This window comes from Aquarana catesbeiana, linkage group LG02, assembly GCF_042186555.1.
Source record: "Aquarana catesbeiana isolate 2022-GZ linkage group LG02, ASM4218655v1, whole genome shotgun sequence".
Taxonomy (NCBI): domain Eukaryota; kingdom Metazoa; phylum Chordata; class Amphibia; order Anura; family Ranidae; genus Aquarana; species Aquarana catesbeiana.
The window spans coordinates 485,827,075-485,899,163 of NC_133325.1; positions in this window are offsets into that span (position 1 = coordinate 485,827,075).

Consider the following 72,089-nt stretch of genomic DNA (forward strand, 5'->3'; position numbering starts at 1 on the left):
CAGGCCTAACTCTGCGAACGCTGCAGTTATGCGTTTAGTGTTTTGTAAGTAACAGTGATCGATCGATACTGCACTTGGGTGGGCCGGGCGGAGGGGCAAAACGCAGGTGCAAGCAGGTATCTGGGCTGATCCCGCTAACACTGCGTTTTTGGGAACCCTAAACTGCTGGGGACGCTAGTATAGATCTGATCGGATCAGATATTGATCCGTTCAGATACTATACCACTAAGGGAGGCGTATGCTGCGTGCGTGGGTGTTAGCAGTACTGGCGCTAATCTGACGCTGCCTGGGGCGACGCATATCACCACCGGGCGATCAGGGGGCTAAACCTTTATTCGGTAATAAACGGCGGGTGCCCTGACACTATAAAAAATAAACAAACTAACCAGCGTCACCCGTAACAGTTATACGGTGATCAGTGGTGAAAGGGTTAACTAGGGGGCAATCAAGGGGTTAAAACATTTATTAGGTAGTATATGGGGGTCCCTGTCGCTATAAAACGCTGACAGCGAACCTAAATATTTACGTCCCTAACTAGCGGAACCAGTGACACTAATACAGCGATCAGAAAAATGATCGCTTAGCGACACTGGTGACGGGGGGTGATCAAGGGGTTAAAACTTTATTAGGGGGGGTTAGGGGGGTACCCTAGACCTAAAGGGGGCTAACACTTACTGCCCTATCACTTCTAACTGTCACAAACTGACACCATGCAGTAATCAGGGAAAAAAAAAAAAAAAACACTGCTTGGTGTCAGTTTGTGACGGGGGGGTGATTGGGGGGGATCGGGGGGCGATCGGGGGGGATCGGGGGTGTAATGTATGCCTGGCATGTTCTACTGTGTGTGTGTGTTACACTTACTCAGATGTCTTCTCTCCTCGGCGCCGGAACGGAAACTGCCGAGCCGAGGAGAGATGACATCACATCCTCTGCCTGTGTGTACTATACAGAGGCAGGGGATGTCTCTCATTGGCTGGGAGCGATCGCGAGGGGGGGCCACGATCAGATGGCCTCCCCCTCACCTCTCAACGCTCCCAGACAAATGCCGACAACCGCTGGCACCGGGGGGGGGTCCGATCGGACCCCCCGACCGCGGGAAGGCAATCACGTATGGGTACGTGATTTTGCCTACCCGTGCCATTCTGCTCATGTATATAGACGTGAGGCGGTCGGCAAGTGGTTAACAGGGGCCTGTAATTACAATTTTTGATGCAATACTTTGCAGCAGGGCTCATTTCTGCGTTCCAACTAGAGTATCTGTGAGAGGTTGCAGTGTTGTGGCACCAGCACCAGTGCCTAAGGCCTAATTTTTCAGCCCTTGTTCAACAGGGGCATGTAATTACAATTCTTGATCTAATATTTCACAGCAGGGCCCATTTCTGCACCCACCAAGAGCGAGTGAGGACTTACAGTGTTGTGGCACCACCACCACCAAAGGCCCAATTTTTCTGCCCTTGTTCAACAGGGGCATGTAATTACAATTCTTGATCTAATATTTCACAGCAGGGCCCATTTCTGCACCCACCAAGAGCGAGTGAGGACTTACAGTGTTGTGGCACCAGCACCACCACCACCACCAAAGGCCCAATTTTTCTGCCCTTGTTCAACAGGGGCATGTAATTACAATTCTTGATCTAATATTTCACAGCAGGGCCCTGTGAGGGCTTACAGTGTTGTGGCCACAACAACACCTAAGGCCCAAATTTCTGCTGAGTATATAGGGTAGGCCCCTACTTTCAAACATCTAACTTACAAACGACTCCTACTTGCAAACGGAAGGAGACAACAGGAAGTGAGATGAAATCTACCCCTAGGAAGGGAAATTCTCTCCTGTAAGAGTTAATATGGGAAAAACATTTCTCCTTTCCACTGATGCTTTCCAATCCTTGTTCCACAAAAAAACCCAAATTTTCAAAAAACATTTGTCATTGGGACAAAAAGTGAGGTGAAATCTTCTGAAGAAGAGGAAAGACAGCAAAACAAATGTCACAGGGGTGATAACCCTTCCCTATGTTTTCCAAAAAGCTTAAAAAAGATTTTTTGGCTGGAGCTAAACACGTTAAAAATGTACCCGTTAAAAATTACAAACAGATTCTACTTAACAACAAACCTACAGTCCCTGTCTTGTTTGCACCGCCTGTATACTGCTGTTCAGAGTATATAGGGCCTGGTGGCCCCACACCTTTCCTTATTTTAATTTGGGTGCGGGGTTCCCCTTAATATCCATACAAGACCCAAAGGGCCTGGTAATGGTCTGGGGGGTACCCATGCCGTTTGTTTCACTGATTTTCATCCATATTGCCAGGACCCGACATTACATTAAACCCGCAAGCAGTTTTAAATGAGATTTTTTCCTTTAAAAATGACATTTTGTGCAGGGACTGTTCTAAACACGGGAAACACGCGCCACTTTACAGGCATACTATAGACACACCCCAGGTACGATATTTAAAGGAATATTTCACTTTTTTTTTTTTTTTTTTACTTTAAGCATCATTAAAATCACTGCTCCTGAAAAAACGGCCGTTTTTAAAAGTTTTTTTTGCATCGATACAAGTCCCCTGGGGTAGGACCCGGGTCCCCAAACCCTTTTTAGGACAATACCATGCAAATTAGCCTTTAAAATGAACACTTTTGATTTTGAACGTTCGAGTCCCATAGATGTCAATGGGGTTCTAACGTTCGTGCAAATTTTCGGTCCGTTCGCAGGTTCTGGTGCGAACCGAACCGGGGGGTGTTCGGCTCATCCCTATTGGTAAAGTAGGCCCTGCCTGCAATAGTGCCTTACTGTGTACCTGTGAGGATCACCATTTCCTGTGTCAGTATTGTGTGACCTGCTGTTACAAGCTTGTGATTCCCTGTGTGATGTAGGATGCAACATATGCCATTAATGTCTGGACTATTACAATATCTTGACCTATACTGTGGCAGAGCAGAGTAAGAATCATTACCAGTATTACCTCTGCAAGTGCAACCGCAAGTGTTATTGCAAGTGCCAGTGTTACCATCAGTGTTACCGAAGTGTTCCTTTGACTCTGTACTATACTACTTTTTCAAATACAAGAACTTAAACCTACAGTTGGTCTTTTTGTGAGTGCTCCCCCGCTATTGGGTACAAGATCTCCTGGTCCCACCCACAAGCTGTTCAAGACAACAAACTGCCTTACTACCAGCTATTCTTGGTGAGATGTTTGCCTGTATTAAGCCACCCAAATTCTTTTCATAATTACCTCTCTTTTTTAAAACATGCCAGATGATTTTTAGCTTAGCTTCAACAATATTTCAGTACAGTCATTTACTTTTGGTTGTTTTCATTCTCTTGGTTTTTGTATCAGCATTTAACCTCTCACTTTTTTTCATGTCCAACTTGGCAATTAAATAAAGAACAAAAACTAGCTAAATCAAATTGAATGAATGAATAATGTAAAAATTCTTTATAAAGCTGTATCACAAAGAGTATGCTGCTGGCAAAATTGGATAAAATGATACCGCAACCTTTGCAAAATACGACCCTATTTATTTTACAAATTAATGGCTGTGAAGCTATTAGATCGATTTTTTTTTTTCAAGATTTTACCAGTTATTACAAATTTCTTTCTACCTTTCACAGCAACAAAAGGAAGAAATCTTATAAATAAGTAATGTGCAATTGTTAATTTCTTGGAGCTAGAAGGAACAGTGAATTTAAATATTCAGTGAGCTATGTTCACGAGCTTTATATGGCAAATAATGTTTTTTCTATCTCTTAACTTTTTTTTGCTTATGATAAAAATTCTGTTTCTTTTTTTTGTATTTAAATAAACACCTCCAAAAGACTGAGCCTAAAACCATACTTTTACTTTGTATAGTGCACTGCCTGTGTTAAAATGTGTTTTGCCATAGGTTTAGCTCTGTTTTATTCAATTTATGCATTTCAAAACAAATTCTACATTGCATTGATAATACCCATCATCAGAAATCATACTGGGAAAGAGCCATCCTGTATACATGAATTATTAGGATGATATAAGCTTATACAATGTCTAGCTTTTGAACAAATAGGTATTTAATATTCAAATACTAAGCATATAATCTTTATGATTTTTTTGTATAATAAAAAAAAAAACCTTGGGCCTTGTATATGTACAGTATATAAAAAAAGGCAGACAGACAGCGAAGAGACACCTTGCAGATTATATTTCCCATTTCTGACATACAGTGCCTCTGTATGGATTGAGCCTTTTAGTCAAGGCAGAGCTTTTACTTTTAATGTCAGGGCCTCCTGCAAGAACAACGGTTAGCAAAACAATAGTAACATCACAAAATCTCACTTCAAATCTCATGACACTAAAAGTCAGAGACAACAGTGCCCTAATTTTAAACTGAAGATATGCAGAATAAATAGTTGTGCCTAGAAACCCTCACGTACGAAGAAGGGCATTGATTTTTTTTTCCAGGAGGAATTCCAGACAAATTAACAGGGTATTGCTTAGGCACATTTAACATTTCTACATTTTCCCTGTGATATTAAAATATTCACTTTTTGAGTTCATGCCCACTTTAATATTATTTTACTACAGAGAGTACACTCTAGACCAGTGGTCTCCAAACTGAAGTTCTTTCCTTGCATTTAACCAGCCTTTGAGGCTCTATTTACCATACTTATACTAATGATGAAGATCAGTTCTGTCCCCCTGACACCAATGATGAGGCACTATTCATTCCACTGCCACCAACCATAGGGCAATGGTCCTCCTCCAACTGATGCTAGGCCATCTTTTTCTCCCACTGACCACCCACCCTAGGGCATTGTTTACTCCCACTGATGCAACAAACATTTTTTACTCCCACTAGTCACAGTCTGGCCTAAACATTGAAGAACAATGAACTGGCCCTTTGTTTAGAAATGTTGAGGATCCCTGCTCTAGGCTCTGAAAATGCACCTGCTAAGGGGTGGTGGTTGTTAGTGATTGTAAAATGTGGGAACAAAATAGGTTGAAGTGTGCACTGATTTACTTAAAGGTAACTGCAAATAGATTTAAAAAAATAAGGTAAACATTTTTCAGGTTAAATACTTACACATCCATTTCATAGTGCAGGTTATTAGAACAGAAGGCACAAAAGCAACATTATTGGATGTCCAACACCCATTTGAACCCATTTTTTTTAATATAGAAACATAAAATATAAAATATCTGCAGACTCTTGGAAAAAGTAGAACTGGTTTTGTAGCAGAGATTGTAGTATAAAATGTATAATATAGAACTTTTTTCCTATAAATCATCAAAATTGCTCATTACCCAAACTAAATCCCAGATGATCTAGCTCAGTCCTAGATGGCCTAATGTTATTACAAACAGAATACTACACCTGGGTTCAAGTGTTATAAAATAGAACTCCAACATCCAATAAATTTAACGCAGAAACACTATAAATATTAAGCACACCTCAAAAAAAGGGAATTGACACACTTTTTATTAAGGTATGAAATCATTGCTGGTATAGAGAGATGACATTGCTATTGCCCAATGTCATACCATCAGATTTTTGGAGTTTGCAAGGAGGCGAACTGTTCCCTTTCTAAATGTGGCATACCACAGAGATACAGTCCCAAATATCCCCACTGAGTTTATATGCTCTGCAATATCATTCTCAAGGACTGGTTATGCCATCAGCTCAGTGTAGAAGAGCAACAAATTGTTTCCCTTTACTGCTCTGCAGTAACAGGGTGGGGCTCTTCAGGGCAGACACTCTTGGGGCCTTTCTTCTGTCCATTGCAGGCACTACCAGTATAGTCTCTCTACATGGGTGACACTATCTAGCTGACTTTCTCTACATCTGTCTCTCTCCACATGGCAGAATTGTACATAATCCCAAAGAGACTGACATAACAGTTATTCAAGGCCTGCTCGGGTTAACCATGCAGTGCATGGTCTCATGATCAGGCTGAGGCGCTGGTATCAAAAATAAAAATGTCTTTGAAATATCAATAAAAATATTGAACTGGGGGGCGCATGCGCGGCGCCAAAGGAAATGGACGCCTGACACAGTAGCTCCGCTCCACCCGGGCCTTTCACGGCTTTCCGAGGGCTATCAACTGCTCAAATACACTCGTTTCCTGCACCCCTCGAGCCACATAACACTGGTGCATGCCGTCGAAGAGAAAGAAATCCCGTGGATCCACTCAGAATACCCTAACTCACTATCTCCTCCGCACACGGGAGGGTTACAGCATGTCCCAAGATGGCGCGGCAGGGAAGAGAGACTCCCCAGCTCAATCTCCCACATCGCAGCAGACATCATCCCGGTCTACATGCAGCACGAGTGAGTACCACACTACCCTCTCTAAGGCTGACCTGGACAGCAGTCTGGAAGCAATGTATACCAAACTGGCTTCCAAGTTTCAGATGGAACTGCAGAAAACTTCCCACACCCTTTCACAAGAAATTGCGGCCCTAGGCTCACGTACCGAGCTCCTTGAGACCAAGCATGATGAGCTGGCTTTGGCCTACAACGACCTTAGTCGGGAGCACGACTCATTGACCGCGGCTCTTTCGGCGATCCAAGCCCAAGTCGAAGATCTCGACAACAGAAACAGGCGCAACAATTTGCGCCTTAGAGGTATCCCAGAATCAGAGACTGATCTTATCCCAGCAGTTATCCGTCTATTTAAATCACTGCTCCCGGAATGTGACTCCTCCGCATTTAAGTGTGATCGCATTCACAGAGCGCTTCGCCCAAAGCCTCCTGATGATAAACCACCCAGGGATGTGATACTCTGCTTAAAAGACTTTCTCATCAAAGAGGACATCCTAAGAGCCGCACGAAATAAGCAGAGGATTATGCTGGACAATCACCAAATCCAGATCTACCCGGATATCTCCCCTGCTACCCTCGACAGACGGAGAAGCTTAAAGGAAATAACCACCGCACTCCAATCCGCTCATATTCGATACAGATGGGGCTTCCCGTTTAAGTTGCTGGTCCCCCACAACGGCACCACCTTTTCAGCCACTTCCCTACTCGAGGGCCAAGAAATCCTAGTGAAACTGGGCCTTCTTGATGCAGCGGTCATCCGCCGCCCACCGCTGACCCCTCGGCCGGCCCCCATCTGGCAAACCCCTCCATCACGAAGAGAAAGACGGAGAATCCGTTACGACGTCGGAGAAGGCATCGCAGAACTTCCACGGTGACTCTTCTGATACCCACCATTCCTTCACATATATGACGCATGACACTGTTTCTTCCATCACCTTACTACAGGCGACAGTCCCGCGGAGCCGTGACATGTCCTCCCCACCCAGCAAAAGTTCCGTTTGACACCACAGGCTACGTACTGGTTTGAACTTTTTTTTTCTCTTTTTTCATTTTCTACTTTTTTCTGCGTGCCTCACAGGTTTTTCCCCATAGAGGGTCCTAGAATACTAGCTGGGTTCGAGACCAAGTTGTCTCGTTAATAAAGGTTTCTTTTAATAGCCTTTACGGTTAACAGGTAAAGATTTGTTTACCTGACTCACTTTTGACACTAGACTTTATGTCTAGTTATATAATTTTTTATTTGAGTGTTTTTCCTCTTTTTTTTATTCAACGTTTTTCTACAGCTGTTCTCCTATTTCCTGGTCAGTCACTTTACAGTCTGGACAGTTTGCTCCCCCGATATTATGCTAACATGATAGCAGTGCTCTCTCCTGGTATTGGCCTGAATGTGAATTTCATGTACCTCTTTCTCCACTTGATGTTTGACTTAGTGACAGCACCCCTGCTGGGCCTAGCTTGCTTGATACACAACCCCTCTTGCATGCATAGTACCTTACCTTTTCTGCCTAACAGCACATGATTGACCTATCATGGCAATCACCTGTACCTCACATAATGTAAAGGGGTTTAACTCCCCTATAAAAAGGCGTAAAGCGTTTGATCTTTATAACCAGATGGGCACCAAGATTCTCCTACTTCAGGAGACACACTTCTCCCACTCCTCACACCCAAAATACCTCCATAAAAGCTTCCCTCAATCATTCTGTTCCCTCCACACATCCAAAAGCAGGGGTGCTGCCATTCTGTTACATTCCTCGTTCCCTATGGAAATTAAGCAATGTTATAAGGATAAAGAAAGCAGATTTGTGATCGTCAAAGGTGTAATGCATAATAGGGAAATTACCATAGCTAGTATTTATGCACCCAATGACGCCCATGCCTCCTTCTTTAAAATGTTTTTTGATAAACTAGCCTCCTTGGAATCTCCCCATATGATTATAGGGGGAGATTTGAACCTAGTGGCTAACCCCACATTAGACAGATCCTCCTCCACTACGGCTACCAAAGCCTTCCCCAGGTCTCTAACCCAGGGTCTTTTAAACCACCAACTAGTAGACACCTGGAGAACGCACAATATGGGCATTAAGGAGTTTACCTTCTACTCACACCCACATAAAAGTTACGCCAGGTTAGATTATATTTATACTACCCCGATCATTTTAGCCAATTCCACTAATGCCAAGATTCACCCCTGTGTTTGGTCAGACCATCACGTAACCTCCTTCACCACTGACTTCATCAGACTTGCCCCCACACCATATACCTGGAGACTTAATGAAGCTTTGCTCTCAGACCTGGTCGTGGAGTCAGAGACAGCCAAATCCATTGACGAATACTTCTCACTTAACGCTCTCCCTGAAACCCCTCCCTCGATTGTCTGGACAGCCCATAAAGCAGTGCTGAGGGGCAGACTGATCAGCCTCGCCTCCACTCATAACAAACTCCACAGACAGAGAATTGTCGACCTTACAAAAGACCTTGATAGGCTATACAAGGACACGAATTCTCTGGCCTTGGAGTCCACTAGAAAACTGATTGACCAAAAAAGCCTAGAACTAGACTCTCTTCTCTCCTCTAAGACGGAGAAGTCACTGAGATGGTCGAAATCGAAATTTCTACTTCATAACAATACAGCCTCGACCTTATTTGCCAGACGGCTTAATCAGTCCTCCCGTCCCCCGCATGTCTATAAACTAATGCTGAGCTCTGGATTACCCACTTCCCACCCTAAAGAAGTACTCCAACTTTTCAAACAATTTTATTCAACTCTTCTGGCTCCTACCCAAAAACCTCCCACCCAAACTGAGGTTGACTGGCTCCGCGAACTACCCTTGCCCTCACTCACCTCATCTCAAACTGAAAAACTCAATGCCCCCATCACTACCTCAGAAATACATAGGGTTATCAAGTCTCTAAAATTAGGTTCTGCTCCAGGCCCAGATGGCTTTTCAGCCATATACTATAAGAAATTTGTTAACATTCTGGCCCCTAATTTAGCGCAATTATTCAATTGGGTTCTACAAGGAGGAAGCTTCCCCGAGGAGATGCTTCTGGCAAATATGTCCATGATTCCCAAACCAAACAAAAACCATTTACTCCCCCAGAATTATAGACCAATCTCGGTAATAAACAACGACCTTAAAATCTTTAGTAGAATCCTAGCTGATAGACTGGCACCCATTATCTCCTCACTCATCTCCCCCTATCAATCAGGATTTATACCCCATAGATTCATTACTGACAACATACGCTTAGCCACAAACATTATCCAAGATGCCAACTTAACCTCCCGGAAACTGTTTATGCTTAGCCTGGACATACACAAGGCATTCGACAGCGTATCCTGGAACTACCTTTCTACCATCCTACAAAGGATGGGATTTAAAGACGAATTCTTCCATGCATTTCAAGCCCTTTATTTAAACCCCAAAACCCGCATCAAGATCCCGGGTTGTAGCTCAGACTTCTTTACAGTGGGTCGGGGCACAAGACAGGGATGCCCACTTTCCCCCTTAATTTTTGCCCTTGCCCTGGAACCACTCGCTATAGCAATACTTAGAAACTCAAATATTTCAGGCTACACCAAAGGCCCCGCCTCTTACAAATTTTGTATGTACGCCGATGATGTCCTCATGTTCTTGACTAACCCCCTCATTTCTCTACCCAACCTCTTACGGACTCTTTCGGACTTTGCAGGAGTCTCTGGCCTTAAGATCAATGTCTCAAAATCGGTGGCCCTACCAGTGGGTTTTACACAGACCGAAACCCAACAATTAAAGAATACTTTTCATTTTGTATGGGCCACTACTCACCTACAATACTTGGGCATCGAGCTGACCGGAGACTTCCGCGGACTCTTTGAGGCCAACTATCCCCCCCTGACCGCAAAACTTAAAAAATCCCTTAAACTTTGGAATCATCTCCATATATCCTTCCTTGGTAGAATTACGGCCCTCAAAATGACGATACTTCCCAGGCTGCTTTACCTGTTTCGCTCCCTCCCTATTAAAGTGTCTAAATCATACCTACTTACTCTCCAAGCACACCTTAATAGATTTATATGGCAAGACAAACCCCCCAGATTCGCCAGAGAGACCCTTTACCGTTCCACTAAAAGAGGTGGGTTGGGAGTCCCAAATATCTGGCTGTATTATTTAGCCAGCAGATTTGCCCAACAAGCACAATGGAACATTAGAAGTTCCAAAGTCCCATGGGTTAGGTTTGAACAAGACTCCATCGCCCCCCTTTACCTACCTGGCCTACTTTGGTCTTCGCACCCCTCCATCCCAGACCTTTCCACCCGAAACCTGGTGGTGGCAGCAGGCTTGAAGCTTTGGAAAATGTATAAGACAAAGTACTCTCTCTCCTCTCCGACACCCACAGGTGCTTCATATCTTGGGGACCCTAGATTCCCCCCTGCATATGACCACCCGGAGACCTTCCTGGAGTGGACCCAGGGCGATCTGATTGCTCTTGGGGACTTTCTAGTTAACTCCACATTTACCACGTTCTCGGCGCTTCAGGCCAGTTGTCAACTACCCAACAGAGAATTTTTTCGATATCTCCAAATAAGACATTTTTTTCAATTACACTACCCCAACCCTAATTCAGACCCCCCGACACTATATGAAGACCTGTGCCACACATCCCCTCGTCAGAAAGGCCTTATCTCATTGATCCATAGTATGCTAGAATCTTCCAATGACCCACCCACCTTAAAATACAGATCACAATGGGAACAAGAGCTAGCTCTTGACCAAGAAGAATTAGACTGGGAAAAAAACTGGCAAAACATTCGTAAATGCACAAAATCACTAACGGTCAGAGAGACAGCCATTAAACTTACAACAAGATGGTATTATACCCCAACCCGTCTTCACAGGTTTTACCCGCAGGTATCTCCCAGGTGTTTCCGGGGTTGCACCAACTTAGGCTCATATCTACATATATTCTGGGAGTGCGATAAACTACAACCCTCTTGGAAAGAGGTTTTTAAACTGATTGATAGACTGGCTGAGAAACCCATCAATCTCACATTTCACCACTGTATTCTTTTCCAAGACATCCCAGAAGTAACTAAACCTATGATGAGATTAATACACTCTATCTGCATTGCTACCCTTTGGGTCATTGCACTACACTGGAAATCCTCTACGTTCCCCTTTGCACAAATTATCTCACGGATAGATAGTATGATGGTGTCTGAGGAAATATTCCATACCTTACATGATTCCATCCCGACATATAATGCCAAATGGAATCCGTGGTTTTTATTCAGGCTCCAAGACTGACCACTTTTTGAATATTTAGACTGACTATTAACAATCTGCTACTTGTTCTATCTGGTTAAGAAATTTCCCTTTTTCTTTCTTCCTTTTCTTTATTGTTTCTCCTATGATTACCTTACCAGAATGGATACCCTTCAGGGTGATAATTTCTCGTGAGTCATGAATAGAATGTATTAGGCCACTGTGAATTCAAGTTGGTCTTATAGCCTATCATGCCTACACTTCATCATATTGTATTAAAAGATATCCCTATGACTCTGAAGGATGTACATGTATACCTATTTTGTGTACCAATTTTGTTATTCGCAATAAAACTATTTGAAAACAAAAAAAATATTGAACTGAATACAACATGACATAAATCAAATTTTTGGTTATGTAATCAAAACTGGAGGGTTTGTATAACCCATGACCTCCTTTTTCTATGGATTGCACATAGATGATTGTTGTCTGTGTGTGTGTGGTTGCCTAGCAAATCAGTCAGCTGACAGTGGTGGCAAGTTCCTGAGTGTGGTGTGTGTAGTTACATATAGGGCTGTGGGGAAGGTAAAATGTGCCAGGATTACAACTCACAGAATAGCATGAGGATTCTCAGAAGTGTGAGCTAATTACCTGGCTTATTTCCAACCCATAGAGTGCAACAGATTGTATTTAAGATTTGTATCTGCCCCTGGCTTGCCAGCTGGATGTGGGTGAAACTGGCAAGCTATTGTCCAAAATATTGCAGTTTTGTGACAACTATGGGTCAGCTGGTTTTACTTGCTCAAACTAAGCTTTCTTCTCATTTCTTCTCCAACAAACAAGGTCTTCATCTCCGTTACCTAGTCGCTGCTTCACCTAAACAATACTCAACCCCTACACCCCCTGCACTTTCAGAAGACAAGCAGGATAACCTTGGATGGTATAAAGTTAATACTAATATAGAGGCACAAGGTAATGGCCAAGAAAGAGAGATGGCACAGGAGGAGGGAGATAATACTACTATTAAAAATTCTTCTGGAATTCCATCTGGAAATTTTCAAAATGTGCAACGAGTTCAGATTGAAGAACCAACATTGAAAGATGTGTTTAAAGTGGTTCAAATAAGCAATGCTACACTATCTTTTTTGACAAATCAGTTTCAACAGATGAGTGAGGAGATCACTACTATTCTCCAAGGTATGCAAAAAGTGCAAGAGCGCGCTACTGCAGTAGAAAGCCGAGTTGGTAATATTGAGGACACAATGCCACTTATGCAAAAAGATCTCAAAGCAGCGGGCCTCCAGTTAAAGCAACATGCTAATCATATTGATGATTTTGAAAATAGATGGCAAAGAAATAATTTAAGATCGATCAGCCTTCTAGAGCGTACAGAAGGGAATAACATTGTAGAATTTATGGAGCAATGGCTGCTAAAATGTTTTGAAAAGAATTCTTTTTCTCCCTTTTTTTCCCATTGAATGAGTACACAGGATTGCGTTTAGACCACCTCCTCCGGAAAAATTTTACCAACCTATTACTATTAAGATGCTGCATTATAGAGACAGAGATAAAATTCTGGCTATGACCCGAATAAAAGGCAATGTGGAAATAAATGGATCAAAAATCTAATTTTATCCGGATTACTCGGTGGAAGTGCAGAAAATGAGAACTCAATATTCAGAGGTCAAAAAGAGACTTCGCAATCTGCAACTGACCTACGCGATGTTGTATCCAGCGAAGCTAAGGATTGTAGCTAGAGATGAAACTTTTTTTCTGATAATCCCAAGGCTGCCACTATCTGGCTAGATTAGAATGAACAGCTACTGCTACCTCATCAGTAGAAGATATTCAAGGAAAAATGACACTATATAAATATGAAAATGTTCCCTATATGACTGGCTGGGGGCAGTGGGGGGGGAGGGGGGTGGCTGTTGCTATCTTCTATTTTTTCGGTTCTGCACCTGCCACCCCCCTCCTCTCACCTATTATTGTTGGGTGGAGAGGGATGGGGGATGAGAGACTGCTACTGTTTTTTTTTTTTCTCCCCTCCGGAAAAAATTCCCCAACCTATTATTATTAAGATGGCCCGAATAAAAGGCAATGTGGAAATAAATGGATCAAAAATCTAATTTTATCCGATTACTTGGTGGAAGTGCAGAAAATTAGAGCTCAATATTCAGAGGTCAAAAAGAGACTTTGCAGTCTGAGAGACTGCTACTGTTTTTTTTTCTCCCTCTGTTTTTCCCCTGGGGTAAATGTTTTATTTTTTGGGAGTGGCTGGGGTTTATTGTGTGTGTGTTTTTTTTTGTTTTTGTCTGTCTGGGCCTACACATAAATACTACTAAACTTGATTGGGTTGGTGGGGTTTGTCTGGGTTTTGGACGGCCTCCACTGTTAAGGGTGTGATGTTCCTCTTCTCTCTTTTCCCTCTCTCTTTTTTTTGGAGATGTCTGTTTGGAGTCTGGTTCTATTCCATTGTTATGAAGGCGATCCTTTTATTCTTTGAAAAATTTGAAGAATGAAAGCTGAATTTAGAATAGTGTGATGGACCGTGAAGGGACTGAAAGAACCAGTAATAAGGAGAGCTACTTTTTCTGCACTGGGGCAAAATAATTTGTCAACTGCTTTCCTGCAGGAAACACATCTTACACAGGACACAACGTCAATATTACAGAGCGAGAGGTATCTTATACGATTTAATTCAGTATACTCCACATATGCTACAGGTACCAGTATATTATTATTTATCAAAAATTACATTTTCCTGCGCGAAGGCATTGATAGACCCACAGGGCAGATTTGTTTTATTGGTTTGCACATTATTTTTAATGGTTTATATAGTGGGCTCAGTCTATATCCCTCCACCATATAGCTAAGAAGTATTGTGCAAAATTGGGGATTTTTTGGCAGAGCATACTGGTACCATTACTGATAATGGGAGATTTTAATAATATAATCCAGCCATGGATCGCTTTCCAGCAGGCCAACAGGTAGAAACTCCATTTGCAATTCACCTACAAGAACTGGGGCTTCAGGAGGGTATTGAATGCTACAGGGCATGCTTATTCATGTTGCTCCTCTACTTATGGATCACTATCCAGGATTGTCCTGGGTACGGAACTAACTCTCCCATTTGTCTTGGATGTGCAGTATCTAGCAAGGAATGTCTCAGACCTTTCACCAATTTCTTTGTCTTTAAAAAGGATTAAACCCAAAATCTAATCGAATTGGAGAGTCAATGTTCACTGGTTGCAGGTGCTGCCATCGAACAGCCCCATACGTCAATTTCTGATCGATTTCTTTAAGAATAATGCAGATACTGCAACATCACAGTTGATATGGGATACGATGAAAGCATTTTTAAAAGGATTACTAATACAAGCAATTATTATGTTTAAAAAATCAAAAGTAGAGTGATTAACTTGCCTTGTAGGAAAAGTGCAACAAAAAGAATTTCAATATATCCAGAGCCCTACCTTTTTAAATCATTCTATATGGAAAGAAACTCAACTTCTATATAAAAGGACAGTCCTGGAAAAAAGCAGAACAAGATATCCTATTTGTAAGGAGTAGGTATTATCAGGAAGGGGAAAGGAATGGGAAAATGTTAGCTGTAATAACCAAATCTCAGACACGTTCAAATTACATCCCCACGGTATGTTTGCCAACAGGAGACATCTAACATTATCAGATTTTTATATCATCCTTTTTATCCTTTTATGGTGATTTAAATAGGATCAAGGTGACTTATAAATTGGACCAACTTGGAGACATTCTCCGTCCCCTGGAGATACCCTCAATTTCTGCAGATGACAGAGAAAGACTTAACTCCCCACTCACATTGGAGGAAATAAGAGCCGTTTCAGAATCGGCTAGCGGTAAAACGTCAGGTACTGATGGTTTGCCGCTGGAGATTTATAAGCTCTATGGAGAAATACTGCTCCCAGAATTATTGAAAATGCTTAACCAGGCATTCGACACAGGTAGGCTTCTGGAATCAATGAATGAAGCAACTATTAACGTAATACCCAAACCAGAGAAAGATCAGACACTACCAGATCGGCCAATCTCGTTGCTGAACTCAGATGTTAAGGTATTGGCAAGGGTCTTGGCCAATAGACTAAATACTGTTATAAGGAAATTGATACACCAGAAACAAACAGGTTTCATTCCAGGAAGGTCCACAGCAATAAATTTGATGAAACTGTTTATTAAGCTGCAGATGACTCCTGATAATGTGGGAAAAAGAGCGTTTTTGTCCCTCTACACAGCAAAAGCGTTGGACATATCTGTGGGAGGTTTTGGAAAGATTTGGCCTGGGTTAAGGTTTTGCGAGATGGATAAAATTATTATATCACGCCCCCGAGCATGTTTACAGATTATTGGTACCATATCAAATTTTGTTGCGTTATCTAGGGGTACCAGATAGGGCTGCTCGTTATCCCCATTGCTGTTTCCATTAGCAATAGAGCCCCTAGCCATATCAATTACATAAACACCTCTAATTAAAGGGTTTAGGAGAGGAGAAAGGGAAGATAAACTTTGTATGCAGACAATGCTCTGCTGTTTCTGGGAGATATAGATGTATCACTAGTTTCTGCTGTAACCCTGATAGAGACTTTTGGCTCCTACTCGGATTTCAGCATAAACTGGGACAAATCCATATTGATCGCACTTGATGAGATGTCTCCAATCCTACCACAGAAGGTAAATCAGATTAGAATAGCTAAGTCTTTTAAGTATCTAGGTATTTGGGTCCCCTTTAAAATTGAGGAATATTTTAATCAAAATTTGATGCCACTTTTAGATAAATTTAAGACGAAGAGTAGAAAATGGACTAAATTATCTTTATCGCTGGTGGGATGTGCAAATTTGTTTAAAATGTTCTGGGGCCCTCAGTTACACGTCAACCAAGGAGACGTTGCGTGTGCCCGGTGGCTGTGATGACTGCCGGGCACGTGCGATCGCTCGTTACAGAGCAAAACTGTGGATCTGTGTGTGTAAACACACAGATCCACATCCTGTCAGGGGAGTGGAGACTGATCGTGTGTTCCTTGTATATAGGGACACCGATGGGTCTCCTCCCTCAAGTCAGTGCCCTCCCCCACAGTTAGAATCACTCCCTAGGTAACACATTAAACTCCTTGATCGCCCGCTAGTGTTAACTCCTTCCCTGCTAGTGACATTTATACAGTAATCAGTGCTAAAAAAAAATTTTTTAGCACTGATTGCTGTGTAAATGTGAATGGTCCCAAAATAATATCAAAAGTGTCTGATAAGTCCGCCGCAATGTCAAAGTCATGATAAAAATCGCAGATCGCCGCCATTACTAGTAAAAAAAAATAATAATAATAAAAATGCTATAAATCTATCCCCTATTTTGTAGGCACTGTAACTTTTGCACAAACCAATCAATATACGCTTATTGCAATTTTTTTACCAAAAATATGTAGAAGAATACATATCGACCTAAACTGAGAAAAAAAATATATATATATTTTTTTTAAATGGGATATTTATTATAGCAAAAAGTTAAAAATATTGTGTCTTTTTCAAACTTGTCACTCTTCTTTTGTTTATAGCGCAAAAAAAAAAAATGCAGAGGTGATCAAATACCACCAAAAGAAAGCTCTATTTGAGGGAAAAAAAATGATAAAAATGTCATCTGGGTACAGTGTTGCATGGCTGCGTAATTGCCATTCAAAATGTTACAGCGCTGAAAACTGAAAATTGGCCTGGGCAGGAAGGGGGTGAAAATGCCCTGTATTGAAGTGGTTAAAGGAAAGAATTTAGAAGTTCAAAATATGCCATTAATAGCCTTAATCACAAAGAAACAATTGAAAAAGGGCATTATCTCTAAATTGGCCAACTTCAGGGGAAAGGATACCTGTCAAGCTAGACGGGGATGGGAAAAGGACCTAGGAGATCTAACAGATGAACAATGGCAAAATATTTTGGAACAAGTACAATCAGTATCAGTTTCACCCCAGTAAACTTCAATACAATTATACATAATCCATAGGGTATATAGGACCCCAGTTAAATTGTATTACTGGGGTAGACGAGATGCATCTGACTGTCCCCGATGTAGGAGAACCTCACCTGACCTAGTACATATGCTATGTCCCAAATTAACATACATACCAACAATTAGGATAGCAATTAACAAGATGTTGTTTATTGCATGCAAGCTAATTGCACAAAAATGAATTTCCTTGAATGTGCCAACATGTGAGGAATGGCGCTTATAGGTTAATGACACTGTATTAAAAGAATGGCAGGTTTGTCGAAATAGGGGGTAAAAAAAAAGTTTAATAAAATATGGGATTTGTGGTTGGGCATGCCCGGAATGACTCCTTTTACAATAGCAACAGATGGAACTCCAGGGGTGGATGGTTCTTTTTTAAATTACAGAAAATGTGGGGAAAGATAAGTGAAAGAGGGTGGAATAAGGGAAAGTAAATGAAAGGTAGGAGGAGAAAAAGGGAGAGAAAGGGAGAGGGAAGCGGAAAAAAGAGGAAAAAGAAAGGGGGGGGGGAGAGAAAGTGAAGTAAGGTGGAAAAAGAAAAATGAAGAATAGAGGGTTAAGTTTAGGATATAAATGGATTGTATAGATAGGCGTACCTATAGATATATATGACTGTTGGTCTTGTTGCAGGGGAGATTTCTTCCCGTGGATGGATATAGGATGAGATAGATAAAATGGGGGGAGAGAAGAAGGGGGGAAAGGGATGAGTTATTTACATGAATAATAGTGTTGATGTAATTAAGAGAAAGATAGGTGGTGTATGTGTGTTGGCCTCTTGGTTTGTTTGCTGTTTTTTGTTTGTTTTATTTTATTTTTTTTCTCAATATGTATTTAGTTGTTTTTGTTCCAAGTGTTGTAAACTAAAATTGGTGCTAATAAAAATTATGAATGGAAAACCTAGTCGCTGCAAAACCATACCTATGATGTCTAGTAGCAGCAGTGGTATTACAGAGTGTTCTTGCTGTTTTTTGGTTGTTACCTCTCTACGGACTGGGGAAAAATGTGCTGGTTGATCTCCAAGGACATGCAACAGACAGCAATTCCTCACATACTGCTCAGTTTTCCTTGTCCCTGTACCCTCTGTACTCCCATCCGTGACATATATGCACTTTAATTCACTTTGGAATTTATTTGTTTTGATTAAATTAAGTCTAAAACATGAATAACAATTTTGAGTCAAACGGAACAACTCATTTAGTTATGGGGTTGACAGGCTCAGCAACGGCACGCAATGCCAAGCTGCTGCAAGCAAAGCCAATAAAATATTGGCATGCATTAAAAAGGGAATTAACTCCAGAGAAAAAAACGATAATTCTCCCGCTCTACAAGACTCTGGTCCGGCTGCACCTGGAGTATGCTGTCCAGTTCTGGACACCAGTCCTCAGGAAGGATGTGCTGGAAATGGAGAGGGTACAGAGAAGGGCAAAAAAGCTAATAAAGGGACTGGAGGACATTAGTTATGAGGAACGACTGCAAGCACTGAACCTATTCTCTCTGGGGAAGAGACGCTTGAGAGGGGATATGATTTCAATGTACAAATACCGTACTGGTGACCCCACAATAGGGATAAAACTTTTCCGCGACAGGGCATTTAAAAAGACTCTCAGCCATTCACTAAAATTAGAAGAAAAGCGATTTAACCGAAAACTGCGTAGATGGTTCCTTACGGTAAGAGCAGTAAGGATGTGGAATTCTCTTCAACAAGCAGTGGTTTCAGCTGGAAGCATATATAATTTCAAAAAAGTATTAGATAGGCACCTAAATGACCACAACATACAGGAATATATAATGTAATATTGACATAAAAGCGCAAACACACACAGGTTGGACTCAATGGACTTTTTTCAACCTTACCAACTATGTACATTTTTCAACAGGTAAAGCACAGTAGTCACTAAAGTTTGCAGGAAAGACTCTAATGCCCCGTACACACGGTCGGATTTTCCGATGGAAAATGTCCGATCGGAGTGTGTTGTCGGAAATTCCATCGGACATTTTCCATCGGATTTTCCGACACACAAAGTTTGAGAGCAGGCTATAAAATTTTCCGACAACAAAATTCGATGGCGTCAATTCCGACCGTGTGTGGCCTGTTCCGACGCACAAAGTGCCACGCATGCTCAGAAGAAATTCCGAGACGGAACAGCTCGGTCTGGTAAACTTAACGTTCGGAATGGATACAGCACTTTCGTCACCCTGCAATGTTAAAAATGGTTTAATACAGCACACTCTCTTCTTCTTTATAATGTGAGAAGAATGAAGTAGTTTTGCTGCTCATATTCACACTGACTTCTCTCAAACTTATTTCTTTACTATTTATCGGGATTCCCTCAATATATTTTGATTTTTCACATCTGACAACAATTATTTGGTGTTGTATTTTTTTTTTTATTGTTTAAGGGCAGAATTTTTTTTTTCGGTTTGTATTTTTTTCAAGGCTGATCTTTGTTTTCTTGTATTTTTAGTTTTACTCCAGAATATTTTTGTGTGTGTGCGGCAATTTAGCGCGAATTAACGCTAATAGCGCTAATTCGCGCTAAAACGGTATTCACTATAGCGCTGGTGAGAAAATTCTCCCAAAATCGAATTTACTATAGCTCCCTGAATAGTGCCCAAACCCTTATGCCCCGTACACACGGTCGGACTTTGTTCGGACATTCCGACAACAAAATCCTAGGATTTTTTCTGACGGATGTTGGCTCAAACTTGTCTTGCATACACACGGTCACACAAAGTTGTCGGAAAATCCGATCGTTCTAAACGCGGTGACGTAAAACACGTACGTCGGGCCTATAAATTGGGCAGTGGCCAATAGCTTTCATCTCTTTATTTATTATGAGCATGCGTGGCACTTTGTCCGTCGGATTTGTGTACACACGATCGGAATTTCCGACAACGGATTTTGTTGTCGGAAAATTTTATAGCCTGCTCTCAAACTTTGTGTGTCAGAAAATCCGATGGAAAATGTCCGATGGAGCCCACACACGGTCGGAATTTCCGACAACACGCTCCGATCGGACATTTTCCATCGGAAAATCCGACCGTGTGTACGGGGCATTACTCTGCTAAAACCTAGAGAATTGCACATGGAAATAATGTTTAGAACATGATATAATTGTCTAAATGGTACTGAAATATGCAGTATATTATTTAAAGATTATCTGCTTTTAAACTGTGTGAAAAGTGATTTCTACACTGAAATATCTTTAAAAGTCTGAAAAGTGAAAAATTTCCCGTTTTGGACAACTAGATGCCAACACAACTGAGCATGCTCAGACCTGAAAATAACTCTCATTTTATCTCCAGTGTCTTTTTTACCTGGAGCTATAGTAAATACCAAAATGAGAGCTAATTAGAAAACATTTTTTGGGACTTAAAATCTGCTCTAATTTAGTCCAAATGAAGTTTCAGTCACTGATTCTAATGGAACAATTCTAACTTTCACAAAAAAACCTTTTAATGTTGAGATGAAATGTATCTTTCTGTGAAATAAATATTCCTTTGCAACATTGTTGCTTCTACTTAAAATATTTTGATTTTAAGAATGCTACAATGTGGAATGTTTTGATGTTTTGATAAAATATATTTTTCTCTGTCACTTTCACTTGTTACTCTTCATCTCACAACAATCTTTACCCCAAACTCACACAGGTGTCTTTATAATCCACAAACAATACCATTGCTGATGCAAATTTAAAATGAATCACATTTTTTTGTGCTTTTTATTATTTCCAAATATTCATAATTTGAGCCCAAAAAATGTGATATGTGTACCAACATCAGAAATCAAAATGTAATTCCCAAAAATTTGAGGGTAATATTCTAATCTCACCCACAAAAAAACACCAAATATCACAGAATAAATCAAGAAGAATAACTCTTGAGTAATGTAATTCCATCACTTGTATGTCCATAGAAATGCAGTATTTATGTGTATTTATGTGTAGTTATGTGTAGGGTGGTCTCACACGTGGCAGCTCCATGGCTTAGAGGTTAGAACTTCTGCTTAGTATCCCTGAGGGTCTGGGTTCAAATCCCAACCATGTTACTGCATGTGGAGAAGTTGTCTCATCTCCCAGGCCCTATAATTATGTCTAAATGTAGTAGTTATGTGTAGGAGGGTTCCACCACCATTGTAAGTCTTTTCCAGATACACTTTAATGGCAGCCCAGTCTTAGTCTTGTATTACTGGGGTAGACGAGATGCATCTGACTATCCCCGATGTAGGAGAACCTCACCTGACCTAGTACATATGCTATGTCCCAAATTAACATACATACCAACAATTAGGATAGCAATTAACAAGATGTTGTTTATTGCATGCAAGCTAATTGCACAAAAATGAATTTCCTTGAATGTGCCAACATGTGAGGAATGGCGCTTATAGGTTAATGACACTGTATTAAAAGAATGGCAGGTTTGTCGAAATAGGGGGTAAAAAAAAAGTTTAATAAAATATGGGATTTGTGGTTGGGCATGCCCGGAATGACTCCTTTTACAATATCAACAGATGGAACTCCAGGGGTGGATGGTTCTTTTTTAAATTACAGAAAATGTGGGGAAAGATAAGTGAAAGAGGGTGGAATAAGGGAAAGTAAATGAAAGGTAGGAGGAGAAAAAGGGAGAGAAAGGGAGAGGGAAGCGGAAAAAAGAGGAAAAAGAAAGGGGGGGGAGGAAAAAAAAAGAGAAAGTGAAGAAAGGTGGAAAAAGAAAAAGGTAGAATAGAGGGTTAAGTTTAGGATATAAATGGATTGTATAGATAGGCGTACCTATAGATATATATATGACTGTTGGTCTTGTTGCAGGGGAGATTTCTTCCCGTGGATGGATATAGAATGAGATAGATAAAATGGGGGGAGAGAAGAAGGGGGGAAAGGGATGAGTTATTTACATGAATAATAGTGTTGATGTAATTAAGAGAAAGATAGGCGGTGTATGTGTGTTGGCCTCTTGGTTTGTTTGCTGTTTTTTGTTTGTTTTATTTTATTTTTTTTCTCAATATGTATTTAGTTGTTTTTGTTCCAAGTGTTGTAAACTAAAATTGGTGCTAATAAAAATTATGAATGGAAAACCTAGTCGCTGCAAAACCATACCTATGATGTCTAGTAGCAGCAGTGGTATTACAGAGTGTTCTTGCTGTTTTTTGGTTGTTACCTCTCTACGGACTGGGGAAAAATGTGCTGGTTGATCTCCAAGGACATGCAACAGACAGCAATTCCTCACATACTGCTCAGTTTTCCTTGTCCCTGTACCCTCTGTACTCCCATCCGTGACATATATGCACTTTAATTCACATTGGAATTAATTTGTTTTGATTAAATTAAGTCTAAAACATGAATAACAATTTTGAGTCAAACGGAACAACTCATTTAGTTATGGGGTTGACAGGCTCAGCAACGGCACGCAATGCCAAGCTGCTGCAAGCAAAGCCAATAAAATATTGGCATGCATTAAAAAGGGAATTAACTCCAGAGAAAAAAACGATAATTCTCCCGCTCTACAAGACTCTGGTCCGGCTGCACCTGGAGTATGCTGTCCAGTTCTGGACACCAGTCCTCAGGAAGGATGTGCTGGAAATGGAGAGGGTACAGAGAAGGGCAAAAAAGCTAATAAAGGGACTGGAGGACATTAGTTATGAGGAACGACTGCAAGCACTGAACCTATTCTCTCTGGGGAAGAGACGCTTGAGAGGGGATATGATTTCAATGTACAAATACCGTACTGGTGACCCCACAATAGGGATAAAACTTTTCCGCGACAGGGCATTTAAAAAGACTCTCAGCCATTCACTAAAATTAGAAGAAAAGCGATTTAACCGAAAACTGCGTAGATGGTTCCTTACGGTAAGAGCAGTAAGGATGTGGAATTCTCTTCAACAAGCAGTGGTTTCAGCTGGAAGCATATATAATTTCAAAAAAGTATTAGATAGGCACCTAAATGACCACAACATACAGGAATATATAATGTAATATTGACATAAAAGCGCAAACACACACAGGTTGGACTCAATGGACTTTTTTCAACCTTACCAACTATGTACATTTTTCAACAGGTAAAGCACAGTAGTCACTAAAGTTTGCAGGAAAGACTCTAATGCCCCGTACACACGGTCGGATTTTCCGATGGAAAATGTCCGATCGGAGTGTGTTGTCGGAAATTCCATCGGACATTTTCCATCGGATTTTCCGACACACAAAGTTTGAGAGCAGGCTATAAAATTTTCCGACAACAAAATTCGATGGCGTCAATTCCGACCGTGTGTGGCCTGTTCCGACGCACAAAGTGCCACGCATGCTCAGAAGAAATTCCGAGACGGAACAGCTCGGTCTGGTAAACTTAACGTTCGGAATGGATACAGCACTTTCGTCACCCTGCAATGTTAAAAATGGTTTAATACAGCACACTCTCTTCTTCTTTATAATGTGAGAAGAATGAAGTAGTTTTGCTGCTCATATTCACACTGACTTCTCTCAAACTTATTTCTTTACTATTTATCGGGATTCCCTCAATATATTTTGATTTTTCACATCTGACAACAATTATTTGGTGTTGTATTTTTTTTTTTATTGTTTAAGGGCAGAATTTTTTTTTTCGGTTTGTATTTTTTTCAAGGCTGATCTTTGTTTTCTTGTATTTTTAGTTTTACTCCAGAATATTTTTGTGTGTGTGCGGCAATTTAGCGCGAATTAACGCTAATAGCGCTAATTCGCGCTAAAACGGTATTCACTATAGCGCTGGTGAGAAAATTCTCCCAAAATCGAATTTACTATAGCTCCCTGAATAGTGCCCAAACCCTTATGCCCCGTACACACGGTCGGACTTTGTTCGGACATTCCGACAACAAAATCCTAGGATTTTTTCTGACGGATGTTGGCTCAAACTTGTCTTGCATACACACGGTCACACAAAGTTGTCGGAAAATCCGATCGTTCTAAACGCGGTGACGTAAAACACGTACGTCGGGCCTATAAATGGGGCAGTGGCCAATAGCTTTCATCTCTTTATTTATTATGAGCATGCGTGGCACTTTGTCCGTCGGATTTGTGTACACACGATCGGAATTTCCGACAACGGATTTTGTTGTCGGAAAATTTTATAGCCTGCTCTCAAACTTTGTGTGTCAGAAAATCCGATGGAAAATGTCCGATGGAGCCCACACACGGTCGGAATTTCCGACAACACGCTCCGATCGGACATTTTCCATCGGAAAATCCGACCGTGTGTACGGGGCATTACTCTGCTAAAACCTAGAGAATTGCACATGGAAATAATGTTTAGAACATGATATAATTGTCTAAATGGTACTGAAATATGCAGTATATTATTTAAAGATTATCTGCTTTTAAACTGTGTGAAAAGTGATTTCTACACTGAAATATCTTTAAAAGTCTGAAAAGTGAAAAATTTCCCGTTTTGGACAACTAGATGCCAACACAACTGAGCATGCTCAGACCTGAAAATAACTCTCATTTTATCTCCAGTGTCTTTTTTACCTGGAGCTATAGTAAATACCAAAATGAGAGCTAATTAGAAAACATTTTTTGGGACTTAAAATCTGCTCTAATTTAGTCCAAATGAAGTTTCAGTCACTGATTCTAATGGAACAATTCTAACTTTCACAAAAAAACCTTTTAATGTTGAGATGAAATGTATCTTTCTGTGAAATAAATATTCCTTTGCAACATTGTTGCTTCTACTTAAAATATTTTGATTTTAAGAATGCTACAATGTGGAATGTTTTGATGTTTTGATAAAATATATTTTTCTCTGTCACTTTCACTTGTTACTCTTCATCTCACAACAATCTTTACCCCAAACTCACACAGGTGTCTTTATAATCCACAAACAATACCATTGCTGATGCAAATTTAAAATGAATCACATTTTTTTGTGCTTTTTATTATTTCCAAATATTCATAATTTGAGCCCAAAAAATGTGATATGTGTACCAACATCAGAAATCAAAATGTAATTCCCAAAAATTTGAGGGTAATATTCTAATCTCACCCACAAAAAAACACCAAATATCACAGAATAAATCAAGAAGAATAACTCTTGAGTAATGTAATTCCATCACTTGTATGTCCATAGAAATGCAGTATTTATGTGTATTTATGTGTAGTTATGTGTAGTTATGTGTAGGGTGGTCTCACACGTGGCAGCTCCATGGCTTAGAGGTTAGAACTTCTGCTTAGCATCCCTGAGGGTCTGGGTTCAAATCCCAACCATGTTACTGCATGTGGAGAAGTTGTCTCATCTCCCAGGCCCTATAATTATGTCTAAATGTAGTAGTTATGTGTAGGAGGGTTCCACCACCATTGTAAGTCTTTTCCAGATACACTTTAATGGCAGCCCAGTCTTAGTCTTGTATTACTGGGGTAGACGAGATGCATCTGACTATCCCCGATGTAGGAGAACCTCACCTGACCTAGTACATATGCTATGTCCCAAATTAACATACATACCAACAATTAGGATAGCAATTAACAAGATGTTGTTTATTGCATGCAAGCTAATTGCACAAAAATGAATTTCCTTGAATGTGCCAACATGTGAGGAATGGCGCTTATAGGTTAATGACACTGTATTAAAAGAATGGCAGGTTTGTCGAAATAGGGGGTAAAAAAAAAGTTTAATAAAATATGGGATTTGTGGTTGGGCATGCCCGGAATGACTCCTTTTACAATATCAACAGATGGAACTCCAGGGGTGGATGGTTCTTTTTTAAATTACAGAAAATGTGGGGAAAGATAAGTGAAAGAGGGTGGAATAAGGGAAAGTAAATGAAAGGTAGGAGGAGAAAAAGGGAGAGAAAGGGAGAGGGAAGCGGAAAAAAGAGGAAAAAGAAAGGGGGGGGAGGAAAAAAAAAGAGAAAGTGAAGAAAGGTGGAAAAAGAAAAAGGTAGAATAGAGGGTTAAGTTTAGGATATAAATGGATTGTATAGATAGGCGTACCTATAGATATATATATGACTGTTGGTCTTGTTGCAGGGGAGATTTCTTCCCGTGGATGGATATAGAATGAGATAGATAAAATGGGGGGAGAGAAGAAGGGGGGAAAGGGATGAGTTATTTACATGAATAATAGTGTTGATGTAATTAAGAGAAAGATAGGCGGTGTATGTGTGTTGGCCTCTTGGTTTGTTTGCTGTTTTTTGTTTGTTTTATTTTATTTTTTTTCTCAATATGTATTTAGTTGTTTTTGTTCCAAGTGTTGTAAACTAAAATTGGTGCTAATAAAAATTATGAATGGAAAACCTAGTCGCTGCAAAACCATACCTATGATGTCTAGTAGCAGCAGTGGTATTACAGAGTGTTCTTGCTGTTTTTTGGTTGTTACCTCTCTACGGACTGGGGAAAAATGTGCTGGTTGATCTCCAAGGACATGCAACAGACAGCAATTCCTCACATACTGCTCAGTTTTCCTTGTCCCTGTACCCTCTGTACTCCCATCCGTGACATATATGCACTTTAATTCACATTGGAATTAATTTGTTTTGATTAAATTAAGTCTAAAACATGAATAACAATTTTGAGTCAAACGGAACAACTCATTTAGTTATGGGGTTGACAGGCTCAGCAACGGCACGCAATGCCAAGCTGCTGCAAGCAAAGCCAATAAAATATTGGCATGCATTAAAAAGGGAATTAACTCCAGAGAAAAAAACGATAATTCTCCCGCTCTACAAGACTCTGGTCCGGCTGCACCTGGAGTATGCTGTCCAGTTCTGGACACCAGTCCTCAGGAAGGATGTGCTGGAAATGGAGAGGGTACAGAGAAGGGCAAAAAAGCTAATAAAGGGACTGGAGGACATTAGTTATGAGGAACGACTGCAAGCACTGAACCTATTCTCTCTGGGGAAGAGACGCTTGAGAGGGGATATGATTTCAATGTACAAATACCGTACTGGTGACCCCACAATAGGGATAAAACTTTTCCGCGACAGGGCATTTAAAAAGACTCTCAGCCATTCACTAAAATTAGAAGAAAAGCGATTTAACCGAAAACTGCGTAGATGGTTCCTTACGGTAAGAGCAGTAAGGATGTGGAATTCTCTTCAACAAGCAGTGGTTTCAGCTGGGAGCATATATAATTTCAAAAAAGTATTAGATAGGCACCTAAATGACCACAACATACAGGGATATATAATGTAATATTAACATAAAAGCGCAAACACACACAGGTTGGACTCAATGGACTTTTTTCAACCTTACCAACTATGTACATTTTTCAACAGGTAAAGCACAGTAGTCACCAAAGTTTGCAGGAAAGACTCTAATGCCCTGTACACACGGTCGGATTTTCCGATGGAAAATGTCCGATCGGAGTGTGTTGTCGGAAATTCCATCAGACATTTTCCATCGGATTTTCCGACACACAAAGTTTGAGAGCAGGCTATAAAATTTTCCGACAACAAAATTCGATGGCGTCAATTCCGACCGTGTGTGGCCTGTTCCGACGCACAAAGTGCCACGCATGCTCAGAAGAAATTCCGAGACAGAACAACTCGGTCTGGTAAACTTAGCGTTCGGAATGGATACAGCACTTTCGTCACCCTGCAATGTTAAAAATGGTTTAATACAGCACACTCTCTTCTTCTTTATAATGTGAGAAGAATGAAGTAGTTTTGCTGCTCATATTCACACTGACTTCTCTCAAACTTATTTCTTTACTATTTATCGGGATTCCCTCAATATATTTTGATTTGTCACATCTGACAACAATTATTTGGTGTTGTATTTTTTTTTTTTATTGTTTAAGGGCAGAATTTTTTTTTTTTTGGTTTGTATTTTTTTCAAGGCTGATCTTTGTTTTCTTGTATTTTTAGTTTTACTCCAGAATATTTTTGTGTGTGTGCGGCAATTTAGTGCGAATTAGCGCTAATAGCGCTAATTCGCGCTAAAACGGTATTCACTATAGCGCTGGTGAGAAAATTCTCCCAAAATCGAATTTACTATAGCTCCCTGAATAGTGCCCAAACCCTTACTCTGCTAAAACCTAGAGAATTGCACATGGAAATAATGTTTAGAACATGATATAATTGTCTAAATGGTACTGAAATATGCAGTATATTATTTAAAGATTATCTGCTTTTAAACTGTGTGAAAAGTGATTTCTACACTGAAATATCTTTAAAAGTCTGAAAAGTGAAAATTTTCCCGTTTTGGACAACTAGATGCCAACACAACTGAGCATGCTCAGACCTGAAAATAACTCTCATTTTATCTCCAGTGTCTTTTTTACCTGGAGCTATAGTAAATACCAAAATGAGAGCTAATTAGAAAACATTTTTTGGGACTTAAAATCTGCTCTAATTTAGTCCAAATGAAGTTTCAGTCACTGATTCTAATGGAACAATTCTAACTTTCACAAAAAAACCTTTTAATGTTGAGATGAAATGTATCTTTCTGTGAAATAAATATTCCTTTGCAACATTGTTGCTTCTACTTAAAATATTTTGATTTTAAGAATGCTACAATGTGGAATGTTATGATGTTTTGATAAAATATATTTTTCTCTGTCACTTTCACTTGTTACTCTTCATCTCACAACAATCTTTACCCCAAACTCACACAGGTGTCTTTATAATCCACAAACAATACCATTGCTGATGCAAATTTAAAATGAATCACATTTTTTTGTGCTTTTTATTATTTCCAAATATTCATAATTTGAGCTAAAAAAATGTGATATGTGTACCAACATCAGAAATCAAAATGTAATTCCCAAAAATTTGAGGGTAATATTCTAATCTCACCCACAAAAAAACACCAAATATCACAGAATAAATCAAGAAGAATAACTCTTGAGTAATGTAATTCCATCACTTGTATGTCCATAGAAATGCAGTATTTATGTGTTTTTATGTGTATTTATGTGTATTTATGTGTAGTTATGTGTAGGGTGGTCTCACATGTGGCAGCTCCGTGGCTTAGAGGTTAGAACTTCTGCTTAGTATCCCTGAGGGTCTGGGTTCAAATCCCAACCATGCTACTGCATGTGGAGAAGTTGTCTCATCTCCCAGGTCCTATAATTATGTCTAAATGTAGTAGTTATGTGTAGGAGGGTTCCACCACCATTGTAAGTCTTTTCCAGATACACTTTAATGGCAGCCCAGTCTTAGTCCGTAGGGTTAAAATTTGATTTGGTCTGGTATGAATTTTAAGGGGAACCCCGCGCCAAAATTAAAAAAAAAAAATGGCGTGGGGTACCCCCAAAAATCCATACCAGACCCTTATCCGAGCACGCAACCTGGCAGGCCGCATTAAAAGAGGGGGGACAAGAGAGCGCCCCCCCTCCTGAACCGTACCAGGCCACATGCCCTCAACATTGGGAGAGTGCTTTGGGGGTAGCCCCCCAAAGCACCTTGTCCCCATGTTGATGAGGACAAGGGCCTCATCCCCACAACCCTGGCCCGGTGGTTGTGGGGGTCTGCGGGCAGGGGGCTTATCGGAATCTGGAAGCCCCCTTTAACAAGGGGGCCCCCAGATCCCGGCCCTCCCCCCTGTGTGAAATGGTAAGGGGATACAAAAGTACCCCTACCATTTCACCAAAAAAATGTCAAAAATGTTAAAAATGACAAGAGACAGTTTTTGACAATTCCTTTATTTAAATGCTTCTTCTTTCTTCTATTTTCTATCTTCTTTCTTCTATCTTCCTTCGGTTTCTTCCTCCATCTTCTTGTTCTTCTTGTTCTTCTGGTTCTTCTTGTTCTTCTGGTTGTTCATCCAGTCTTCTCATCCGGCATCTTCCTCAGCGGCGCCGTCTTCACTTCTTCTTCTTTCCTCGGGCCGCTCCGCATCCACGATTGGATGGGAGGCTCCCGCTGTGTGACGCTTCTCCTCTTCTGACAGTTCTTAAATAACAGAGGGCGGGTGACCCCGCCCCCCTCTGACGCAGGGCGGGTGACCCCGCCCCCTCTGACGCACGGGGACTTCCCTGTGGCATTCCCCGTGACGTCAGAGGGGGCGGGGTCACCCGCCCTGCATCAGAGGGGGCGGGGTCACCCACCCTCCGTTATTTAAGAACTGTCAGAAGAGGAGAAGCGTCACACAGCGGGAGCCTCCCATCCAATCGTGGATGCGGAGCGGCCCGAGGAAAGAAGATGAAGTGAAGACGGAGCCGCTGAGGAAGATGCTGGACGAGAAGACCGGATGAAGAACCAGAAGAACAAGAAGAACCAGAAGAACAAGAAGAACAAGAAGAACAAGAACCAGAAGAAGATGGAGGAAGAAACCGAAGGAAGATAGAAAATAGAAGAAAGAAGAAGCATTTAAATAAAGGAATTGTCAAAAACTGTCTCTTGTCATTTTTAACATTTTTGACATTTTTTTGGTGAAATGGTAGGGGTACTTTTGTATCCCCTTACCATTTCACACAGGGGGGAGGGCCGGGATCTGGGGGTCCCCTTGTTAAAGGGGGCTTCCAGATTCCGATAAGCCCCCTGCCCGCAGACCCCCACAACCACCGGGCCAGGGTTGTGGGGATGAGGCCCTTGTCCTCATCAACATGGGGACAAGGTGCTTTGGGGGGCTACCCCCAAAGCACCCTCCCAATGTTGAGGGCATGTGGCCTGGTACGGTTCAGGAGGGGGGGGGGGCGCTCTCTTGTCCCCCCCTCTTTCCCTGCGGCCTGCCAGGTTGCGTGCTCGGATAAGGGTCTGGCATGGATTTTTGGGGGTACCCCACACCATTTTTTTCTTAAATTTTGGCGCGGGGTTCCCCTTAAAACCCATACCAGACCTGAAGGGTCTGGTATAGATTTTGAGGGGGACCCCACGCCAATTTTTTTTTGGCCGGGGTTCCCCTTAATATCCATACCAGACCTGAAGGGCCTGGTATGGAATTTAGGGGGACCCCCACGTCATTTTTTTTAAATTTTGGTTCGGGGTTCCCCTTTGGGGAATTCCCATGCAGTTTTTATCAATGAACTTTTATGTGTATTGTCGAGCCGGCAATTCAGTATAGCCGCGAGTAGTTTTAAATAACTTTTTTTCCTTTCAAATGTCATTTTGCTATCAGACTGTTCTAAACACGGGAAACATGCGCCTCTTTACAGGCATACTATAGACACACCCCAGGTACGAAATTTAAAGGAATATTACACTTTTATTGTTTCACTCAAAGCATTATTAAAATCACTGCTCCCGAAAAAACGGCCATTTAAAAAAAAAAAATTGGCATTGATCCATGTCCCCTGGGGCAGAACCCGGGTCTCCAAACACTTTTTATGGCAAAGAACTTGCATATAAGCCTTCAGTGAGAACTTTGGATTTTGCAGGTTCGAGCCCCACTGACTTCCACTATTCCAGTATATGTGATCTGACAGGCATTATTGCCGCAATAGCGCTGCTTTCCATTTGCATTAGCGCTGACTTTCTGAGAGTTGAAGTCTTCCTGGCCTTTTTTGAGAGTTATTTTTTGGTACTGCAGGAGAATTTTTTGGCGCTATAGTAAATGACCCCCTTAGTGTCCACTTATTTACACCTGCTTGATAATTTAAAAAGCTACACTGTGAATCATGTGAGTACAATTTAATAACTTTGGCTGTGTTTTTTTAGTTGTTGCCGTATTTCAGATATTTGCCATGTTTCATATATTTTTTATGTCTTGTATTGATCTGCTTTGGGTTATTATTTGTCTATAGTATGTTGGCATCTAGTGGCACTACACCTTGTTACTAGGTGATTTTTGGAATCGTCCCCTGTCCTTCCCTCCTGTTTAGTGCTAGTTAGTTTAGTCCTAGCTGGACTCCCCCCATTTCTTCCATGTTCCCTAAATGGCATCTTACGCTTCAAAAGGCTGGAAAAACATCCTCTGTACTTCAATTAGCTGAAGTAAAATTATGTTGGATTCAACTTCTGTGTCTTAGAGTTAGGCTGCCTGTTAATGGTGCCCATAATGGGTGACCATATTGCTCGGACAGACCAGGTTTAAGGATACAGTATATGTCAGGGATATGCAATTAGCGGACCTCCAGCTGTAGCAGAACTACAAGTCCCATCAGGCATAGCAAGATTCTGACAGCCACAAGCATGACACCCAGAGGCAGAGGCATGATGGGACTTGTAGTTTTGCAACAGCTGGAGGTCCACTAATTGCATATCCCTGGTATATGTCAATGCATAAAGCAAAAGCAGCTAATAGAACAGAATATGCAGCATCTTAGAATCTGCTGACTTCTTGAGAGTTTACTTCACTACAGTAACAGTAGTTTACAGAAAAAAAGTAAAAAAAAAATGTATACAGTATGTGCTGCAGTTATCAGCTTGGTAATGAGATAACTCAGAGAATTGCCAGGCTTGCCTAAGGTGAGAGCAAGCCCAAACCTGCTGAGATACCCACTTTTTGTTTAGTGGCTTTGAGTAGGGCACCTCAGATGAACATGTCAAACCTTGATGGATGGATGGATGGGCTAGAGCAGCTTAAAGTGGTTGTAAACCCTTTACAACCACTTTATACTACAGGCAAGCCTATAATTAACCTGCACGATTTAGGAGATATCCCTGTATTTGCATGTGCCGACGTCATTGGCACATGCGCACTTAAGCAAACTGAAGCAATGGCACCTACGTGCCTTTGACTCAGTTGTACTGTGCCATTACTGGCGGCTCCTGCGCGCATGCGCGGGAGTAATGTAATCACGGTTTCGGCCAATCACAGCGCCGGAGCCGCGATACCCGGAAGTAACCCCCCGGGGAGATGTCGGCCTCCGGATCGGTGAACGAAGACTGCTGTGGGGGCTTCGATCTCAGGTAGGTAATTCATAATGAGCTAGTATGCTATGCATACTAGCTCATTATGCCTTTGTCTTGCAGGTTATTTTTTTTTTTAGGATTTTTTTAAACAGGTTTACGCCCACTTTAAGACTGTACTACTTTCCACTTCTGCTCCATCAGCTCAGGAAAGTAAAGCATCTGTGGGTTTAGGATCACAAAACTTAAATAACTAAAGATTTGAAAAATTATACTTTGTCTGACAATAGTTGAATTCTGTTGTGACATCAGCAGCTAAAAGTGGAACTATGGGTAAAATAAAAAAAATTACATATGTAATGCAGTCTATCGATAGCATTAGAGTGATATCAAAGCCTTTTTTTTTGTTTGTTTTAAAATAACAAACATGTCATACTTATCTGTTCTATGCAGGGGTTTTGTGCAGAGCAGCCCCGATCCTCCTCTTCTCAGGTTCCTCGCCAGCACTTCTGGCTCCTCCCTCCTGCCGAGTGCCCCCACAGCAAGCAACTTGCTATGGGGGCACCTGAGCCCAGCCGTGGCTCTGTGTGTCCATTCAGACATGAAGCTGCGGCTCAGCCCGATCCCTCTCTCTCCTTATTGGCTCTCTGACTTTGATTGACAGCAGCAGGAGCCAATGACGCCCACTGCTGTGTCTCAGCCAATCAGAAGGTAGAGTCCCCGGGCTTCATGGCTCCTGTGCAACATCGCTGGATCAAGAGGGAGCTCAGGTAAGTTTTAGGGGGGCTGCTGCACACAGAAGGTTTTTTAACTTAATGCACAGAATGCATTAAGATAAAAACCTTCTGCCTTTAGAACCACTTTAACACTGGCTTGATCATCATGTAAAAATAATATAAATAATAATAATAGAAGTAAAAAAATAACAAACATTTAGTGGGGTTTTCTCAAATTTGACTGCAAAAGTAGAAATACACTTTTTATCTAATAGAACAACATTAAATTTATATGACAGACTAAGGCAGCCCATAGATGAGTCTTTTTTTTTTTTTTTCATTCAACCAGCCGGTTGAACAAAAGAAAAATGACTCAATTACCCCCCCATGAGCTATTAACGTTTGACAGCACTGATTGTCATTGCCGGCTACAGCCTGCAGCACTGAATCTGGTGCAGCTCTGTATAGAAACCTATTAGCTTTCAGATTTTTCAAAAGCTAAATTGAACAAACAGAAGTTAAAAGCTGATTGGCTACCATGCAAAACTGCACCAGATTTTGCACTCTCCAGTTTTTGTAATTCAACCCCAGTGGTTGTATTGCAGTTAATCAGTTGATCAGTAGAGCGACTTTTATGAAACCTTCCTGCCCATACATGGATCAAATTATGACTTGTCCCTGCTAAACTGGCCAAATTTTGATCCATGTATGGCCGGCTATAGTATCAGCCTCTTGTAACCCCATGTATTGTATAACACTGACTGGAAGTATGGGAAGCAGGCTTGGAACAGGGAGATATCCAAGCTGCATTGCTTAACTGCAGTGGATGAAGGTCTAGTCATAAAGCAGGCTGTACTGCTTTACGTAACTGTTTAACTCTTTGGACTGGATGGACAAAATACTTTTCATTTGGCAGATAAAATAGCTCCTAAATATTATTTGTTCAGTTAGCTATTTGCCTGGAGTTCAGCTTTAACCAGCCATAGTATGGTAATTTAAAACAAAGGCTACAGAGCAGTCTATATACTGTATGAATCTGGGATTCATGTATAAAAATGTTCTGATGTTTAATGCAAGTTATTCTATTTTATTTCTATGAGATGATGACTAATAATTTGAAGTATGAATACTGTCAGAACTAAATAGAATCCATTTAATGTATAAAACGTGGCTACCATAATTGGGTAATTATGATAAAATTAACTATGTCATTAGCCTAAAGCTGGGAACAACATATCATTAATTTCAGAAAATTATATAAGGGATTTCATTGGTTGCTATGAGCAACAGATTTCCTAGAGTTTTTAAAAAGTTTGCTCCTTCATAAATTATGATTTTAGAGAATTTTGGAAGATTCTCTTTAAAGTAAACCTGTCTCAAATCTGAGCACATGAGGAATGAATAATTAGGAGTTTGCTATATGCAAATCTATATATTATTATGGAATTTTTATTTGGCCCACCATTTCTATTGCCTTATTGTTCCTTTAATGTCATGGGCACACTAAATGAACAGTAGAAAAACTAGTGAGGGTAGAACTTGGAGGACCAAGTCAAACTTGAGCTACTGACCACTTTGAATTGTTATTATTGAACCTAACCACTATTTAAAGTAGAACTATATGCAAAACGTTTAAAAAAAAACCTTGAGTTATTTTGAGGGGACATCAAATATACACTGTTATACAAGCTGTACACTCACTACTTTACATTGTAGCAAACTTTCATTTCTTCAGTGTTGTCACAAGAAAAGATAATAATATAATAAAATATTTACAAAAATGTGAGGGGTGTACTCACTTTAGTGAGTTACTGTATATGCAGTGCCTTGAAAAAGTATTCATATCCCTTGACATTTTCCACATTTTGTCATGTACAACCAAAAACGTAAATGTATTTTATTGGGATTTTTTATGATAGACCAAACACAAAGTGGCACATAATTGTGAAGTGGAAGGAAAATGATAAATGGTTTTCAAAATGTTTTGCAAATAAATATCTGAACAAATTAAAAACATTCTCTAAAATAAAAGTACAGATGCCCCTTATCACACTAACATGAGGGGCCACCGGTCCAGCAGGAAGTGGCGGTGTGACCTCTGGCAAATTATCTCAGCCCAAAGCCATTTCAGAAAACCTTGGTGTAACTCCTATGTTTACATTCTACAAGAAAATGGCTGTCGCTTTTGTTGATCCTTTTGGACTAAAACAAAATTGCGCAGAAACCAGGAAGTGATGTTCTGAAATTCGGTCGTAGGCTACATAATAATGGCTGCTAGACACAGTTTACAGAGGCACCTGAGGACTCGTGGTCAGACGAAACAGCGCTGGGCAGAGCTAATTTGCAGAGGTCAGCATATCATTGCTGTCAAAAATTGCAATGATATGCACCTGTCACACAGGTGCAGAAAAAGTGGTCTTTGGATGTCATGGCGCCTTCACACAGTAACCCTATAGAGGTACTCTTGATGAAAGCAAGAATTTGCCTTGCTGTCAAAAATTGTAATGATATGCAACTGTCAAATGGGTGCGGAAAAATTGGTCTTTGGGTGTCGGTGGTGACTTCAGACCGTAACCCTATAGATATACTCTTGATGAAAGCAAGAGTTTGCCTTGCTGTCATAAATTGCAATGATATGCACCTGTCAAACAGGTGCATAAAAATTGGTCCTTGGGTGTTAATTGTGCCCATGAAACCTACATCCAAAAATTTCTTCCAGATGAAATCCACTCCCACAAAGCCGCGTGGGCCTGAGCCTGTTGTTGTTCCATAATCACACTGGTACTTGTTGACGCCCCTCTGCTCCATGTGCAGCATTGCCAAAGTCAAGTTCCACCTGGTGGTCATGTCACAAATCAGGCAGTTTATGGGCAGGTGGAATTTCTGTTGAATTTCAGCCAACCGAGCATTGGCTGTGTATGACCACCAGAAATGGCCACAAACTTTTCTGACCTGCTTCAGCAGATCTTCCAACCCTGGGTACCTATTTAGGAAACACTGCACCACCAAATTGAGGACATGTGCCAGGACTGCCACATGTGTCAACTTTCCCTGTCTAAGGGCAGACAGGAGGTTTGTGCCATTATCGCACACTACCATTCCTGGATCCAGCTGGTGTGGCGTGAACCACCTCTGGGCCAGCCCCTGCAGAGCTGCCAGAATCTCTGCTCCAGTGTGGCTTCTGTGCCCTAGACAGACCAGCTAAAGCACTGCATGGCACCTTTCAGCCTGACTCATTGAATAGCCCCTTGAACACTTAGGGGGTACTTGTAGTTCATGGGACAATTCAGCAGAGGAGGGTATGGACGAGAAGGCGAAAGTTGTGGAGCTGACAAATCCCACATCATCACCACTAGCTGTATGATGACGAGGCACACACAACAAGCTGCAGCACTGCGCCCTGTCCTGCATCCTTCCGAGTTGCAAGCAGAGTTACCCAGTGTGCTGTGAAAAAATTATATCGTCCCTGACCATGCTGACCATGCTGACCATGTGTCAGCAGTAACGTGGACCTTGTGGCTGACTGCCTTGCCCAAAGATGCCACAACATTGCCTTCCATATGATGGTAGAGAGCTGAAATAGCCTTATGTGAAAAGAAATTGCAACTTTGAACTTGCCATTGTGGTACAGCACATTCTGCAAATTCACGAAAGGGGGCAGAATCCACCAGACGGAAAGGAAGGAGTTGTAAAGCCAGCAGTTTTGACAAGCTTGAATTTAGACGCTGGGTATGTGGGTGGCAGTGACTGTATTTATTTTTTTGCTGCAGCAGATGGGGCAGAGAAATTTGCCTGCTGTAGTCTACACCTGGTGGTGCATTATTGACATCCTGTGCTATACCATCATCCCTGTCAGTGGAGGCTGCTGAGAGGTCATGAGGTATAGCGGGGTAGACAGGAAAGGTGAGGAGTGAGGAGGAGCAGAATTGCATCCCTTTTGTGTGGCTTTCAGGTGCTTTTGCCAATGGGCTGAGTGGTGGGAGGTTAAATGCCTTGTCAAGCATGTGGTACCCAAATGTCTGGTGTTTTTGCCATGCGTGATGTGCTTGAGGCAAAGTTTGCAAATTCCAACAGTGCGATCGGCTGCACATGAGCTAAAAAAGGCCCAAACAGAGGGCTCTTTACTCTTCCACGATGGCTGCATCTTTGGGGTTGTGCTTCACCCTCACTTTACTCCTCTGTTCTATCCAGCACCCAAGTCACATCAGTGACCTCATCATCATCACCCCCTCTATCCTCATTATCACTGGAGACAACTTGGCAATACGCTGTGACTGGGGGGAACATGACTGCCAATTTGGTGTTTACCAGTGTTCTCCCCTCTCTGTAGGATCATGTTCCTACCTTCCTCAACCCTGGAACCAACATCTGAATTAAGCAATGGCTGTGCATCGTCAAGGTGCAAGTGGCTGATGCTGTGTTCAAGTAACTCAGCTGACTCTTCCATGCCTGATACTGACTATGGCAGGAGTAGCTGTGGACAAGGAGGCAGAATAAGCCACTCTGGCAGCTGCAGTGGACTGTGCTCTATGCTTGGGTGATGTAGGATGAGGAGGTTGATGATGGTTTAGTAAGCCAGCCCACCACCTCCTCTGCATGCTGTGGCTGGATGGCACAGGCAACATCATTAAACATAGAAAATGATACCCTGCCTGAGGACGGACCATGTCCACCTTTGCCTGTGAACACAGACACTGCTGGCCCCCTCACAGTGCCATGTGAACATCTGCCTCTCCTTGTTGGACTCCCAGACATGATTGGGGGGGGCGCTTATTAACAAGATGTAATAAAGACATGCAAATGTGTACATGGATGTAATTTAATTAATGGAAAGTGGTGTTTGGTGCACTTTAACGTGAGTACTCACTACGCAGACACACTCCACTGACACACTACAATATACTGCAGTAAAACTGCACTGAGGCACTGCAATATACGGTGGCAGTAATGTACTCAAATATACTGCATTAAATGTGCAGTAATGTACTCAAATATACTGCGTTAAATGTGCAGTAACACACTGATATATACTGCGCTAATGTACAGTAACATACAGATATATACTGCATTAAACATGCAGTAACACAGGGATATATACTGCATTAAGCATGCAGTAATGCACTGATATGTACTGCGTTAAACCTGCAGTGATGCACGGATATATACTGCGTTAAACATGCTGTAACACATGGATATTTACTGCGTTAAACATACAGTAACGCACTGATATACAGTATCTCACTAAAGTGATTACACCCCTTACATTTTTGTAAATATTTTATTATATCTTTTCATGTGACAACACTGAAGAAATTACACTTTGCTACAATGTAAAGTAGTACGTTTAAAGCTTGTATAACAGTGTAAATTTACTGTCCCCTCAAAATAACTGAACAAACAGCCATTAATGCCTAAACCGCTGGCAATAAAAGTGAGTACACCCCCAAGTGAAAATGTCCAAATTGGGCCCAATTAGCCTTTTTTTCCTCCCCGGTGTCATGTGACTGGTTAGTGTTACAAGGTCTCAGGTGTGAATGGGGAGCAGGTGTGTTAAATTTGGTGTTATCGCTCTCACGCTCTCATACTGGTCACTGGAAGTTCAACATGGCACCTCATGGCAAAGAACTCTCTGAGGATCTGAAAAAAAATAATTATTGCTCTACATAAAGATGGCTTAGGCTATAAGAAGATTTCCAAGGCCCTGAAACTGAGCTGCAGCATGGTGGCCAAGACCATACAGCGGTTTAACAAGACAGGCTCCACTCAGGAGAGGCCTCGCCATGGTCGACCAAAGAAGTTGAGTGCACATGCTCAGCGTCATATCCAGAGGTTGTCTTTGGGAAATAGACGAATGAGTGCTGCCAGCATTGCTGTAGAGGTTGAAGGGGTGGGGATTAGCCTGTCAGTGCTCAGACCATATGCTGCACATTGCAAATTGGTCTGCATGGCTGTCATCCCAGAAGGAAGCCTGTTCTAAAGATGATGCACAAGAAAGCCCGCACACAGCATGCTGCAGACAAGCAGACTAAGCACATGGATTACTGGAACCATGTCCTGTGGTCTTTTTTTTTTCTTTTTTTTAATTTCTTTTTTTTTTTACCACTTCAGCGAACTCTTTCGAGAGACTTATTTGAACTTTGCAGTTCATTTTTGTCCTTTCTCGTTTTCACATCATTGTGGCATTTGTCCATTACTTTTGTGGGTTATTTAAAAAATAAATTTTCGGCAGGAGGCGGAGCCTAGCAGAGCAGACATGCATTGTTAGAGCTCCACACCGCTGAGGAGAGAAGAGAAGGACAAAGCGGAGCCTGCAGGCTCAAAAGGTATCAATTTGAACCTTTTTGCCCCAGGGAACAAACTGTGAAAGTTTGGGCAGGAAATATGGTACTGGGAGGAAACCGTGGCAGAAATAAAAATCACCTCACAAAGAGCTCACAGGCACTCACTGCAGCTGAAGCAGCTCCAGTCACCTCACAAGATACAGCATCAGGGCGCTCTCACAGACAGAAAATGTCACAGCAAGACTCTCCATTTGAGTCAGATACAGAACAAATCTTCTCACAAACTTCTCCACAAGCCTCCTCAGTATCCCCAGAAATATTATTACAATTTGAAAAGATGCTTCATAAGGCTTTAAAACAAACCTCAGACCAAATAACAAAAAGCCTAACCAAAGAAATAAGAGAGCTGGGAAACCGCACCGCAGCCTTAGAAATAAAAATGGATGAAATTGAAATTACAACCCAAGAAAATATAACAGAATTGGAACAATTAAAAGAAGAGAATTTAATACTTCAAACTAAGCTCGAAGATTATGAAAATAGAGCCAGACGTTCAAACTTGCGCATAAGGGGAATACCTGAAACTGTGACAGACCTGCAATCTACTATTACTGCTCTATTACAAGAACTAAAGCCAGATATCCCTATTGTACGTTTAGAACTGGACAGAGTACACAGAGCCCTCACAGCCAAAAAGAAAGATGGACCCCCACGTGATATAATCACAAAATTTCATTATTACAGAACGAAAGAACAAATACTAATTGCTGCAAGAGAAAAAAAGGAACTTAATTTTCAAGGACACAATTATCAAATTTTTGCTGACCTATCCCAACTTACTATTACTAAAAGACGATCCATGAAACCCCAACTAATGGAACTGCAACGCCACAACATTATGTATCAATGGGGCTTCCCCTTTTCAGTCAGATTTAACTACCAAGGTACAATTTACAGAAGCAGATCAGCAGATGAACTACAACAAACCCTTTTAAAATTAAATCTGACAGAACCCACAAGCAGCAACTCTCCCACACGCAGAAGAATGGCGTCATCTTCACCTTCAGGCAGCACCCAGAAAATTTCAGAACAAAATGGGAATCATCATTCTCACAAAAGAGGCCGTTATGCCACATCATCCATGGACCAAGAAGATTCAATGGACTGACATCCTAATTCCTGATATCTCTTCATTTATTATACTAAGAGATGGTTCTCTTTAAAAAACCTATATTTATAACTGAATGTAACTGCATTCTGATAGTCACACACTGTGTGGGATCATGTTACACTCCAGTTATATTTCTTATTACTTCTGATTCATATAGCCTTAGAATATATAAGTGAAATAAGGAAATTCTTGTTCAGTTATATATTATCAGGTAATAATAGATTTATTACTTTTTAGGACAAATATGTTCAATAATCCAGAAATAATGGAAGCTTTTTCTTTCTTTTCTTAAAACAAATATATTATTATCTAACTAGTTCCTAGAATTATGTTTTTGTTTATTCTAATCTGAAGCAATACAACCTCAATTTTATGGGTTAACATATCTAAACAGTTGCATATGAATAAAATATGTAATTGTTTACTCTAAAATGGTTAAAATCCCAAAATAATTCAAACTATCTTCATCAATACCAAAGTTATTAACAGTACCTTTCTAACTGAATTATTTAGCCTAGGGCAAGACTAACCATATACAACCACCCTGGAATAAATAATTTCAACAAAAACTATATTCTGCACTCCAATTAATGAAACATCATTTTGATGTCTTTTGACATAGCACTTCTCTCCTGTAAGCGGAAGATCCGTGTACCCCCATTAGCCCTCCTCATTCTCCCAATCATATTATGTGGGAGTGTGACGAAGGCACTTATTCCCCTGAGAGAGATATTTATTCTCTTTCACGGGTAAATTGTGATTACTTGCAAAAAATAATTTATACAATGTATCATTTAATCTCATATGTTTTTTGTTTACTCTTTACTCCAGAATTCACTGGTTTCTTTTCTATCTATTCATCTCTTCAGTCCACACAGGTTGATCTGCGCAGTCAGCTCTGCATAACAAAAAGTAAGTCAAAACTATTTGATCTATTGCCATGGCACCACTGAATATACTTTCCCTGAATGTTCAGGGAATAAATGTCCCTCAAAAAAGGACCAAAGCCTTCCGTACTTTCCATAACAAGAAGGCTCACATAGTATGCCTCCAAGAAACACACTTCACCAAAGATTCTACTCCAAAATATATTTCTCCTTTTTATCAACAAATTTACACGGCTTCTGCCTGTACCAAGCAAAGGGGAACTCTAATTGCATTTCACCGATCCACACCATTCACCTTATCATCAGAAATTAAAGACCCAGAAGGTAGATACCTGATACTCATGGGTTATATAATGGATACAGCAATCACGGTGATTTCCTACTACGCTCCTAACAAACAACCTACACCATTCCTCTCACATATATTACAAGTGATTAATACACACAAAATAGGAACAGTGATAATGTGTGGGGATTCGAACCAGGTCCTCCTCCCATTTCTAGATAAATCACCTTTTACACCATCCAAAATAACCTCTAGATTACCTTTTTCTCAACTTCTTTCCAAATACAATCTGGTAGATTCATGGAGAGAAAGTAACCCAATGAAAAAGAAATTCACTTATTTCTCGCACCCTCATCAAACCTTCACCAGAATAGATCATATTTTTCTAACAATAGGAATGATACCAGAAATTATTGCATCAGATATAATTCCGATTCCGTGGTCTGACCATAATGCAGTATACACTACTATAGCCTCAACCATACCAAAAGCGCATGACCCAACGTGGTACTTACCGGACATAATGCTCAAACACCCACTACATCAGATGGCCATTGAACAAGCTTTAAAGGAATACATATCAATTAATAATACAACAGACATCTCCCCAATAACACTGTGGGAAGCTCATAAGCCTGTCTTGCGTGGTACAATACAAAGACAAATGGCACTATTTAAACGGGAACGCAAAAATCTAGCAAAAAAACTAGAACTCAATTTTAATGCAGCCTACATATCATTTCAAGATAATCCATCTCAGAGTACAAAATCTCATCTGGAAAAATCTAGATTGGAATACGATCTATTTCTCACTGAGTCAGTTGATAAATCCCTCAAACGCTCCAAACACAATTTCTACATGAATACAAACAAACCAGGTACATATTTGGCTCGGGCATTAAATTCAACTAACAAATCTTTCAAACCAATACGTTTGAAATTATCAAAAAATGTTTACACTTGTAATCCAGTTAAAATAGTCCATAAATTTCACTCACATCTCGCAACTTTATACAAGACAAACAATGAATTTAATCCTACAGAAGCTGAATCCTTCTTCTCAAAAATAAACTTACCTGAGTTATCTCAGAATCAAAAAAGCAGTTTGGATGAGCCTATAACTATAGATGAAGTTGCTAACGCCATAAAAGACCTAAAACTTAACAAAAGACCAGGCCCAGACGGCTACTCGGCTTTATACTATAAAACATTCTCAGAAATACTCTCTCCCATTCTCACTGAAACTTTTAACAAACTTCTAGATGGACATTCTTTTCGTCAAGAAACACTAATGGCAATTGTTTGTATGATCCCAAAACCCCTTTCTGATGATACTTCCTGTGTGAATTATCGGCCTATCTCTCTGTTAAACCTCGATATTAAATTATTAGCAAAAATAATAGCAAAACGCCTCAATAGCATTATAGGAAAATTAATACATAGAGATCAAGTAGGCTTCATGCCAAATAGACAGGCAGGCGATAATATACGCAGGGCAGTGTTATTGGCACATATTGCTAAAAAACGGAAAATCCCTTTATGTTTTCTATCTCTCGATATTAAGAGGGCATTTGACACAGTATCCTGGCAATATATGCAATATTCATTACAAAAATGGGGTTTTGGACCCCACTTTTTAACATGGATCAAAGCATTATATAATAAACCCAAAGCCTATATAAAATATGCTGGATACAAATCTGAAGTCTTTAATATCGAAAGAGGTACCCGACAGGGTTGCCCATTATCTCCCTTATTATTTGCCCTTATACTCGAACCCATGGCCCAATACATCAGAACAAACCAAACTATAACTGGCATTGAAGTAGGAGGTATTACACACAAATTATGTATATTTGCAGACGATATATTACTTTTTCTATCATCACCACAGGTCTCTGGTCCTAACTTAATACCAGCTCTTGATGGATTTGCAGCCCTATCCGGCCTTATGATTAATCCTAAGAAATGCCTAGTGCTTAATATTTCACTCACAAACATGGAATTGATCCCGGCTAGGGCTGCACTCCCATTCACATGGGCAGAAAAATCAATCCCATATCTTGGAATTCATTTAACAGCATCTCATTCTGACTTATTCTCAACCAATTATCCTCCTGTATTAAGACAGATCACAAATCTAATAAAACAATGGTCGCAACTTCCTTTATCCTGGATAGGGAAAATTAATGCAATCAAAATGACTATTCTACCCAAATTGCTTTATCTATTCAGAGTCCTCCCTATTCCAATTCCTTCCTATTTTTTGAGAATAGTACAAAAAAGAGCAACTTCGTTTATATGGGGCTCTTCTAAACCACGTATACCTATACACACACTACATCTTCCCAAAAATAAAGGAGGCCTGGGATACCCTAATTTTACTAACTACTACAGAGCAGCACATTTGGCCAGTCTGTCCAAATACCATGCAAAACAGGAAATCCCATTATGGGTATTTATAGAGGCTTCAGAAAATGACCCTCTATTAATATCAAATTTATTATGGCTTGATCCTAAAGACCGCTTTAAAATTCATAATCCCATAACTAAACACTTCTTATCTCTCTGGGATAAACTAAAAACCAAATATCAGTTACAATCTCCACACAATCCTCTCCTTTCTTTTATCAGAAATCCGGCCTTTTATCCGGCATGGATCTACCCAAATTCTTTTAAAGCTTGGACAACATCAGGCATTCAGACACTAAATGACTTCATAGCATCTAAATCATTCCTTTCATTCCCATCGCTTAGAGAAAAATATGATCTACCAAACTCTGAGATATTTAGATATCTCCAAATCAAAAATTTCTATACACCATTCCTAAAGGGGGATACACCATTATCCCAATTATCCATTTTTGAATCAATCTGTACAAAAGATCCATTTGCTAAAGGTACAATTTCATCACTTTATAATCAATTATATGGAGTAGCAAATCTTAATAGACCCTCTTACGTTCAGAGGTGGGAGGAGGACCTGGGACGAACTTTAGAAGACACGGACTGGTCTAACATATGGCTCACATCTAAGTCATCTTCACCCAACATCTTAGCACTGGAGACAAATTATAAAGTCCTAACTCGCTGGTACCTTGTACCCGCTAGAGTGGCAAAATATTCACCTAATACCTCAGCTCTTTGTTTTCGAGGATGCCCAGAAATAGGCACATATTTACACATATGGTGGACGTGCCCAGTAATCCAAACCTTCTGGAAGGAAATTTTCGTGATTGCATCTAAAATATTTAAAAAGATAATACAACCAGATCCATATTTAACTTTACTTAATCTAAAACCGGAATGGTTAACACTCTCTCAATTCAAACTTATGATCCAACTAATAACGGCTGCAAAACAAACAGTGGCCAAGGCATGGAAATCTCCTACATTGGTACTAGCAGAAACAATTCACAGAATGAATAATACAATGTCCCATGCTAAGATGGTAGCCATCGATCAAAATCAAATTCCAAAATTTGAAAAACTTTGGCACCCTTGGATAAAACAACAGTTCCTGTCAAATTTCAATGACTCTGTCCTGTTGCCATGGTAACAGATTAAATGACTTACAGAGACACCCATTCTAAGGCTTCAAAGAGAACTAAAAAGAATAATAAACTGACAACCTGAGCGGGACAACCTTGTGGACCATACCTCTACCTTTCAACCCTTTTTCTTCTTTCTCTTTCCTTTTCTCCACCTTATGATTAAAGCTCATTATCAGAATTTATTTGACCTATATACACTCTACTTGTAAACAATATGTATAGTAGGTATAAATCATTTAAATACCTACAAAAGTAACTAAGGAAATGATATATATCTTTAATTTAGGTTTACGTGAACCCAATGTTTAATATTTGAAATTTCATGATATTTACCTATATAAACCCTACTGTAAAACAATGAGCTTACTTTATAGATCCTTGTAAACTTACTTTATGTATCTTTATAACATTGTATACTCAATAAACTTCTTTTGACAAGGAAAAAATAAATTTTCTTTATGTGCAAAAACCTCTATTCTTCCTATTTCCATTTCTTACCTCTCCCTCCCTCTTCCCGATACCCATCCCACCCCCACCCCTAATTTGGTTTGTTTCGTTCTAGGCCTCCTCTATTTCTGGCTCAGAACCCTTCGCCTTCCATCATCTTCTCCAGATATTTTTCCGAGGTTTTGAAATTTTTCCATCCCCCCCAGGTACTGTTATATTTCCCTATTTGGCCTTTATCCCTGCTACATAAGAGTTCCATTTTACTGTAGTAGTCTATTTGCTCAAACCACTCTCTTATATCTGGTTTTTCACTATTTAACCATTTTTTTGGAATCAGGCCCTTTGCAGATTTCAAAAGTTTTGGAATTACTGTTTTCATATATTGTTTCTTTGGGATTTTGGAATTGTGGAATAAGCATGTCTGCATGTTATTGTCTATCTTCTCATCAGTTACCTCCTTTATATGGCCCACTATTTCCTGCCAGTATTCCTTTATTTTTGGGCACTCCCACAATATGTGTGCCATCGTAGCCCTTTGTTTACAGTTTCTCCAGCACAATGGTGATCCGTCTGGTTGATATTTATGGGTTCTCTCTGGGGTCAGGTACCATCTTGCTAAAATTTTATAGTTCATTTCAGTAGTATTCATGTCCCAGGCATGGTTATTTCTCACTCCTATCATCCTCTCAACTTGTTGGTCTTCTAATTTTATTTCTAGTTTTTCCCATTGTTCTATATAGGAAGGTCTTCCTCGTCCTTCTAGGTCTGTCAATATTCTGTAGATTTTCGATACCCCGTTTTTCCTTGTCAAAAGAAGTTTATTGAGTATACAATGTTATAAAGATACATAAAGTAAGTTTACAAGGATCTATAAAGTAAGCTCATTGTTTTACAGTAGGGTTTATATAGGTAAATATCATGAAATTTCAAATATTAAACATTGGGTTCACGTAAACCTAAATTAAAGATATATATATCATTTCCTTAGTTACTTTTGTAGGTATTTAAATGATTTATACCTATTATACATATTGTTTACAAGTAGAGTGTATATAGGTCAAATAAATTCTGATAATGAGCTTTAATCGTAAGGTGGAGAAAAGGAAAGAGAAAGAAGAAAAAGGGTTGAAAGGTAGAGGTATGGTCCACAAGGTTGTCCCGCTCGTCAGTTTATTATTCTTTTTAGTTCTCTTTGAAGCCTTAGAATGGGTGTCTCTGTAAGTCATTTAATCTGTTACCATGGCAACAGGACAGAGTCATTGAAGTTTGACAGGAACTGTTGTTTTATCCAAGGATGCCAAAGTTTTTCAAATTTTGGAATTTGATTTTGATCGATGGCTACCATCTTAGCATGGGACATTGTATTATTCATTCTGTGAATTGTTTCTGCTAGTACCAATGTAGGAGATTTCCATGCCTTGGCCACTGTTTGTTTTTCAGCCGTTATTAGTTGGATCATAAGTTTGAATTGAGAGAGTGTTAACCAATCCGGTTTTAGATTAAGTAAAGTTAAATATGGATCTGGTTGTATTATTTTTTTAAATATTTTAGATGCAATCACGAAGACTTCCTTCCAGAAGGTTTGGATTACTGGGCACGTCCACCATATGTGTAAATATGTGCCTATTTCTGGGCATCCTCGAAAACAAAGAGCTGAGGTATTAGGTGAATATTTTGCCACTCTAGCGGGTACAAGGTACCAGCGAGTTAGGACTTTATAATTTGTCTCCAGTGCTAAGATGTTGGGTGAAGATGACTTAGATGTGAGCCATATGTTAGACCAGTCCGTGTCTTCTAAAGTTCGTCCCAGGTCCTCCTCCCACCTCTGAACGATACCCCGTTTTTCAATGGCGTTTGTGCTACACAGAGTTTTTCCAAGAGATTTAATTCACCTCCATCTCTTATTGGGTGTGGTAATGTGTTTACTAAATGTTTTAACTGAAAAAATTCCCATTCACGCATCTTCCACCCATTAATTTCTTCTAATGTTTTCATCTTCCCCTTTGTAGTGATATCTTGTTTCAAGTCCAAAAAATATCTCTTTTCCTGGTAAAAAAAAAATTTGTTCCCGTGAGGGCCATTAAAGGTGAGTTATATACTCAATCTTTTTTCCGGTGTACTGCATCCCAAATTTTAAATACATTTTTGGTCAGATCATGTGATTCCAGATCAAGTGCTCTAAACTTACATGGCAGCCATAAATTTTTGTGCAATGTGGTTCTACTTATTGTGTTTTCTATCTCCACCCACTTTTTTTCACTATTTTCATTTGTCCATTCTACCATACGTGCTATAATTACCGATTTATAATACCTGGTTATATCCAGTGTTGCCAACCTTCAGTGTTTTCTTATCCTAGTAATTAGTGCAAATTCTATTCTCGGCTTTTAATTTTGCCATATATATTTTATCAACATTGTTTTTATTGTCGTAAAAAAACTCTGCGGAATCCCCATTGGTAACATCTGGAATTTATACATTATTTTTGGTAGTATCACCATTTTAAACATATTTATTCTTCCGATCCATACCAAATTAATACCACTTTGTATAAACCCCGATCAGATTGGATTTGTCCTGGGTAGAGAAGGAAGGGACAATAGTATAAAAACAATATTGGTTGTGTGATAGTCTTCTTTATTTCTGCCTTAATCTCATTTATTAATGGAATATAATTTGCCGGATATATTTTTTCGACAGTTGGTGTCAATTTGATCCCAATTATGTTAATTCTCCTTTTACCCACGTGAATGGGAATTTTCTTTGAAGAGCAAGAACTTCACTTTTTTCCAATCCGATATTTAATAAATCTGTTTTTATAGGGTTTATTTTAAAGTTTGAGAGTTCCCCATAGTCTTTTACTTCTTTAATTTTATTTGGCAAAGTCACCCATGAGTTAGTCACGTACATTAAAATGTCGTCTGCGCACGCCACAACTTTATGTTCTTCTTCTCCCACTCTCGCCTCACCCACATCCCGATTATTTCTGAGTGTTGCCAGGAAAGGTTCCATGACAGTACATATAGGAGTGGCGAGAGTGGGCAACCTTGTTGTGTTCCATTGAACATCTCAAACACCGGCGACAATCTCCCATTGACCTTCACCATTGCTGTAGGCCCATTGTATAGATTTTTAATCCACTTCATAATTGTTGGTCCCAGTCCCAGATGTTGCAGCGTATCCATCATGAATCCCCAGTCTACCCTGTCAAATGCTTTTTCTGCATCAATTGACAGGAATAGAACTGGGGATCCACTGGTTTTCCCCTTTCGTAACATCAAAATTGTTTTTATACTATTGTCCCTTCCTTCTCTACCCAGGACAAATCCAGTCTGATCGGGGTTTATCCAAAGTGGTATTAATTTTTTTAATCTAGTGGCTAGGATTTTTGCATAAATTTTTGTATCAGCATTTAATAAAGCAATAGGCCTATAGCTTGAGCAATTGGTTTTATCTTTTCCCTCTTTAAGTATTATTGTAATGTGTGCTAATAGTGACTCTCGTCTTATTTCTTCGTCTTCTCCTATCTTATTCAGGTATTCACAACTTTGTGGTCAGTTGTTCTTGAAATTTTTTGTAATATATGATTGTGAACCTGTCTGGCCCTGGACTTTTTCCTGAGGGGGTTTCTTTCAAAGCCATTTTAATTTCATCTTGCGTTATCCTTATTTCCAGCTATTTCAATTGTTCAGGTTGAAATTTTGGTAATTTAGCCTTTTTTAGGTAGATTTGTGTCTGATGTCTTCTTTATTATTTCTCTTTTCTCGTTTTTTATCTTCTCAATATAATTTAGGGTCTTCTTTTTTCTTAAAATATTTGCAAGGTATTTCCCTGGCTTGTTACCCCACTTATATCTCTCCTGTGATACCCTCCCTCCTAACTTCCTGTTCCATCAGGTCTTTTAATTGATCTCTTTTTATGATTAGGGTCCGGTGGATTTCCTTTTCAGCTTGCTTTTTATGCCTTTGTTCCAGTTCATGGATTTCTTTTATAATTTTCATCATATTTTTTCCTCTTTCCTTCTTTTTTCCTGCCCCAATAGATATCAATTTACCCCTGATGACAGTCTTATGTGCTTCCCATATGGTTGCTTTTGACAGTTCTGGGGTTTTAATCTCCAGGAAATATTTTTCAATCTCTTCTGTTATGGTTTTTTTCAGTTTCGCTATCCTCTATTAAATCTTTGTTTATTCTCCATGTGCCTTTCCCAAGGAGCTCCCCATGTAGTTTCATCTTCAACATCACTGGGGAATGGTCTGAGACTGTTGTTATTCCTATTGTTGTTTCTATTTCTTCCTCCAAACTTCTATGTTCCACCATAATATGGTCCAGCCTAGAGTACCTACCATGAACAGATGAATAAAATGTATAATCTTTTGTACTCGGGTGTTGAATTCGCCATGCATCTACTAATTGATGTTTGTGTAATTTTTTTTTGATCTTCCTTAGTTGCTTTGTTTCTCTGATCTAATGCAGCCGACGTGCTGTCTAATCTGTGGTCCATGGAAAAGTTGAAGTCTCCCGCCATTATTAATTTACCTTGTTTAAATTCCATCAGATCTTTTAATATTGCCACCAGATACTTTTTGGGATTTATATTGGGACAATATACATTAGCATGCGTATACTTCGTACTCTGTATGGACCCTAAGAGGAAGAGGAAACGTCCTTCTGGGTCAACTTTTCTCTTTTCTATTACAAAACAAATATTTTTCCCAAATCCAATTGCGACTCCCTTTGCCCCTCTAATATCTCTATAGAACCACATTGGAATATTTCTTGAATATAGTCTGATATTTGAGTCTTGAGTGATATATATCTCCTGGAGGAATAGGATTCCGGCCATATTTCTTTCTAATTCTCATAATATTACACGTCTCTTCTCAGGTGAGTTTAATCCTCGGACGTTATAAGTCAAAATTTTTACGCTATTCATGTCCTCCATTCCTCTCTAGCCCCCACGCATCACCCCCGGGGTGTCCTTCCTTCCCCCAGTCCAGAGAAGGACCACGAGAGGGGGCCCCCCACACACAGGGCAACACGCGGGGGTAATTAATTTCTTATTAAGGCAGAAAGGTCAATAGGTCCTCCTGAACAAACAAACCTTATCCCTCCCTTTCCCTTCCACCCACCCCCCTCACCTCCCCTCTTCCCCACCCCCCCCTCCCCGCCCCTACTCCCTTGAAAATTTGACCTCATGGTCTTGAGCAGGTATCCTATCTTTTTAGGAGATCTCTTACCCTGCTTCTCTATCTTGAGGTGGAATTATGTTTGGAACTTCGGGTCTACCTCTTCTATACTTGGGGTGGTAGCTTCTGGGCACACCTCGTATCCAGGTCTCCGCCCCTTCACATTAACCCATCCTGCTTCTTTCCAGGGTAGACAGGATGTCCTGTGGTCTGATGAGACCAAGATAAACTTATTTGATTCAGATGGTGTCAAGCGTGTGTGGTGGCAACCAGATGAGGAGTACAAAGACAAGTTTGTCTTGCCTACAGTCAAGTATGGTGGTGGGAGTGTCATGGTCTGTGGCTGCATGAGTGCTGCCGACACTAGGGAGCTACAGTTTATTGAGGGAACCATGAATGGCAACATGTACTGTGACATACTGAAGCAGAGCATTATCCCCTTTCTTCGGAGACTGGGCCGCAGGGCAGTATTACAACATGATAATGACCCCAAACACGCCTCAAAGACGACCACTGCCTTGCTAAAGAAGCTGAGGGTAAAAGTGATGGACTGGTCAAGTATGTCTCCAGACTTAAACCCTATTGAGGATCTGTGGGGGAATCCTCAAATGGAAGGTGGAGGAGCACAAGGTCTCTAACATCCACCCGCTCCATGATGTCATCATGGAAGAGTGGAAGAGGACTCCAGTGGCACACTAACTCGCTAGCAGCACTGAACAGAGCCCTGTTCTATCTCTCTCCACGCCAATATCACACTGCAAATGGCCGCTATTGGGAGAATTTTTTTATAGTGTGGAGTGGAACTAAGAGCAATGAGCCATGATTGGATAGAGTCATTATTCATTTCTCCAATCATGGCTCTGGCAGTGCTCTGTGCCCTGATAGGTCAAAGCTTTCATTGCTTCAGCCAATCAGGGCTTCCAATGCATTGTGCGGTGGAGCAATGCATTGTGGTCATTCGGCGGGCCGAACAAATGGTCAAATGCCCCGATAATTCATGTGTTCGTCAAACAGGCGAACAGCCAATGTTTGACCTGAACTCATGCTCGGGCCAAACCGTTCACCCAACTCTATCTATACCTATTGCATGTGACTGGTTGTTTACACTGATAGCGCTGACATACTTTTTTTTTTTCATTTTTGATTGAGTAAGAGAGGGTTATATCCCATGTCAGGTTTTGTTTTGTATCATCTCTGTCTCATTGGGCAGATTTACCTGCACTTTCTGTCCCATAGCCAAAACAGGAAATGAGAGGAAATCCCAGCAAGTTACAGTAAGGGAATTTCTATTGTAAGATTTCCCCTCTATTACTTTTCTAGTGACAACTCAAATGTGTGATGTTCTTTTACTTTCACTTTCAGTGATAGAAAACAAGTATAATATTGTAATCAAAGTAAGAATTTTTTCTCAGCAAATGTTGTCTTCCAATTCACCTTACCAAACAAAATTACGTAAATGTTTTAAAAGGCACTCACTAAACTGTACATAAACCTTTATCTTATTTATCTGTGTTTTGCTATAGGCAAAAAAAATGCTTTTGGCTGTTTTTCAAGTGTTTCTATTAAAGAAAAAAATGTACCCGCTTTTTATATAATGGAATTACACAATCACTTAGAAACCTATTTATTTAAAAAAAAAAAAAAGATGGTAAATCCAGGCATATTTGATTCCGATATATTATCCAATGTTTATTTCTTAGGTCATCAGCAATTTATAAAGCTGCCAAAACAAGGTCAGCAAATACAAAGAACAGTGAATGGGGTCATTAACATGAAGAATGCAATGTAACAAGAAGAATGCAATGTATATGTTACAAAAAAGTTGTAAATAGCTAGTAAATAGGCTTGAACTCCCCCCCCCCCCCCAAGTCTACCAAAAAAAAATTGAGAAGAATGTAAGGACTACCAAAATACTATCTCAACATTGAGAGAAACTATACTTATGAAATGTAGCAAGGGATAATACTATTTCATTGAACTGGATAATGGATATACACAATGAATGTGGTTTTTGCTGCAATGTAGTGACCATTAAGATCATTTTTGTTTCTTATTGGATAGGCGAAAAGTTCCTCTATAATACTGGTGGTCACTGTAATGCCCCTTTACATTGGTGGTCACTTGCCTCTTAGAGACAGCTTAGAGTCAGTGCAACAACTCAATCAATCTACCTTAACTGTGCATTTTTGGATAAGAGTAGGTGATAGTTTTCCATCCAAAGCACTATACACCACACTTTTGTAAAGGATAACATATATTGGACCTTTTACAATCCCATTCTTGGGCACTAGGGGCTTTACAAGAGAAAAGTGACTGATTTGAAGACTAATACAGGTACCTACTTTCACCACAATACAGTATGCCTCCATCTTAACACCTTAGATACATGTTAGGATTAGGTCAGGTGAGTTTCACTTTGACAATGGTCAATTGCATAACTGGCATATTTTACACGAGAGTCAGATCATTTTTGAACCCTACTGCCTCTTTACATGAAATGTATTTATATTAATAGTCATGAAATTATAAAAATAACAATACTGATCAGCAAAGAAGCCAATGTTAGGGTTATTCCCACAGACCACCAATATAAAAGGCATTCTTCGTCTTGCTGACCAATAATGCCTTCCCCTGGATCAACTGTGGGTATATGATTTTATATATGGTGGCTTTCTATTAGTTTGTTTTTTAAAATTGGTTGAACTAGATGAACGTGTGTCTTTTTTTAAAATCTAACTATGTAACTATGTAAGGGGAACAATGCTCTTTATATTGGCATCAATGGAAAGACTGTCCCTTTATTTGGTGGCCAGTGGAAGGAGGCTTGCCCCTGAAAACTTAGGAAAACAGTGAGAAGGATGTCCTTTACACTGGTGGTCATTCTTCCCCTTGACCATCAATGAGGTATTCCTCCCAATAAAAACCAATGTAAGAGACATTCACATTCCTGCTCACATTGAGGGTCATTGAGATTGACCCTAACATTGTTGGGCAGTGGGAAGATTGTTCCTTATATTGGTGGTCAGTGGAAAGAATTCCATTGACCTCTAATGTAAGGAACAATCTTCCCACAGTTTGCCAATGCTGGGGACATTCTTCCACCCACTGCCTGCCAATGTAAAGGATTTTTAAAATTATCTTTCTATTGATGATCAATAAAAAATTAATGCCTTCTTACATTGGTGCTCAGCCCCTTTGGTTCATGTCACACTAGCAATTCTATCAAATTCCTGGCAAAAAAAGCCCCACTAAAAACAACTCCCCTGTTTCCACAATATTGCTTCCTCTATGCAGGTTTAGTGAGGAGAATATCACTCCACCCAATGGTGCACACAGTTATATAGCACCCTGTCAGTGGCTATACACAGTGCAGAGCGCACCCAGCATCTGACCCTAGATACGCCACTGGCAATAACAACAGAAATCGTAAAAAAAAAAAACAGTTCTTTAAGGTATCAGTGTACTTTACACACTGTGATCTGACTTTAGAAGTGCTTTATCTCTCATTTGAGAAAAAAACTATGATGCAGACTCCTGACGATCATAAAAAAAATTCATTTTTGTTTTTCAGTGCTTTCCGTTGTATTACCACCAAATTTTAGCTGTTTCTTTCTTTTTTTTTTCAATTCTGACATGGAAAGTTGCATTGTTGATGTGCAGCATTATTGTTATTGTAAACCCTCACCTTATAAAACAACCCATTCAGTTCAAAATAGAAATGAAAGGCAAAACATTTGTGTTTAGACTTAAAAAAAACATTATATACACCTTTTCCCTCTTTTTTATAAGTGATTACATACTGTTCTCAGCTGCATAAGAGCTAGGGAGGAGAAACAGCAGGACTTGGATCTTCCCAGTGAATGGCTGTGCGGGGAGGGGGGTGTCAGCAAAAGTCTGATCATAGAGGGAAAGCAGGCTGAGATCCCAGCACAACTGGAGAACTGACCACAGTGAGCTCTCATGCCTAGTGTAGTCAGTTTTTAATAGGAAAGCAGAGAGACTGGCAAGAACACCAGGGATAAAACGGGATGCCTTTTCATACAAGCACATGGTACAGCAGGCACATATCAGAAATATCAAATGTTGGGTTTACATACAGGTGGTCCCCAGGTTACAAACATCCAACTTATAAACGACTCCTACTTACAAACAGAGGGAGACAACAGAAAGTGAGAGGAAATCTACCCCTAGAAAAGGGAAATTCACTCCTGTAAGAGTTATCATGGAAAAAAGTGTCTCCACTGATGCTTTATCACCAATCCTTGTTTCCCTAATAACCCCAAATTTTCAAAATCCAATTGTCACAGGGACAGAAAGTGAGGTGAAATCTTCTGAACAGGCGCACAGACAGCAAAACAAATGATACAGGGGTGTTAACCCTTCCCTATGCTATCCAAAAAGTAAAAAAATAATTTTTTAGCTGGAGCTACACTTCTTAAGCCTACCTGTTCCGACTTACAAACAAATTCAACTTAGGAACAAACCCAAAAACAATTATTCCTCTTTGAAGCAAATTAATAGGTAATATAGATAGTAATGATACAGTAGATAGTAATAATGTTTATAGTATGGATATTAAAATCCTAAGACATGAAATATGAACAAAGCATATCTATCTATCTATCTATCTATCTATCTATCTATCTATCTATCTATCTATCTATCTATCTATCTATCTATCTATCTATCTATCTATCTATCTATCTATCTATCTATCTATCTATCTATCTATCTATATCTATCATATTTATCTCTATAGTGTCACTTTTGTCTGGTGCTTTCTTCCTCTACTATCAGCATGAATGACTTCTGAGAAGTTTTCCTGACACCAAGAGAAAAAGGGTAACAGCCTCAGTTTTGTTCCTGTGTGCAGTGTAAAGGGTGGTGTGTCCCTTCCCTCCAATTAGCTCTCAGACCTCTTTTCACTGAGCTCCAACCCCTTTTTTCTGAGCTCTCAGACAAATGTTATTTTTCAGCACTTTGATCAGATGAAGAGGATATTGCAGATGAACAGGTTCAACTTATGTAGGAGGATTTGTTTAAGCTCTGTGTATCACCTAGGGTCAATCACTTCACTGGGTATATATAAGGGTTTACAACCACATTAAAAGCCAGAATTTGAGTGGGATAAACTATCTACAAAATTTTTATTGAAAAAATGGGGACAAAAAAATCTGATAATACTGTATACTTTGCTTGATTGTTTTTAGCTTTGCCAAAATATACTGTTAACCGCTTGCCGACCAACCGCCAACACACAGATCTGTCTTCCTGCATAGCAGAAAGATAAGATTAGTGTGTCATCCCCTGACAGAATGGCTGCGGCCGCGCGAATCGGCGTAGGTGTACGTCGGGCTCATACACAGCGATCTGTTGGCGCGTGCGCACCACCGGAGGTCAGAGCCAATCAGCAGGTCTGGGGGACTTGATCCCTACAGAGACAGAACGGGGATCTGCCAAAGTAAACAAGGCAGATCTCCATTCTGTCAGAGGATGACACACTGATCCTATCTTTCTGCTATGCATCCCAGGCAGCCCATCCCACATACAGTTAGAAACAACTCCCAGGGAACACATTTAACCCCTTGATCGCCCCTGATGTTAACCCCTTCCCTGCCAGTGCCATTGGTACAATGTCAGTGCATATTTTTAGCACTGATTACTGTAATAATGTCACTGGTTGCCAAAAAAGTGTCAAAAATGTCAGTTAGGTGTCCGATCTGTCTGCCGCAATATCGCAGTCCCGCTAAAAATCGCAGATTACCGCCATTACTAGTAAAAAAATATAATAATAATACAAATGCCATAAATCTATTCCTTATTTTGTAGGCGCTATAACTTTTGTGCAAACCAATCAATATACGCTTATTGGGGTTTTTTTTACCAAAAATATGTAGCAGAATACAAATTGGCCTAAATTGATGAAGAAATTAGATTTTTTTCAATTTCATTGGATATGTTTTATAGCAGAAAGTAAAAAATATTGCTTTTATTTTCAAAATTGTCAGTCTTTTTTTGTTTATAGCGCAAAAAAACCCCAAAAAAACGCAGAGGTAATCAAATACCACCAAAAGAAAGCTCTATTTGTGGGAAAAAAAGGACATCAATTTTGTTTGGGTGCAGTGTTGCACGACCGCGCCATTATCTGTTAAAGTAATGCATTGCCGTATCACAAAAAATGGCCTGGTCATGAAGTGGGTAAGTCCTTCCGGGGCTGAAGTGGTTAACAAGTGCAGAATACCCCCATAACAACATTATAAAAGGGTTAGAAGCCATATTTCGAAAACAAATATGGTGGTGCATTAATGTTGTATTTTAATAAACAAATCCCTTTTACCTTATAGATACCATAACTATGTATCTCTGCTGAACGTGTTCTGTATGTCCTTTTATCCTCATCTTTGCCTTAAAATTTAGCAAACTCATAATTCTGACAACTGGTTAGAAAAAAAAGCACAAGGCGCAAATAATTTGATGAGTAAAGGCTTTCTGTGCTATTTCCCATTCAATTATACTATTTTGTTTGCTTTTGTGCATGTGTATCTTCCTTTTATCAGTACTGGTGTCCTGCTTTAGTAGAAAAAAAAAAAGAACAAATCTTTGTATGTCTGAAATTATATTGAATTTACAGTCATGGGAGCCCTCGTGTGGTTAAAGACTAGAATTTATTTTTTGGAGTTAAAGTAAGGCTATTTGCTACCATCATTTTAAAATGCAGTAACCTCTAATCTCAGAATGTGTCTTGCACTGGGGTCTGACTTCATCAAAGAGAATACTAATTGTTTTCTGTTAAAGACTTTTCGTTCATTGGCAGGCAGGGTGTAATGTTGAATCTGAAAAAACAAACATATACAAAAGAACATTATTTTATTGCCACACCAGGGTGCTATTGACTGTTGTAATTTTTAAATGTAAAGATATGGATCAGGATAGATACCAAATAATTTGTATGTGTAAATTAAAAATGTGAACGCAATCCTATTCTATCATTTTTTTTTGTGTGTTGTAAATATCCTATCTGCACTACAACCCTTGAGACCCTTTAGTGCATAACCTATGATGTAGAACTAGGCCGCTACAAGAAAATCAGTTTTGCCAGGCGTACAGTGTGGTCTTGCACAGAATAATTTATTGGTGAAGAGTTTAGCTACCTATACCTAAATTTTGTCAGGCGTTTCAAACATGTGATCATATATATTGAGTTTGAAAGGAAAGATGCCCTGTATTGTATATTTCTGCTATAACCCTGGTATTGATATTCCATGAATGATATAGAATTGTGTGCAGGTGGGCTTTACCAATGCATGTTAGAGCAAATCTAATAAGGCCCCCTCGCATCCCTCTAATCTTCATCTTGAAGACAGTTCCTCTGGTGATACAATATTCTAATTGTCTTCACATCAATAGTTTAAAAGGTTCCCACATTTTAAACATATTAATTTTACCTAAATGTGTTAATCAAATGCAATTGCTATCTACATACATCACTGCATAGCTTAACACCTTGGGGACCCCAATTCTTTTGGACCCTATAGTAGTTGCATGGTTTGCTATGGCTATAGCCAATTCCTGCATGCAGGCAATGGTTTTGCTGCTATATGCTTAGGGTTGCCCCCTGTCCGGGATTTACCTGGACGGTCAAGGTTTTGAATCATGTGTCTGGGTTTGAGGCGGAATGAAACCTGGACACTTTATTCAGACCAGGCTGTGGCTCCCAAAGTAACCAAGATAATCACACACAAATCTGTTGCCAACCAGGAGCAGCGGGCGGCTTTTGGGGGCAGGTTTGGCATCACTATGGGGCAGGGCGATGATGTCAGCAAGAGCAAACTGACCACATCTACTGTTCGCTGCTGCACACAATGCACACCGCATTACTACTCTCCTTCGAGTGCCCAAAGGTGTCCCAGGCCGCTAAAGTGTTCAGGTTTGGCTTGAAAAAAAGGCGATAACCCTATAAATGCTGCTTAGTGAAATTCTCACTATTAGATATTTCAGATATTTAGGTCAGAATGTTAACTGCTTGCTGACCGTATAACTTAGATATACAGTGGCAGAGTGGCATGGCTGAGCCAGATCACAGACCTAGAACATGATCTGACACTTCTGGGGCATGCGTGTGATTATACACAGCGGGAGCTGATCAGCGGGTACTGCGGACTCGATGTCCGCCGGCACCCGTCGGTCCTTCAATACAGAGAGAGAATGGTGGTCTGCCTATGTAAACATGGCAGATCGCTGTTCTGTCAGTACAGAAGGCATGAATCCTGTATTCCTGCAAAGCAGGGACATGGATCTATGCCTTCCCCCTAGTACAAGCATCTTCCACACAGTAAGAAAACACCAGCTAGGCCCACAGTTAACCTTTGATCGCCCCTGATGTTAACCCCTTCCCAGCCAGTGTCATTAGTACAGTAACAGTGCATATTTTTTAGCATATACATTTAGCAGTGTTAGTGTCAACGGTCCCCAAAAAGTGTCAAAAGCATCAATTAATGTCTGATTTGTCCACCGCAATATTGCAGTCCCACTATAAGTCGCTGATCTCCGCCATTACTAGTAAAACTATAAATTTTTAAAATAAGATTTTTTAATTTTTTTTATTGGATGTGGTTTCTAGCAGAAAGTGAAAAATTCTGGGCTTTTTATAAAAAAAAAAAAAAAAAACACAGTAGATGTATATCTCAATGCACAGAATATAATAAGCTAATAATATTTGTATATTAATATTTGTATAATAACACCCTATATTGTTGATCCAGGGAACTTCCAACTGCCGTATTTGTATTTTTTTGCTTTTCTATGGATCAACTGTGGGTTTGGGGTAAAGTATATGCAAGTGTTTTATTTATTTATTTATTTTTCTATTGGGTGAACTTGATTTTTCTTTTTCGATCTGGTTAAAGCGATATTAAAGCAGTAGTAAACCACAATAAAAAACAAGAAAATGTCCCCCTGCAAATAAAGAGCATAATGTGCTAGTATGTATCTCATAATGGCACATTATAAAAGATTTACCTAAAAATGAAATCCTCCAGTGATGCACTGCCACCAGGCTGCCATTTTCAACCCGTCTTCCCTCCAGATTTACAGGCTCCAGCCATTTTAATGGCTGAGCCACATGAAGTCACTCATTGAAGTCACAGCTGCAGAACAGCTCTGTCAATGGACGGCATGCTGACCATTAAGAGTGAAGTGCACATGCTACAGTGACATCACCGGCTGCTGCTAAAGTAGATATCTCCTAAACAGCGCGCATTTAGAGGATATTTACTGTACCTAGAGGTAAGCCTTATTATATAAATATAGACATCAGTTTCACATCCGTGTACCTCAGTTTTCATGCACCTGGACATCAGTTTTTATGCACCTTGACATCAGTTTTCATGCGCGTCAGTTATGTGTCCTAATCAAACCAATCAGTGGCGGTGCGGCCATAAGGGCACCGCCCCCTCTCCAGCCACCCCTCTAGCACCAATAAATAGATTCATGCATTGCATGAATCTATCTATGGCCACCGCTGCCACCCCCTATTCAGGCACTCAGCCCCTTTTTGAATTACAGTGGCAGGGTTTTTTTTTTTGTTTGAAGAACCAGATTACAGCCATAGGCTCTAATAGGCATCAAAAAATGTGACCTGCGAGTGCCATGCTGGCTGCTCGCAGGTCACTCAGCTGTGTTAAAAAAGCAAATGAATATTCACTTTCCCAACACTAAACCGCCTCTCTGCCAATCAGGTGCTCGGATCTGTTACCCGTCATCTGATGAAACAACAGGTGCTGTGATCGCTATCAGGCGTCCAATCATAGCAGAGGACGGGAAGAGAGGACAGGAGAAGACATCGAGAAGTTGTCCCACCGCCACCGAGACAGGATAAGTACAGACGGTGGGCGGGGGGCACACTGGCAGCATTTGATATGGCACAGTGGCTGCATTTGATGGGGCACAGTGGGAACATTTGATGGGGCACAGTGAGGCTGCATTTGATGGGGCACAGTGAGGCTGCATTTGATGGGACACAGTGAGGTTGTATATGATGGGGCACAGTGAGGCTACATTTGATGGGGCACAGTGAGGCTGCATTTGATGGGGCACAGTGAGGCTGCATTTGCTGGGCACAGTGGCTGCATTTGATGAGCACAGTGGCTGCATATGATGTCCTAGTGGCTGCATATGATGGGCACAGTGGCTGCATTCGATGCTGTATGTAACCAAGTGTAGCGCTAAAAAATGAGAAAGAGAATATTGCTATACCACATATAATAGCAAAATGAATTGTGAAAAGATAGTGTTTTGTATACTTTGTGAACATTCATACATATAGAACACCTATGTTATAAAGCCTTAGGGTCACCAAAAGTGATGACAGGATGTAAAAATGGCAATAAAGTCCAAAACTGAATGTGCAGGTACGATGAACATAAATGTTGCAGTGGTGATAAATTCCAAAACATATACTCGTGAGAGATTTCTGTATGTAATCCAACATGTGCTGACAGACACTTGTGCGAAACCGCCACCTAGGATGACTGGAGGCTTACCAGAAAGTTGGGACCCACCTAGCATACGCTATATGGGTCAAACAGGCTTGGATTGCTCACTGGCAATGAAGGTAGGGAACCAAGGGCTGGTGAATGGTGAAGTTGTAACGTTGCTATCCCAAAGAGGTCTTCTTCATATGGAAGCTCGGACACCAACGGACATTACCCACATGTAATGGAGAAGGGGCTCATAGCGTAATTCCGTAAACCACAAAAAATTTATTAAAAGGAAAAACACTTACATTTCAGAATAAAAAGCGCTTGCAAGTAAAATGGCGGCAGTGGAGTCCTCCCGACGCGTTTCGTCATACAAGACTTCGTCTGGGGTTTACGGAATTACGCTATGAGCCCCTTCTTCATTACATGTGGGTAATGTCCGTTGGTGTCCGAGCTTCCATATGAAGAAGACCTCTTTGGGATAGCAACGTTACAACTTCACCATTCACCAGCCCTTGGTTCCCTACCTTTATTGCCAGTGAGCAATCCAAGCCTGTTTGACCCATATAGCGTATGCTAGGTGGGTCCCAACTTTCTGGTAAGCCTCCAGTCATCCTAGGTGGCGGTTTCGCACAAGTGTCTATCAGCACATGTTGGATTACATACAGAAATCTCTCACGAGTATATGTTTTGGAATTTATCACCACTGCAACATTTATGTTCATCGTACCTGCACATTCAGTTTTGGACTTTATTGCCATTTTTACATCCTGTCATCACTTTTGGTGACCCTAAGGCTTTATAACATAGGTGTTCTATATGTATGAATGTTCACAAAGTATACAAAACACTATCTTTTCACAATTAATTTTGCTATTATATGTGGTATAGCAATATTCTCTTTCTCATTTTTTAGCGCTACACTTGGTTACATATGATTTATTACAAATTTTCTATTTGTTGTGTTAGCTGCTTACATCTATGACTTTTTTGGAGTAAGCGCATGGTTTTTAGGTTTTTTATGCATTCGATGCTGAACAGTGGCTGCATAAGTTGGGCACAGTAGCTGTATTTGATGGGGCACAGTGGCAGCGTTTGATGGCACAGTGGGAACGTTTGATGGGCACAGTGGCTGAGTTTGATAGGCACAGTGGCGGCAATTGATAGGTACAGTGGCTGTGTTTGATGGTACAGTGGCTGTGTTTGATGGTACAGTGGCGGCAATTGATGGGCACAGTGGCTGCATATGATGTCACAGTGGCTGCATAAAATGGGCACAGTAGCTGTATTTGATGGGGCACAGTGGCAGCAATTGATGGCACAGTGGGAAAGTTTGATGGGCACAGTGGCAGCAATTGATGGCACAGTGGTGGCAATTGATGGGCACAGTGGCTGCGCTTGATATCACAGTGGCTGCATATGATGGGCACAGTGGCTGCATTCGATGCTGCACAGTGGCTGCATAAGATGGGCACAGTGGCTATATAAGATGGGCACAGTAGCTCTATTTGATGGGGCACAGTGGCTGAGTTTGATAGGCACAGTGGCAGCAATTGATGGCACAGTGGCGGCAATTGATGGGCACAGTGGCTGCATTTGATGACACAGTGGCTGTGTTTGATGGTACAGTGGCGGCAATTGATGGGCACAGTGGCTGAGTTTGATGTCACAGTGACTGCGTTTGATGGCACAGTGGTTGCATTTGATGGCACAGTGGCTGTGTTTGATGGTACATTGGTGGCAATTGATGGGCATAGTGGCTGCATATGATGTCACAGTGGCTGCATAAGATGGGCACAGTAGCTGCATAAGATGGGCACAGCAGCTGTATTTGATGGGGCACAGTGGCAGCATTTGATGGCACAGTGGGAACGTTTGATGGGCACAGTGGCAGCAATTGATGGCACAGTGGGAAAGTTTGATGGGCACAGTGGCAGCAATTGATGGCACAGTGGTGGCAATTGATGGGCACAGTGGCTGCGCTTGATGTCACAGTGGCTACATATGATGGGCACAGTGGCTGCATTCGATGCTGCACAGTGGCTGCATAAGATGGGCACAGTGGCTATATAAGATGGGCACAGTAGCTGTATTTGATGGGGCACAGTGGCTGAGTTTGATAGGCACAGTGGCAGCAATTGATGGGCACAGTGGCTGCATTTGATGACACAGTGGCTGTGTTTGATGGTACAGTGGCGGCAATTGATGGGCACAGTGGCTGAGTTTGATGTCACAGTGACTGCGTTTGATGGCACAGTGGTTGCATTTGATGGCACAGTGGCTGTGTTTGATGGTACATTGGTGGCAATTGATGGGCATAGTGGCTGCGTATGATGTCACAGTGGCTGCATAAGATGGGCACAGTAGCTGCATAAGATGGGCACAGTAGCTATATTTGATGGGGCACAGTGGCAGCATTTGATGGCACAGTGGGAACGTTTGATGGGCACAGTGGCTGCATTTGATGACACAGTGGCTGTGTTTGATGGTACAGTGGCGGCATTTGATGGGCACAGTGGCTGTGTTTGATGGCACAGTGGCTGCATTTGATGGTACAGTAGCAGCAATTGATGGGCACAGTGGCGGCAATTGATGGCACAGTGGCGGCAATTGATGGGCACAGTGGCTGCATTCGATGCTGTACAGTGGCTGCATAAGATGGGCACAGTGGCTGTATTTGATGGGGCACAGTGGCAGCATTTGATAGCACAGTGGGAATGTTTGATGGGCACAGTGGCTGCGTTTGATAGGCACAGTGGCGGTAATTGATGGGCACAGTGGCTGTGTTTGATGGCACAGTGGCTGCATTTGATGGCACAGTGGCAGTGATTGATGGCACAGTGGCTGAAATTGATGGTACAGTGGCTGCAATTGATGGTAAAGTGAGGCTGCAATTGATGGGGTTTTTTTTCAGAATTTTTCAGTTTGTTTGCGCCCCCCAAAAATTTTGAGCACCAGCCGCCACTGAGTTGTGCCTTAGGGCCAGTTCACACTGGTGCGATGTCAGAGATCGGATGTGATTTGCACCGCACTGCAGTGAAAATCACATGCGATCTCTGCGCGATGCGATTTCAGCCATAAAGATCTTATGGCTGAATTTGCATCAAACTCGCACTTTTGCATCATACTTTTTTGTCCGCAGCAAAATCGGATCGCATGGGTGTTCACACCCATGCGATTCTATTCCTGTCTGAGTTTGCAGATCACACTGCGATATGCGAACTGATTTGGGGGTGTCATTAACTTTTACCTGACACTGCCAGCAGTATGCATAGAACAGTGTGAACTGCCGCCGGGAGACATGCGACGCGCATTGGATTCGCAGTGGATTCGCAGAGATCCTGCATCGCAGCAGTGTGAACTGGTCCTAAATGTTGATTCCACATGATCGCACACTCCTGCCAAGCATTTAGGCATTAGCAAGTGCAGTTCAGAGTGTCCCCACTGCGGCTCATCAAGCCCCACCCACAAGCAGATTTAGATACACTAACAAATTGGAGCCAAACTCCAGCTCATGCTTTCTAAACAGTTACAGCAAACAGTTTTTTTTTCCTTTTAGAATAAAGGTTTTGCATGAGTAAATAAAAGCCGATCATTTTAATCACCCGTCAGTGTTAAGTGGTTTGTCTTATCCATGAAAACTGATACATTCTGCTGGAGAGCTTGGGCTATGAAAAACAACAGACTTGCTGGCTGGATTACCAGAGGAGAATAGAAGAAAGAAAGGCTAAAAAGGGAACCTAATGCAGCCATCAAATCTAATAATTAGTAAACTGCAATATAATACATGTTTGTTTTTGAGTTTAATACTGCTTTAACTATGTAGCTATGTTGCCTATGCACTGTCCCAACTGACCGTTTTTTGCCCAGTGCATCCGAAAAGTATTCCACAAACAATACACCATAATGACAACCTGAAAGAAGTTTGTTTGAAATCTTTGCAAATTTATTAAAAATAAAAAAACGAAAAAAACATCACATGTACATAAGTATTCACAGCCTTTGCCATGACACTCAGAATTGAACTCCAGAGCACCCTGTTTCCATTGCTAATCCTTGAGATTCTACAACTTGATTGGAGTCCACCTGTGGTAAATTTAGTTGATTGGACAAGATTTGGAAAGGCACACACCTGTCTATATAAGGTCCTACAGTTAACAATGCATGTCAGAGGACAAACCAAGTCCAGTCCAGGCCAGGCCAAGGAATTGCCGATAGACCGCCAAAAACAGGATTGTATCGAAGCACAGATCTGGGAAAGGTTACATAAAAATTTCTGCAGCATTGAAGGTCCCAATGAACACTGTGGCCTCCATCATCTGTGAATGGAAGAAGTTTGAAATCACCAGGACCAGTGGCGGTGCATCCATAAGGGCGACTGGGGCGCCTTATTTGCTTTCCTAAACTAAACCGCCTCTCCACCAGTCAGGTGCTTGGATCTGTTACCCATCACCTGATTGGCTGAAACAACAGGTGCTGTGATTGGATGCCTATCACGCGTCCAATCATAGCAGAGGACGGGAGAAGACACCGAGAAAACATCTGTCCCTCCCACTGAGACAGGGTAAGTGCAGACAGCAGGGGGCACACTGGCAGCATTTGATATGGCACAGTGGGAGCATTTGATATGGCACAGTGGGAGCATTTGATGGGGCACAGTGGGAACATTTGATGGAGCACAATGGGAGCATTTGATATGGCACAGTGGCAGCATTTGATGGGCACAGTGGCTGCGTTTGATGGCACAGTGGCGGCAATTGATGGGCACAGTGGCTGCGTTTTATGATACGGTGGCTGCGTTTGATGGCACAGTGGCTGCGATTGATGGTACAGCGAGGCTGCAATTGATGGGGATCTTTTTCAGAATTTTTCAGTTTGTTTGCGCCCCCCCAAAAATTTTGAGCACCGGCCTCCACTGACCAGGACACTTTCTACAGTGAGCCACCCAGCCAAACTGAGCGATCGGGAGAGAAGGGCCTTGGTCAGGGAGGTGACCAAGAACCAGATGGTCACTCTGACAGAGCTCCAGCGTTTCTCTGAGGAGAGAGGTGAACCTTCCAGAAGAACAACCATCTCTGCAGCCCTCAACCAATCAGGCTTGTATGGTAGTGTGGCCAGATGGAAGCCACTCCCCAATAAAAGGCACATGACAGCCCACCTGGAGTTTGCCAAAAAGGCACCTGAAGGACTCTCAGACCATCAGAAACAAAATTCTTTGGTCTGATGAAACAAGGATTGAACTATTTGGCCTGAATGGCAAGTGTCATGTATGGAGGAAACCAGGCACCGCTCATCACCTGGTCAATACCACCCCTACATTGAAGCATGGTGGTGGCAATATCATGCTGTGGGGAGGTTTTTCAGTGGCAGGAACTGGAAGACTAGTCAGGATAAAGGGAAAGATGAGTGCAGCAATGTACAGAGACAACCAGGATGAAAACCTGCTCCAGAGCACTCTGGACCTCGAACTGGGGCAAAGGTTCATCTTTCAACTGGAAAACGACCATATGCACACAGCCAAGAGAAACAAAGACATGGCTATGGGATAACTCTGTGAATATTCTTGAGTGGCCCAGCCAGAGCCCAGACTTGAACTCAATTGAACATCTCTGGAGAGATCTGAAAATGGCTGTGCACCAATGCTCCTCATGCAACCAGATGGAGCTTGAGAAGTCCTGCAAAGGAGAATGGGAGAAAATGCCCAAAAATAGGTGTGCCAAGCTTGTAACATCATACTCAAAAAGACTTGAGGCTGTAATTGGTTTCAAAGGTGCTTCAACAAAGTATTGAGCAAAGGCTGTGAATACTTATGTACATGTGTTTTTTTTTTTTTAATAAATTTGCAAAGATTTCAAACAAACTTCTTTCACATTGTCGTTATGGGGTATTGTTTGTAGAATTTTGAGGAAAATAATGAATTTAATACATTTTTCAATAAGGCTGTAACATAACAAAATATGGAAAAAGTGAAGCGATGTGAATACTTTCCGGATGCACTGTATATTGTTACGCTTGCCATTTCTTGCCCATGTAATACCACAATTGCCTGTTTGTTACCCACATATTGCGATTGATTTCATATTTGTTTCCCATGTATTTTCAAGAATACTTGTTTCTTGCTTCTGTATTGTTACTATTGAGCATTTGTTTACCACGTAATGTAACAATGGCCCATTTGTTTCCTGCATATCGTCACGGTTGCCAATTTCTTGCTATTTATTGTTAGTGTATTGTCAAGATTGTTCATCTGTTTCCTGTAACAATTGCTGCTTGTTGCTATTTTGTTTTCCCAGTTTCCTATATTTTGCCCATATATCATCACTATAAAATTTTTGTTTCCCTTGAATTGTCGCAATTGCCTGTTTTTTGCCCGCTTGTTGTAAGAATTTTCTGTTAGGCTGGCCATAGATGAGCGAGCTGATCAAAAAAGTGAACAGATTTAGCGAGGTGGATGGATTAATCCTCCCAGATGCGCTATGGTCTTCTGACAGCAGGACACTTCTGCTGTCAGAATACACTGATCAGTGGTTGCAGCCAATTGGCTGCAGCTGCTAATCAACAAAAGTTTTACAACATTCGCAATCGACAGAAGGCAATTGTTAGATTGACTTGTGTCGCATAGGAACAGCCATACATGGATTGAAATTCAGCTAGTCCCTGCAGAACCAGCTGAATTTTGTTCCATCTATGGGCAGCTTTAGATACATATATTTTTTAACCACCTTTTTTTTTGCCACTTTTATATCACACCAGTGCTGTCTGCTTAGAGGAGCATATATAATTTAGTCCCCCACAGGCACATCACTATCAAACCACACTGCTATTATCCCCATGTGTTGTTGCAGCACCCTAAATGTTTAACTACTTCAATACTGGGCACTTTTACCCCCTTCTTGCCAGGCCATTTTTCAGCTTTCAGAAAAGGGCATTTTCTTTGCTTCTGTTATAAAATTTTGCAAATAAATAACCTTTCTTCACAAATCTAGATCAAAATGTATTCTAATACATTTCATTGGTGAAAATAACCCAAATCAGTGTTTATTATTTAGTCTGTATAAACGTTATAGAGTCCAAAACCTATGGTATATACAGTATATCTGAAAATTGATGACTCCTAATGTACTGACACCATATCTCATTTCTTGAGATCTGAAAATGCTAGGACAGTACAAATACCCCCAAATTACCCCTTTTTGGAAAGTAGACAGTCTAAAATATTGAGTAATTGGCATGGTGCATTTTTTTTTAAGTTTTTTTTATTTTACATATTATGATTGCTTATACCAGTGACTTTCATTTGTATAAGCAACCATTTTCATTGAATGAAACAGATTCATTCAGTTTCTTTTGTTGTAAATATCTGTGATTGGCTAAAGCTAATCACATGGTACAGATGATCTGTGATTGGCCCTGTCTGTACCATGTGATCACTGTGACCAATCATAACTAGCTACACAATTCTACACAATGGATGGCATAAAAGGAAGCCATCCATTGTTTACAATTTGTGATGTGATCTGATTGGTCACAGCAATCACATTATACTGGCATCGAGCCGGTATGGTGATCAGTCATAGGCTGTGTCTGGGACACAGCTGGTGACAGATCGAGCTGCTGCATGGCCCAGTATTCTGAGAGGACATCCACTTAGAAGGACAAAAGGCCCGCCTGGCCGTCAATCTGCTATAGGCTGGGTGGGAAGGTGTTATCTATAAAACCCATGCTACGTATGCCCATGCTAGGGCATTTAATTTATTAAACTGTGCTGTGGTGTGCATGTCACACTACTTGAGGTCCCCCAGCCTTGGTCCCATCACCAACGTCAATCTTACTGATTGGCTATTAAGGGTGGCTTGAGGAGCTCTCAAAGCTACATAGGAACATTTGTAATAATAGATCTCTTTTTCAAGCACATTCTGATTATGTAGAGCCACCAGAGAAATAAAGGCTAATTTCACCAAAAACTCCACTCATCCTGGGATTGTTTTACCAAATGCAAGTAGGCTTTTCACTTTGCAAGGGCATTTATCTTTCTTTTACTTTTAGTTTAGTGAGTATGGTGAAAATTGACTTTGCAAAGAGTACCCAATCATGTGCAAGGATTATTAGGAAAAACATGAGTAAATGTACAAATAGCAGCAGGGAGGAGGAGAGACCCAAATGAGAAGGAGATTGCAGGCCATGCTCTCTCCCCCCACTCTGTGTAGATAAGTTAAGACAGGATCACTCTCAGATCTGAATGTACAGGGGTTGATTACCAACTCCTATCTCCCTCCCACACTGCTGCTGTCTTAGCAGCAGAAATTGTGGGTGGGCAGTAATCAAACCCTATTCAGTTGGATCTGACAGCAATCCTGTGTTAACTTCCATGTATAGGCAGGAGGGATAGGAGATGGGGGGGGGGGCACAGCCCACTCCTCCTCTTGGCTCTCTCCTCCTCTCTAGTGATGAGGTGGGGGGATTGGGGAGGGGTTGTGCTAAGAGTGGTTTTTGGAAGCGGGCAGGCGTTTGTGCTAGGAGGGGGGGGGGTGCTGGGAGGGGAGATTTAGGGGAGTTGTGCTAGATGGTAGGATTTAGGAGTGGAGGGGTTTGTGCTAGGAGGGGGGATGGGAGAGGATTTGTGCTAGAAGGGGGAATTTGGGGGGAGAGAATTTACAACCTACAGACCACGGAACTCTGAAATATAGACAAAAACTCACCCAAGCTCTACCGCATATTTATAGGATGATGAGCTGAATAATGGTGCTCAGGCCATTGTGTCCCATACATCAAAACTGCAAAAAGAATGCCGGCAACTCGATTGCTTCTTCTTAAATTTTTATTGAGCACAGACACCAGTGCGACATCAAAACGCTAACATGTTTTGGCAAAAGCCTTCCTCATAGCATACAGATTTATAATAAAATCAAGTTTATATAAGAAAAGGTATCCATTCCTCCAAAAAAAGGGGATGGCACAATCCAATTTAAGATCAATTAACAATTAAAATCATGTGAGGTTGGTATAATCAGAGAAGGGTGGGGGAGAATGGAAAATACAGACTGAAAGCTATAGGGCAAATAATTATTGACCCCTTGTGGAATCAAATTATATTAAATTGAAAACAAATTCACATCCATTCTACTTTTCATTCCACTAGGAAATTGAGTATTCAATCTGTGTATCCACCATACCTCCTGCTGAAGTAGGGTATGGTGTGTATCTCCCCCTCCAACAGATCTTCTCACCTGTTCCAGACCGCAAAAAGAAAAAGACTCCAGATTACCACCATGGACTGTTCTAAAATGTTTAGATACATTTGAAATATTGTTTGCATTGCTATTTAAAGTATTATTGTAGTGTTTTGATATTCTAATACGTAAATTGTGGATAGTGCATCCCACATACTGTACTCTACAAGTACTGCAATCAATTAGGTAGACAATCATCTTTGAGTTACAATTTATAAAACTTTTTACTGGATATGTTCTACCTGTTGAAAAAGAAATAACAGACTTGCTTTTTCTATGTCTTTTACACTGTTTACAGGTATTATAACCACAGGGATAGGAGTCCACTGTCCCCAACCACGAACTGGAAGGGGAAGTGGAACGAAATAGAGAAGGCGAAAGTATAGTACCCAAAGTAGGCGCTTTCTTTCTAGAAAAACTGCACCCCTGTCTTAAAATATGATGCAAAGTTTTGTCCGCATATAGGACAGGGAGGCAGTGTTTTATGATAAAAACAATCTGATTGTATTCTCAAAAAATGGGGGAAACAGGGGATGATGGGATTATTGCTGTGCCACCAAAATTCAAAATTACTAGAATGAT